The 67820-nt window shown below is 38.1% G+C and overlaps 2 protein-coding genes across 5 annotated transcripts; both read left to right on the plus strand.

Moving 5' to 3' along the window:
- Window positions 1–26675: 26675 nt before the first annotated feature.
- Window positions 26676–39349, plus strand: LOC114313512 (TOM1-like protein 9). Of its 4 annotated transcripts, none has more exons than XM_028259893.2 (10): window positions 26676–27008; window positions 29806–29884; window positions 31917–32015; window positions 32120–32233; window positions 32429–32589; window positions 33555–33636; window positions 33953–34038; window positions 35679–35867; window positions 36418–36869; window positions 38542–39349. In XM_028259893.2, the coding sequence occupies exons 1-10, from the start codon at window positions 26908–26910 to the stop codon at window positions 39102–39104; spliced, it is 1926 nt and encodes a 641-aa protein (XP_028115694.2). In that variant the 5' UTR covers window positions 26676–26907; the 3' UTR covers window positions 39105–39349. The 4 variants fall into 4 exon arrangements, with proteins under 4 accessions (XP_028115694.2, XP_028115695.2, XP_082750907.1 ...); XM_082894781.1 differs by having other exon boundaries at window positions 26878–27008; window positions 29597–29884; XM_028259894.2 differs by lacking the exon at window positions 35679–35867 and having other exon boundaries at window positions 26701–27008.
- A 2262-nt stretch (window positions 39350–41611) lies between these two features.
- On the plus strand, window positions 41612–45074 carry LOC114313532 (uncharacterized). The gene has a single exon (XM_028259910.2). The coding sequence runs from the start codon at window positions 41729–41731 to the stop codon at window positions 44477–44479; it is 2751 nt and encodes a 916-aa protein (XP_028115711.2). The 5' UTR covers window positions 41612–41728; the 3' UTR covers window positions 44480–45074.
- The last annotated feature ends 22746 nt before the right edge of the window (window positions 45075–67820 follow it).

Below are 67820 nucleotides of genomic sequence, written 5' to 3' on the forward strand. Positions count from 1 at the left end.
TAATAATGTAATATTGTGTGGTTCCCCTCAATCAAACAATTTATATAGATATACTAGTTTAAGAAGGCTCATGCAAGGCATGGCCTATTATTACATTATATTTAAGTATTGTATTTTGACAAAAAAAATTTAAATTTAAATTTAAATTGAATAGAATAAATCATTAGATATATAATAGAATTATGTTGTATGGTATATATCATTTTTTGATTTGTTTATACAACAAATAATGTAGACTCCAATTTTATTACCATATCATTTTGGGTGAATTTATGAGTCTTTAACATTTCTTCCGAATTTATAAAAAAAAAAATTATGGTGTGTAACTTTTCTCAATAGATAAATATAAAACAAACATTAAGATAATTCTCTCATCTAAAAAAAAGCTACTGATAAGATAATTCACTAACTAATAAAGAAGAAAAAGAAAATACATATATACACAAATAACTGCATAAATCATACTCGCATAACGAATTACCAATCTTATTAATAAGTAAATCATTAAGTAAATTAACAATTTGTAATGATATGAAAAATATTTTTCAATTAACCATTTTGTAAATAAAAAAAAATTATTAAGTCAATTAATAGTTTTTAATGATATGAGAAATAATTTTTAATAAACAATTTTGATAATTTATTATTGCATAGGAGAATTGGTTTTTTTCCCCCCTAAGTATTATGTTAAATGAAATCTTATAACAAACGGTAGTTGTAATTTCTAGTATTATAGGACCAATTCTTATTTTAAACAAATCTTATGGGTGTATTTGTAATTTGTTAAAAAATAAAAGATTTATGTTTCATAATTGACTAAGAATGTTTGCATAATTACAAAAAACCTATTTTATGATTGACCAAGAATGTTTGCATAATTATGAAAAACTGTTATATAATTGAATGTTTGCATAATTACGAAAAAATCTTCACTCAACATATAGGTTACCATTAATAAATTATTTCAAATGAAAAGACAAAATTAGAAAGAAAATAAGAATTTCAAGCAGCTAAGTGATTCTTATATATATATATATATATATATATGTATATTATTATATTATTATAGATAAGAGAAAGAAGAGAAAGAAAAAAAAATGTGGAGCAATAGAAAATAATTGAAAAGGAATAAAGAAAGAGTAATGTTAGGGATTTCAAAAGTTCTATTAAAATTTTTATCAAATGTGTCACATGGATGTGGATCCATATCATGTGGGTCCTATGTGAGTTCCACACCCATATGAGATATTTGACAAAAATTTTAGTAAAATTTTTAAAACCTCTAGCATTTTTGATAAAGAAATGAAAGGGAAGACAACGTGGTGCTGGGAAAAAACGTAGCTCACCACGTGTGCCAACCCCCAACCTAGAATCACCTATAAATAAGTGAGTTGGGAGAAATGAAAAAAAACACACAAATGAGAGGGTTAGATAGCGTTTGGTAACGTTTACGTTTTTTGTTTATGTTTACAAAAAATTTGTAAACTGATTTTTGTTTATTTTTAGAAAAACATAAACTACAAACGCATTTGGTTTGGAGAAAATGTTTGAAATTTTTTAAAAACATAAACTAAAAAACATATTTGTTAAAGCCTAAAATATATATATTTTTTATTATTATTTTTGACAATGGGATCATACACATTATAATAAGCATCCATAATAACCATATTGATATAATACCAACTATAGATAAATTTAATAACCATATTAGTAATGTTCATAATAGCTAACATACAAACCATAGTAATAATATCTCAATTCTTCCACAAACCATAAAAAACATCTTCCACAATCTATTAGGGGTGTAAATCTAGCCCGGCCCGGTCCACCCGAGCTCGGCCCATGTCGGGCCTCGTTTGCTCCCTCCAGCCCGGCCCACAGGCCAAAAAATTAATCCTAGGCCCAAGCCCAAGAGTATTCGAACCTTGGGCGGGCCAGTGGGCCAACCTAACCATTTTTTTATAATTTTTTTTAAATTTTTTTTCTATCAAAATTTTATTTTTTTTCATTAAAAAATACACTAGGCCTTAGCGCTGGCCGAGCCATAAGTGGGCCTTGAGCGGGCCGACGGGTCGGGCCACGGGCTGGGTTGGGCTTCAAAACAATGGCCCAGGCCCTAGCCTAAGGATTTGGGCTGGGCTCGGGCCTGGGCCCAAGCGGGCCTAAACGGGCCGAGCCCATCTCGAGCCGCGGGCCATTTTTATACCCCTAAATATATTATACGCATAAACAATATTTTAATTATTTTTGACAGATTCCCAAATTTGACCAGCAATTTGATTTCTTAAATAAGACATGTGATGTAGTCGAGGTTGACTAATGTCTACGTTAATTGGTTGCTGAGAACTACTTCTTTCATGTCTCGAGCTGCTATTACCACCTCCATTAGGCCCAGCATCTTCAATGATAAGATATGGATTGGCCCATTTAGTGAACAATGTGTCACCTTGAGAATGCATCCTAATCCAGTCGTGTATTATACAACATGCAACAGGGATGTACCTTTGCGTCTTAGTTGAATACAGAGGCATGCCTCTCAAAATTGAAAAACGAGCCTTCAAGACACCAAAGCATCTCTCAATCACATTGCGCAGTGAAAAGTGTTGGTAATTGAACATTTGCTTCTTGTCTCTTGGTTGTTGACGTTGAGTACGAAACTCATTTAGATGGTACCTCTCACTACGGTATGGCGATAAAAAGCCAGATATATTTGTATAACTCGAGTCGACAACATAGTATTTATCTATTCAACATGTATGTATATATTATTATAGGTTGGCAGAAGAATATTCATTATAAATTAACAAAATGACATATAATATGTACCTCTTGGTGGCATTGGAAATAAATTTGTTGGATCATGTACGATTTCAATGAACACTCTTGAATCATTTACAGTGCCTTCTCAACCGGCCAATACATATGTAAATCGCATGTCAAATGAGCAAACACACATTACATTTTGCGTTGTACCGGCAAACTTACCCCAATATGGTATTTACTCTGATGCTAGTACCCTTGCAGATATGTGGGTACCATCAATTGCTCCAACACAATTCTATTTGACAAATGACTTTAATAATGTAAGATATTTTACTAAAAATTATACTTCAAATATTCTATAAGTGATTACCTTAAAAAAAAAGGTAGAATCGTGGAATATGTCGAATTTCTGCAGGCACCTGGAGGCCTTATAACTTGTTTACCAAGCCTACACATTGCCATCAAGACTCGGTTGAAGTATTTGGAGATGGTATAGCCAGAATGTTGGAATCGCTCTTGGACAACACGATTCCGTTCATTCTGACTAATTGTTAGCAAAAATATACAAACTTGCTCTTGGACAGTTAGATAATGCGAGTGTTCCAGTTTACCATATACCATAAGTGCCTCGCGCGAACTAATAAATACATCTGGTTCCATTCTAAAATTTTCCTTGGACCTTGTTTCATTTCCATTCAATATTTCTAATACGTAGTCATGTCCTTGTAATATGGACGTTCGGCATGGTCTAGGTCGAAGGTAAGTTTTACAATACTCATGTAGTGCTACACACACCAGAAATTATACATTTTCATCATCATTGTCTGAGTCAAAACTCAAATCAAGAGCATGCATCGGCTCCATATATATCACTGTGATATTGTGTTGACCCCTTAAAAACAAAAGTATTAGCGATAATGGCAACACATAAAAATATGGTCACACAAGAATTTTTTTTTATTTTTTTATTTTTTTAAAATCTAAAAACAAATTTTGAAAACTAAACCAAATAAAATAATTTCCATAGGAATAATGTTATCAACATTATTACAATTACGGAAAATCTTGATCACCAAAATAATGCCATGCACATTATGCAAATAAAAGTGAGAGGTCAAAAATTAGTGATCCAAATTTTCCATGTGCATATTTTTGTCATAATGTTATACAGATTTCTCATCAATTTATTACTACTAGAGACAAATGTAGTGGAACCTAAATACCATGGATTTTACAAATTTTTGAATGCAGATATATATTTATTAATGTGAGCCTTTATGTTTGTCTAGTGTAGTAAGAAAATATGATTAAAAATTTATTTATAAATATATATAATGTAATGCAATAAGAATTTTTGTTGGACTCTTCAGAAAACAAATGTAAATATGGTCATACATACCTTTTCTAATTGTTGACAATGAAGAAGCTTTGTTGGACTCTTGATAAAAAAAAAACTTGGAATGACCACCAACAAACATTATATAAGAGAAGATCATTGAATATAGCAGTAGCATTCAAGTTGGGTTGTTTGTGTTCAATATTTCATCTACCCATCAACTCCTATTGTAATAGCATTCAAGATCATTGAATATAGCAGTAGCATTCAAGTGCATTGTCAACAATTTGTTATCTACCCATCAACTCACAATGTAATAGCATTCAAGTACAATATTAGAAACATACTACATACACCAACTTTGTTTCCATAATAAATAGTTCTAAAAAAAAAATTTAAAAATACAATACTCATTATCAGCAAATACCATGAAAACATCCATACGAACTAACATATTGAACTACCAAATATTATCTAACATTACTAGTAAACAAAACAACACAAAGACATACCACACTAAGCTTGAACTCTCTGAGAATAACTTTCAAAGATTAAGGACCCAATCCCTCATCCTATCAGCATGCATAGCAACAAATACCTCCCTTATTATGGGATCCGATGCAAGCTTGTTCACAGCTTTAGTGTAAGCAGGTGCAAAAATTTCCTCTATTGCATGCAATAGTGCCATGCACTCTTTTAGTAATGAATGTGAGGCAATAGAGCCACCTTCAATTGAACCACTGTCATCGCCAACATTAGTAACTGAAGCACTTATCAATCACATTTCCATTAGGTCCATCTTCATCTTACTATTTTCACTCATTTCTTTGAGTGCTTCAGAAATATTAGCTTGAAAAGACTTCATCTTCTTACTCTTTTTATCTGCCATTTTGCTCTTGCCCTTGCCCTTGCTCTGACCATTTCCATTGTCATTATCACTATCAATTTACAATGTATCTAAGTCCACATTCTTTACCTTAAATTCAGGATCAGAACTAACACTACTTTCAAAAGGTGATTTGGTGGAAGAGTGAGCCAAATGACTAGTTGCGAATGTGTCTCCTAAGATACAAGACAACTCATGGTAGTCAACCATCCATTTCATCTTGAACCTCTTTGCATGGCTATTGGCCTACAAACCTGTAACGCCTTCAAAATAATAACATTAAACCCATCAATATAGACATGCATTGATATATAAAAGCTCCACATTCTTCTATTCATCAGAGTTCCATTACCAAAAGTATTACATGTTAACGACAAAAGCAAATGCCCTAAAAGCTTACAGCTTTCCAAGTTAACACTTGGTTACATCAAAAGAGTGCTAACTCATTTACACATTAAGCCCTTGGCTTGAATATACATGTAATACATCAAAGAAACTAAACAACAAAAGTCTGCCCGCCTCTAGCCTCCCAAGCTACGTCCTTGGAGGTGGCATGCTACCTGAACCTGAAAATGATATTCCCATATAGGGTGAGCCACAGCCCAGTAGAAATACACTAAACCAAATATGAACAATGACTAAAAGATTAGCAGTTGATAGATGGCCAACACTGATACTTTCCCTTATCACACTTTACGGTTTCATAACATACAAGTCCATGTTACAATCCATTTTCCAATTCTTTTCAATTCTTAATTTATAACCATGGCTCAGAACCTGGCCAAACAACTTACATGAGACAGTAACTCGTATCAAACTTCTTCCCAATTCATATTAGATAAGCGTACTAACTATATCAACACATCAACAGATAAGCATACAAGCTATATCATCACTTCCATAGATATGCATAAGAGCACTATCACACTTCCAAAGACAAGCATATGAACTATGTCAACACATTACTAGATAAGCATATGAGCTCTATCTATGGAGTCCATCCCTTGTCTTCTCCCAACAACATCCAGTTTAGAGGTCCATCCCCTATCATCTCCTAAACCGTGGAGTACATCCCCTATCTCCTCCAACACGACACAATGCATATAAACAATAATTATACACATCATCATACAACACATAAATTTAATGTATTCTTTCAACCGTCATACTCAATGACACATTCCAGTGATTAGTCTCAGTTTGCCTAATCATCATGCATTGTCTACAACGATCAAGACTATCCTCCACCGATAGCCTAAAGCAGTTATTTCTATACAGAAAATAAATGCAACAATAGATATATAATCAACATTTCAACCAGGTGAGTGATAAATAATCCAACTACACCCTTTAATTCCATACATTTCCAAATCAATTTCTCATTCCTCATAATTAATTATGCGAATTAATTAACCAATGTAATTAGGGCATTTTCCATAATTAACATTACAATCCTTAGGTTCCATTTTCATTAATGTTTTAACATTAATTTCACTTTTCCATGCCAAACATGCATCTAGGTTTTATATAGCTAAAACCCCAACTTTTGTAAATTTATACAAAAGTCCCAAACTTTCACAACATTACCAACCCAGCCCCAACATCTCAAAATGCTAAAATTTAAAGACAAAACCCATAGTGAGGAGTAGGTTATCCCTACCTCAAAAGTTAGAGCTCGGATGGAGAAGAGACCAAAACCAAAGTGCTCCCAAAACCAAGATTTTCGGATCAAAACGACGCCCTCGACGATCAACACAACTTTTACAAAGGCCAAAGAGAAGGAGGACACTCTAACTAGATCAAACCCTAGAGAGAAGGGAGTTTCTAGAGAGAGAGGCTCTCAAAAATGGGTTTTAGAAAAAGTAAGAGAGAGAAAGAAAAGTAAAAAGTGATTTAAAATCACCCAGCGGATAACTCATATACGACATTCCCGCTCGAGCGAAGAACACAACGCTCGAGTGTCAAGAACAAAAATCTGGACACGCTCGAGCGCAATAAGGCCCACTCAAGCGCCAAGACACAAGAATAAAGCACATCCGCTCGAGCGCGAAAACCAATCCGCTCGAGCGTAGATTTCCCCCTCCCAGAACTTATACCCAGAAAGTGCTACCCGTTCGAGCGTCAACAAACCCGCTCGAGCGCTACCGCTCGAGCATAAAGAAACCCGCTCGAGCGTAAAAATCACACCTATAGAAGTTTTGCAGGGATACGAAATACTGGAGGTGTGCAAACCCCGTTCGAGCGCAAGAAGACCCGCTCGAGCGGAACGCCTAAAAATTGGGCAACAAGGAATTAAAACCAAGGCCTAACCAACCTGTAACAACCCTGCCCAAAACATCCTAAAACTCAATCAAGTGGAATTAAAGGATGACAACAAGATAGGTACCACTACCAACTTCACGGAACCGAGTCCGGAATACAACAGAACAGTAAAGGGACAATCGGGATCGCTATAAAACCAATGAATTTCAGGTTACCATGAAGAATTCTCCAATTAAATGTAGCAAACAAAATGCAAAAAGTTAATAAAACCTTATAAAGGGCCTCCCAAACATCATTCGGTGCAGTGATTGTAAGTCTTTGGCTATCCTAACCAACGCCGGTATGCTTCAGTAATGCTGTAAATTTGTTGAACATAATGCGCAGCTAATTGTATTTGTTTCAAAGCTGGTGTGCATTATACTGGTATTGGGTTTTTGCATTCATTTGAACCCTCAACCTGTTCCAAGCTTGTTTAGTGAATGTCCCAGTTAGTTTACTACTCATGCTTTTGACCTCCTCATCCATGAGGGTAATGAAAAGAGTTTCATTTGCCTGAGGCCATAGACCACCGTTTCCTCTACCAACTTCAATAACATCATCATCATCAATAGGGTGATCATTGTGTATTGTTGTTTCCATTGCCTAAATACCATGATGTGAAAATAATCCATAAATTTTAATAAGTCTTCAAGAATAAATTCTAAGACTAAACATGCATAACAGTTCTTAATAAAGGAACTAATGGCATAAATACGATTGTGTATTCTCTGTGTGTGTGGGTGCTGTGTGTTTATGATTCATGTTTGATTTTACAAAAATTCAAATTAGCTTGAGTATTTTTATTCATTCACTAAAACATGAGCAAGTAATATATATTATATGCAGCAGAAGATTGTTCCCATTTAAAATCCTAAATCCTCGATCCATAGCAAAATCAGGTGTAAGGGAAAAACAAATTAACAAAAATGATAAAAATCCCATTAGAAAACATAGATGAGACACAAGTCAGCTCTGCTATCAAACTCCAGGAGGACCAACATTAAGGCAACAATATCATTAAAATCCACTAAATCTAGTGTTTGATAATTACATTTAGGAACCAAAACAACTAAAACATCTAATGCATGGAAGTAGGGGCAAAGTGGTGCTAGAATTACAACAATAATTCATTGGGCAATCCACTCAAGATAAAAGGGACATTTAGCAATCAATCCCTAATCGTGATGAAATTCTAGTAGACTCATGTTATTTTGAAATAGATTTACCCCATTGAAGATCTAGAAAAATGGAAGGAAACAAAATAATCGTAATTGCTAATATGCAATTTGTCCTACTCAAGATCCAAAAATTCAAAGCAAAATGAAAAATCACAATAACAAAAAGCACATGTCAAAACTTACCACCTAAAACTAAATGAATTATACACAATACAACAATGACTATCTTCATACAACCCAAGCAGCAAACAACCCAAAGGGCTATCTTCAAACAAATTGCCAACAACAAACAAAAAAAGAAAAAATGACTAGCAGCTACCACCAACAGTATATGTTCTTTAAAAATAAAAAATAAAAAACAAACAAATAAACAAATTTACAATGGATCTAGAACAGATCTACAAAGAACCGCCAATAATATATATATATATATATATATATATAAAGTAGCTATGTTGTTAAAAAAAAAATGAAAGCTCTCTGTGAAGCAGAGAGCGAGAGAGAAGAGAGAGTGTAACACCCAGAACGTTTAATTAAATACCACATAAATAATTATAGTTAAATATAATTATGGTTGTATGTGATGATATATTATTAAATAAATAAATAATAATAAATATGTAAATCTAATTCGGCATTACGTTATCAAATATGAGATTAATTAGGGATTATTATTTGGGGCCAAATTAACACAAATATGAAACTATAATACTAGTTGTGCCAAATTAGAGTTAAAGATAGTAAATAAATAAATACAAAAGTAAGAGTAAATAAATAAATAAATAATAATAATAATAATAATAATAATAATAATAATAATAATAATAATAATGGATGTGGTAGTAAAATAAATAATTAATTTTCTGTGATATACAATAAAGTATAATTTAATTAAGGATTAATTTGTTTGTATAGTTATATTAGGAAGTTGGGCCAAAGTATAATTATCTTAAATATAAGATAAATATAAATCTATGTTCATAATAAGCAAATTAGGTGAAGTTATGAAGCAGATCTGCGGGTTGATTCGGCTGGCCACGTGTTGGCCAGATATTGGGTTTTCCTCTCTATAAATAGGGAGAGTTGATCAAACCTGTGAAGGAAAGCAAAGAAAGGAAGAAAAAAAATCGAAAGAGTGGTACGTAAGTACTAAACTTATAGTAGAAAGGTTGTGATTGTAGAGTAAGGCTAAGGGTCAATATTAAGGTGAGTTGTATTATACCTTGAGTTACCATTATATGTTTTACGTATGTTTTGACTTACCATAATTTATTTTATACAAGTTATATTTTATAAGTTATATTAATTTAAGTTATGTTTTAGAAATATTTCAGTTACGTGGATTAATTTCTAAACTCTATTTGTTTAAATGAAATCCATGGATATGTTTGTTTAAATTTTAAAGAATATTTAACTATAACCTTATAAACAATTATGTTTTGTAAGTACCACCACGGGAGTCCCACGCCTTGGGGGAGTTAAATAACCATTGGCCTCTGTTTGGCTACTTTGTGGTCCTCTGTTTGTCATGAATCCATTGACCTCTGTTCTGATTGTCACTTCTGTGACCTCTGTTTTGTTCTGTTCTGTACCGTGGTTATAGTTAGTTATTTACATATTTTTTGTATTTCAGTTTCTGACACTTAAATGATTTATTTACCAAATTGAGTTATGTAAATGTTTTGGTTTAACTAACTATCCATGGCTATTTTGTATTCCCTATACTCTTGGCATAATATTTCTCACTCTCCTGTGTGCTTATAGCTGTTACCCTTTCAGGTGACGAGATGTAGGGGAAACCCATAACCTCACGAAATGGAACCCGCACGTGGATTGATGTTGAACCACTTTTTTTATCTTTTTTTTTTAATAAATTTTTTTGCTCCCTTTTGTTCTACTCGGGCCGGTCACTGAATAATAAAATAATAAAAGCCCTATAAATATATTTTCTCTTATTAAAATTGTAAAATGGAGTAATTTCCTGTTTAATTATTTTTGTTTCCACTTGCACAGTTTAATTCGCTATGAATAGAATAAGTTAGTAAGTTGTGATTTCAACCTTAAGCCTCTAGGGTTGGGTCATGACAAATGTAGTATCAGAGCAACGGTTCAAAAAAAAATGTTATTTTAATTTGATCAGGAAGTTCGAAAAGTTATAAATAAATCTATAAATAAAACTATATAATTAGATAAACATAATAAAATAAAATAATAATAAATATTTACTTGCAACATTAGTCCTTTTGTGTAAAATCTCACATTTATTCTGGTGTTGTAGGAATGTCAGAAATTAATCTTAAAGATGCGTTTTGGGATGAGCTCCAGGCTGTTAATTTAGACGAGATTTTAGCCGAACACCCCGCCTCCACCTCACCTGAGGGTTGGGGAGATTCAGAGGACATAATCAGAGGACTGCACCCAGGCCTTGGCCGGTTGATGGGTCGGCCAGTTTATATCCAGGCTGATCCTGCCGATGTCTCACATTTATTATGGAGACAAAGCCTTATCGATATACGCAAACATTTTCTTGGGCCATCTCATGTCCTTGGAGTTGCCCCGGGACATGACCGTCCGCACTATATTATAGGCCCTCTACCCCCAGAGTTTGTGTCCAGAAGGGGGAATGTGTACCCTGAGGATTATATTTTCACCACAGTTCCTAACCCGCTAGAGATAATTAATATTCAAAATGTTGACTTTAATAATGACCTGTCATATGTTGAGACACCCTGCTGGATTGTCGACTGAGCATTTTGGGATACATACAGTCCCTTCCTATTTTCACAGTCCAAGTAGCATGGATGTGTTTTGGTGTAGTCCAGTTGGGGTGGGAATTTGAGCTTTTTATGCAGCACTATTTCCCATGGTTTTTCAGCCCATTTGACCCACCACTCTAGATTTGGGTTGAGGAAAATCTTTTTGTATGCTGATCATGATGTGTTCTAATCCCTTTTTTGTTGTCTTTTGTTTTTGTTTACCACATGGATGGGACACTAACATATTCTGACTGATGTAATATGAATTGTAAAAAAATATAAAGTTGGCATTTCATATAAATATAGATTGCACTACACATGTTTATATATATGCTGCGTTGTGAATGTAATGCCTCGTTTATTACTTTGTAAAATGGCCAATAATGGTAACGGAAGTGAGTCATCAGTCAGTGGCACTGAATCGATGGAAAGAATAATGGAAAGAGCGGTTACTAGCTTTTTGCAAGCCTTGCAGACCAACATCAACAATGGGATGCTGGAATGGCGAGAAGAGCCGATTACCATAAAACAGTTCTAGGATCTAAAACCCACTACATTTACCGGTGGCTCAGACCCAATGGTAGCAGATGCTTGGGTTAAAGACATGGAAAAGATTTTTCGTGCCCTACCCTACACCGAAAGACAAAAGGTAACTTTCGCCACTTTCATTTTCAAAGACAATGCACAGGAATGGTGGCTTCTCACTCTGGCCAAAGAAGAAATTACGACTTGGGCAAGATTCTTGGAAGTATTCTACGAAAAATACTTCCCAGATTCATTGTGGGAACAGAAGGCATCCGAATTCATACATCTAAAGCAAGGAACCACGACGGTGGCCGAATACGAGAGCAAGTTCACTCAACTCGCTAGGTTTGCAACATACGTCATCCCACCGAAACTCGAAAAGCAAGAAAATTTGAAGTAGGATTGGATGCTGAAATTAAAGACAGGCTTGAGGTCTTAAAACTGCCAACCTATGCAAAAGTGGTAGACCAGGCATACATTGCAGAAAAGGGGATTAAAGCCTTGCGTTCCAAGGAACCAGGCCACAAGAAGCAATTATGGAAAAGAGACAACAGAAGACCCGGTGTTGCGCCTCCTAAAAAGGTGAATATGGCCACAACCAGCTCAGGCCATCAAGGTCCTACCAACCCTCGAGGTGGCACTGTTCCAATCTATCCCACTTGTGGGAAGGCTCATTGGGGATAATGCCATCGAGACACGGGAGCATGTTTTAAATGCGGTCAAGTTGGCCACTTCCTGAGGGATTGTCCAAAACTGACTAATCCTACAGCCAGCCCCTCTGATCCAGTCAGAAAACCCGCAGGACTTGGAGGAGAGAGGAAGGACCAAAAACGTTAAGGACGGGCTTTCGCCTTAGTACCTAGAAAACCAGAAGTTACTGAAAACGTTGTGTCAGGTATACTTTTTATCTATGGTCATTTAGCTCATGTCCTCATTGACTCTGGGTCAACTCATTCTTTTGTTGCACCATACTTTGCTACCAAGTTGGCATCAACACCCGAACCATTAGGATATATATTGTCAATGTCTTTTCTTTCCGGTAGGTCTGCCTATAGTACTGATGTGTATAGATCTTGTGCTATATTCCTAAAAGGCAAAACCTTATACGTAGACTTGATTCCCCTCCGCATTGAGAACTTTGATGTGATCTTAGGTATGGATTGGCTGGCTGCCAACCACGCCTTTATTGATTGTAAAGCCAAAAAGGTCTCCCTCAGGTTACCAAACCAACCCGAACTTGTCTTTGATGGGGCTGGAGTTTCTAACCCTCCCTGTGTTATATCCTCCATGACAGCCCAACGACTTCTAAGAAACGGATGTGATAGTTATATTTGTTATGTGATTGATACACAAAAAGAGGCCCCCATCATTGATGCAATTCTCGTAGTTCGAGAATTTCCGAATGTTTTCTTGAAGATCTACCCGGTATTTCGGTTGATCAGGAGATCGAATTCACCATTGAAACCTAACCTGTCACACAACCAATATCAAAAGCTCCTTATTACATGTCGATGACAGAATTGAGAGAGCTGAAGACTCAACTCTAGGAACTACTGGACAAAGGTTTCATTTGACCTAGCACCTCACCCTGAGGAGCTCCAATATTGTTCGTAAAGAAAAAGAATGGCACGATGAGATTATGCATTGATTACCGGGAGCTGAACAAGGTCACCATTAAGAATCGGTATCTTCTGCCGCGAATCGATGACTTGTTCAATCAACTTCAAGGTGCCCAAGTATTCTCTAAAATTGACTTGTGTTCTGGCTACCATCAGCTAAAAGTCAAAACAGAAAGCATCAAAAAAACTGCCTTCAGAACTCATTATGGGCACTACAAGTTTCTTGTCATGCTTTTTGGCGTCACAAATGCCCCAGCAGCCTTCATGGACCTCATGAACCGAGTGTTCAAACCCTATCTTGATGAGTTCGTCATTGTCTTCATTGATGATATCCGCATATACTTCAAGTCACCAGAGGCCCATGAGCAGCACTTGCGAACAGTTCTACAAGCACTACGTGATCACAAACTTTATGCTAAGTTGAAGAAATGCGAATTCTGGATCACTAGTGTACACTTTCTCGGTCACGTCATTAACAAAGATGGCATCTCAGTTGACCCCCAAAAGGTTGTAGCAATCGTGGACTGGCCACGACCTACTAATGTGTAAGAAATCTGAAGTTTCTTAGGTCTAGCTGGCTATTATCGACGCTTCGTGCAAGATTTCTTAAAAATAGCATCACTCTTGACCCAACTAGCTCAGAAGAACACACCCTTTGAATGGACTGATAAACAAGAGTGTTGCTTCCAAGAATTAAAAAGTCGACTTGTGTCAGCTCCTATACTAGCACTCCCTACAGGAGCAGATGGGTTCGTAATCTATAGTGATGCCTCATACAATGGTTTGGGTTGCGTTCTCATGCAAAATGAAAAAGTCATTGCTTATGCATCGCGACAATTAAAGACTCACGAGAAAAACTACCCGACTCATGATTTGGAATTGGTTGTGGTAATCTTTGTTCTCAAATCTGGCATCATTATCTCTACGGTGCAACCTGTGAGATTTACACTGATCACAAGAGTTTTAAATATCTGTTCACACAAAAGGAACTAAATATGAGGCAACGACGGTGGCTAGAATTTATGAAAGACTATGATATAGAGATCCATCACCATCCAGGCAAAGCTAACGTGGTGGTAGACGCACTGAGCCGAAAGACGACGATAAGTTTGGCATGTACTCTCATTTTTCGCAAGATCAATGGACTACTCGTCAACATAACCGTGGTACCTATATTGATTGAAGAAATTAAAGCGCGCCAATGGGTAGATAAACTTTTGAAGAAAAAGTACGAAGAGCAAAAGAGTATGCTTGATCCTGATTTCACTATATGCAATGGGATACTAAAATTTCGGAATCGAATTTACATACCCGACATCCCGGAACTCAAGAAGAAAGATTTGCAGTCCACCCTGACAACACAAAGATGTACCACGATCTGAAGGAACACTACTGGTGGACAGGAATGAAAAGATACATAGCAAGCCATGTCTCCAAATGTCTGCATTGTCGGCGTGTTAAAGCAGAACATCAGACTGTAGGACTGCTGCAACCACTCCCTATTCCTGAATGGAAATGGGAACACATTACTATGGACTTCGTGGTCGGGCTACCATAGTCATTTTTGAAGAATGATGCAATATGGGTTGTAGTAAACCGATTGACGAAGTCAGCGCATTTTCTACCAATCAAAATTATGTACTCCCTTAATAAGTTTTTCACTTTATATATCAAGGAAATTATTTGTTTGCATGGTATCCCAGTTTCAATCGTGTCGGACCGAGACTCCCGTTTCGTGTCTCACTTCTGGAACAAATTGCAAGAAGCTTTGGGAACCACACTGAAGTTTAACACTGTGTATCACCCACAAACTGATAGACAATCCGAAAGAACAATCCAGACGTTGAAAGACATGTTATATGTATGCGTATTGGACCTCAAAGGTGACTGGGATGAGCACCTACCCTTGGTGGAATTCGCCTATAACAACAGCTATCTGGCAAGCATTGGAATGACACTGTACGAAGCTCTGTATGGAAGGAGATGTCGATCATCTCTGTGCTAGACGGAAGTCAAGGACAGGAAATTGTTAGGCCCCGAGATCGTACAAGTCACAAGTGAGAAAATCCAACTCATCCAACAACGAATTCACACTACTCAGAACTGCCAGAAAAGTTATGCAGATACTCGGAGACGGGACTTGGAATTTCAAGTAGAGGATCATGTGTTCCTCAAGATCTCACCAACAAGAGGAGTAATCCGATTTGGAAAGCGAGGAAAACTAAACCCACGTTATATCGGGCTATTCGAAATACTGGAAAGGATTGGTCCTATAGCCTATCGTCTTGCGCTACCTCCTGAACTATCCAATGTCCACAATGTGTTTCACGTTTTAATACTCCGACGGTATCTTTGAGATCCAGAACATGTCGTTGACTATGAGGACCTGAAAGTTCAAGAAGTTCTCTCTTATGAAAAACAACCAGTGCAGATTCTCGACTGTCGTGAGCAAATTCTCCGAAACAAGACCATACCGCTGGTAAAGGTCTTATGGCAAAATCATCGTATCGAAAAAGTTACGTGGGAAACGAAAAGTCAAATGTGAGTCAAATACCCACACCTCTTCGAAAATTAAGGTACGTCAAGTTTGGGGACAAACTTCTATTTAGAATGAGAGAAATATGACACCCTGAACGTTTAATTAAATACCACATAAATAATTATAGTTAAATATAATTGTGGTTGTATGTGATGATATATTATTAAATAAATAAATAATAATAAATATATAAATCTAATTCGGCATTAGCTTATCAAATATGAGATTAATTAGGGATTATTATTTGGGGCCAAATTAACACAAATATGGAACTATAATACTAGTTGTGCCAAATTAGAGTTAAAGATAGTGAATAAATAAATACAAAAGTAAGAGTAAATAATAATAATAATAATAATAATAATAATAGTGGGCGTGGTAATAAAATAAATAATTAATTTTCTGTGGTATACGATAAAGTGTAATTTAATTAAGGATTAATTTGTTTATATAGTTATATTAGGAAGTTAGGCCAAAGTATAATTATCTTAAATATAAGATAAATATAAATCTATGTTCATAATAAGCAAATCAGGTGAAGTTATGAAGCAGATATGCGGGTTGATTCAGCTGGCCACGTGTTGGCCAGATATTGGGTTTTCCTCTCTATAAATAGGGAGAGTTGATCAAACCTGTGAAGGAAAGCAAAGAAAGGAAAAAAAAAAACCGAAAGAGAGATACGTAAGTACTAAACTTATAGTAGGAAGGTTGTGATAGTAGAGTAAAGCTAAGGGTCAATATTAAGGTGAGTTGTATTATACCTTGAGTTACCATTATATGTTTTACGTATGTTTTGACTTACCATAATTTATTTTATACAAGTTATATTTTATAAGTTATATTAATTCAAGTTATGTTTTAGAAATATTTCAGTTACGTGGATTAATTTCTAAACTCTATTTGTTTAAATGAAATCCATGGATATGTTTGTTTAAATTTTAAAGAATATTTAACTATAACCTTATAAACAATTATGTTTTGTAAGTACCACCACAGGAGTCCCACGCCTTGGGAGAGTTAAATAACCATTGGCCTCTGTTTGGCCACTTTGCGGTCCTCTGTTTGTCATGGATCCATTGACCTCTATTCTAATTATCACTTCTGTGGCCTCTGTTATGTTATGTTCTGTACCGTGGTTATGGTTAGTTATTTACATAATTTCTGTATTTCAGTTTCTGGCATTTAAATAATTTATTTACCAAATTGAGTTATGTAAATGTTTTGGCTTAACTAACTATCCATGGTTATTTTGTATTCCTTATACTCTTGGCATAATATTTCTCACTCTGCTGGGTGCTTATAGCTGTTATCCTTTCAGGTGACGAGATGTAGGGGAAACCCATAACCTCACAAAATGGAATCCGCACGTGGATTGATGTTGAACCACTTTTTTATCTTTTTTTATCTTTTTTTTTTTTAGATTTTTGCTCCCTTTTGTTCTACTCGAGCCGGTCACTGAATAACAAAATAATAAAAGTCCTATAAATGTATTTTCTCTTATTAAAATAGTAAAATGGAGTAATTTCCTGTTTAATTATTTCTGTTTTTGCTTGCGCAGTTTAATTCGCTACAAATAGAATAAGTTAGTAAGTTGCGATTCCAACCTTAAGGCCCTGGGGTTGGGTCGTGATAGAGAGAAGAGAGGAAAGAGAGAGAGAGTGACCTAAGATCGATTTGGTTGGGAAATTTGCAAAAGATTTGTAGATTTGCAACAAATTTGTTGTTTTAGAAGAAGAAAAAAAACCATGAAAGCTCTTGGTGAAACATAGAGAAGAGAGTGGAGAGAGAGAGAAAAGAGAGATTGACCTAATCTTTAAGATTTTTTCAACATGAAGCAGAGGAAGAAGATGATAAGGTTAGATACAACGTTTTATTACCGTTAGAGAAAAGAAATTGAAATGTGGTGCTCTGAAGATTCAAAATGTGGTCACTGTTATGCCCACAACTTATTTACTGTAGCTCTGCTATAGTGGCTTTTGTTAGTGGCTTCTGTTTTTCTATTTATAAACCAATAGAAACACATTTTTTGAGTTTACATTTTTTTTTGTCAAATTTACCAAACAAGATTTTATGATAATTTTTAAAAATTTTATAAATATAAACTGAAAACTGAAAACAAAATGGTTACCATGCAAGGCCTAACTAAATCCTATTTGTTTAAAAAGGAAAACTCATGTATATAACTATTTATTAAATGTGTTTTAGACAATTATTTTATATAAGTACCATGCCTTGCAGAACTTAAATAACCATTGGCCCTTTGACAATTCCATGCCTTGCGGGACTTTAATATCCATTGGCCCTCTGAATTGTCACTTTATGTGACCATTTGTTCTGTTCTGTTGTTATTTTAAGTGATCATTTGTTGTCATGGATCCACTGACTCTCTAATTTTGGTGTGGAATAAAGTGCTTGCGGAGCTACATGCTACACTATTGTCGGAGCCACCCCCAGAATTTGTACGAGCCACCTCTTGAGTCCTTGTACCTGCTATGTTATGCTCTAATACCACTTTTGTCATGACCTAAACCCAGTACTCAGAGGCTAGGCGTCGCGATTATTTGTTAGCTGAATCTTCTTTACTTAAAAAGTAAAATCCATGGATATAACTATTTATGAAATGTATTTTTGACAATTATTTTATAAGTACCACCACGAAAGTCCCATGCATTGGGAGACTTAAATAACCATTGACCCTCTGACGGACCCATGCCTCGGGGGACTTTAATATCTATTGACTCTCTAAATTGTCACTTTATGTGACTCTTTGTTCTATTTTGTTCTATTGTCACTTTAAGTGAACTTTTGTTGTCGTGAATTCATTGACCCTTTGATTTCTGGTGTAAAGCAAAGTGCTATGCAGAACTAAATGCTACACTATTGTGGGAGCCACTCCTAAAATTCGTGCCAGGCACCTCTTGAGTCCGTACACTCGTTTTGTTCTGTACCGTAGTTATAAATATTTACTTATATGATTTTCGCATTAAGTTATTTAAAATGATTTATGTATTTCTGTTACCAAACTAATCTCTGTTTAGCCTAAATAATTATCCATTGTAACTTTCATATCCCTATGCTCTCAGTATAATATTTATCACTCTGCTATGTGCTTACAGTTGTTAACCACTTTTAGGTGATGAAACTTAGAGGGATCCTAATCCCCCTTGTTTATAAGTTGGTTGTAGCAGGACTGGGAGTTGGAGCAGACCAGGGCATATTGTAACATAGTCTAGCTCTGATATTGTATACAAATACAAAACTCTAATATATGTTTTAATGAAATAATTATTTTGGGTACCCTTTTATTTTATTCTACTGTGTTTTTAATCTGATACATTTTGGTAATGACTTATATTTTTGTCTTGTCACAACACGTAGCCTCTGGGTATCAGGTTTGGGTCATGACAATCTGTTTGGGATGAAGTGTGATTTGTTTGTAATTGAATAGATAGTTATAAATAAATAAAAAAATTGATTAATATGACATTTATTTTATATTATTTTATCTTTATTAATTATTTTAGCCAAAATAAAACATTCCAAACACCACCTCAATATGGTCGATTTCAATTGCCCAACAACAAAACAAAAATTTAAAAATATATTTTGTATTTAAAATGATGATAATAATAATATTTTTTCCCCATATTAAAAGACTACACAAACACAATCAAATATCTTTTGTACTTGTACCATTTCTGAAATTTTCATAATTGATACATGAAAATTGATACAGCGTCAACAAAATGGAGTTTAGGAGTTGCTTGAGATAATTTAAATAAGTGTACTTTTTGATTTTTTATGAAATATGAATTAAGTTTGATATGATGTGATAGAGAGGTGATGTAAATTAAATAAGATAATATAAATAGAATAATGATTTTTTAACTTTTTAAGTTATGCCAAACTTAACCTTAATGATTGATTGTAAGTTAACTAATGAGCATCAATAAATACAAATGACTCGGCCTAAGGCCAAGTCTCTAAGAGAAAATAAGCGACTCACTGACATGTTAATGAGAGACTCAGTTCAATCAAGGTAGACATAAGTCTACAACCGATCAACTAACCTAATCAATTTAAAATGACCACAACCCAAGGCAGTCTGGAGTCGACCTATAAGACAGAACATATGGTTAATCAAATGTCACATATTTATATACATATTACTTATTTATCTAACTATCTATTCAAATGTCCACTTATCTATATATATGTCATCTATTTATTTATTTATTTGTCAATTTTACCGCTCCAGCAGTAGACAAATTTTTCGACCAATTTCATCGTGCCTCTTTATCACAAAAAAACAAATCAAATCTTGGACACATGAATTGATTTTTCACCTATTAACCTTTATAAATATTTATTTTAATTTTATATTATTTAGTTCTAAAATAAACTACAAAAATTTAAAAATATATATACCATAAAAATCCCCACCATCTTCATTAATAAGAATGGTAAAATTATCCGATCTAATTATATATGATTTAATAAAAAAAATATTTTAGAGAGTATCGATAAGATGCAAGGCAAAAAGGATGAAGTAAAAAATTATATCATTAAAATAATTGAGTTTAAAATTAAAAATGCATGCACAAATTTAAAAATTTTGACTAATTCCCATGTTAATGGAAAAATTAACCGATCCGATCCGATTGTATTTGTTCCAACTTGGTATTAATATAAATGGTTTGAGAAAGCATTAATTTGGTAGGGTAAAATATAAAGTGGCATGTAAATTAAAACTGTCAAATTAATAAAAAATATAAAATTTAATCACTAAAATAATTAAATTTTTTAAAAAAAATTCGCATGCAAAAACCGATCTGTTGCCATCCCGACCACCGCATGTGACCCTATGGTGTTGATAAGGAATCACCAGCTTTGCTCATGAGAAGCAACAGCTTGTAAATGAGGTTGTTATCATTATTATCCTATAGCATCTCTAATTCTTCATATATTTTTTTCATTAAATTTAAGTTTAATGAATCAGTATTTAAAAATGATCTCTAATCATTTCATCAAATATTTATTAAATATTAAATTAAGAGATAATCATATTTTTTAATCAAGTTGAGAATTCATCAAATCTTTCATCAAATTTGAATTTAATGAAAATCTAAAAAATAAAATATTGACGATGATTTTTTTTTTCCTATCAAATTTGATAAAAAATGAAACTTGGGATAAGAAAAGAAATTTTAAAAATATTTTAGTAAAAATTTGATGAAAAAATTGAAACTGTTCATATCAAATCAAATTTTTTACTCGAATTTAATATTAAATTTGATGAAAAAATTAGTGAAGGATTGAAATAGTTATAGGAATTAAATTATAACATTTGCTACAAAATTATATATTTTTTGTAATTGACTTTTTTTAATGTTTTAAATTTAAATAATTATTAAAAGGTGTAAATAATTTAAGACAAAAATTTTAAAAAATACATTGGGTTAAGCATTTTATAATTAGGATCATAATCATTTTTGAATCCAACTAGTTTGATCTGAATCATTTAGCAAACTGAGATCGTAAATTTATAAGATCATCCAATTCAGATCAAGATTATGATAATCATGATTATAACCACGTTAATCTGATCATGCCCTAGGATAACTAAGTGGGTGTTTGAGGTTTTATTTTTAAAATTTTTTTACTGACTTATTTTTTGTTTTTTAGTAAAAAAGATTTTTAGATTTTATTGGACAAGATGAATTGAAAAGTAAATTTCAAAAAATAGTTCAAGAAAAATTTAAAATGCTTTTTATTTTTTAAATTCATTTACATAAGATGGACAGTATAAAAGTTTAACATATGCCTATTTTGAGAATAAGGTTAAAAATAGCTTATTAAATTTTTAGTTTTTTTAGTCACATCAACTCATTATTTTTTTTCTTATGATTTTCAAAAAAAATCAAAAAGTTAACTTTTAAACTACTTTCTAAAATAATCCATAATTTAAAATATATATATATATATATATATTGGATGATCTAAATAAGTGTACTTTTTAACTTTTTATGAAAAAATGTGCAGAAAAATATAAAGGTGATTTGACTCAAAAAAGATTAAAAGATAAAAAAAATGTGCTTATATAACACACCCTAAACAATAAAAAATTCAAAAAAATAAGTGAACCCCACCAACGTTGATCAAATCAAAACGGTCGTTCAAGTCATCTATACATCGCTATAATTAGGATTTAATCATGTTTATATCTCAATATGAGAGAAGTTGATGTAACAAATGGTTTGAAAAAAAATAGATTTTTCTTAAATTTTGGTCTAATTTTTAGGTGGGACCCATGCGCCAAGGTTGGCGGGTCCATGTGGTAACGCGTTCTTTGCCACGTAATGATTCACGATGTATATTTGGTTTCTCAAAACTATTATCGGGTGAATGAAAAATTAAAACTAAAGTGAGCTCCATGAAAATGTTTGTGTTTGGTGAAATTTCCATAAAGATTGGAGTTAAGGATTGTCCCACATTGTTTTGGTAGGCAAACTTAATATGGGTTTGTAAGCCTTAGGTTTACAACTTAGGGAGAGCCCCAAGGAGTACCCAAGTTTTGTGGAAATGTGAGGTTATGGGTAAAATGGGGTAGACCTACAACACACGCGCGCCACATCGTCGGGCTGGGCTTGGGTGTGGGTGCGTGGTATGAGGTTGGGTTAGATTTGTCCGGCCCAATGCTTATTTTTTTTGGCCAAATACATTTGAATTTTATTTTTCTAAAATTAAATTCTTACCATTTGGAATTTGAATTTCAATTTGAAATTCAAAACTAATTTGTTTGGTCCAATGCACCTATTCCTCTTCACTGAACAGATTTTATCTATTCAAATTGAAACCCGAACAGGTACTATATATGTTCATATCTGTCCGAACAGGTTTCTATCTGTTCAACACTATTTTGAACAAGTTTTTACCTGTTAAAACCTGTTCTGAAAAGTCACAAGTTTTCCTATAAATAGTCAGTCCCTCATTTGAATTTTGCACTCAATTTTTTCGTTCTTGCTTCTATTATTACTCTCTGTATTTTACTGCATTAATTTTTCTGTGAGCAAATGTATAAACATAAAGTGTGTTCGTTGTGCAAATAGTTTGTAGTGTTGCTACTGTTCGTTGTAGATCATTTCATCCTGAGAGATAGATGCCCATAATCTGTAAGCACCCTAGAGAGGACGAATCTGTCTTTAGGAGACAGTGTTAAACACTGGACTTGATCATTCTAAGAAAATATTTTCTGTAAGTATTTTCTTGTTTTTATTTTGTTTTCTTCCTTCTACTCTATTTTCATTTTCTATTTGGTTTTTGTAATTAAACAAATTTTGGAAAAACTTTCTTTTAATTTATTTCTTGCGTGTTCTGTTTGTTGTCAAATACACAAACAAAATTTAATTTTAATACAGTGAAGATTGTTCAATAGTTGAGAGACTCATACTATAAGTCCCGTTTTGATAATCTGAATCGTTCACTTTTAAGACTTGTTGAGTAAAATATTCTTGTAAAAAATTAAGATGATCGAATATCGATAACTATTTATTTTAATTAGATTTTTATTATAAAATTTAAATATTTATTTTTAAAATGAGATTAGTTCATTTTTACCCCTATAGTTTGTCACGATTTTCAATGACCTCCAGACTACTTTTATTTTCACGCGTACCCTTATACTATTTAAGTTCCTATCAATTTTGCTCCTGCCGTCATATTTGAAAACAAAAAAGTCAAAAAAATTACTTTTTGACTCCAAATTTCAAAAGAAAGATGCAGACCCATCCTTTTCCTACCAGCAAACCACCACCAGCAACCACCACATCAAGCCCTTTTATCTAGTTCGTCATAACTCCGTTTTGTCTCATTTTTATGTTGTTGGATTCAACTCACGGTCTAGTTTTTGTATCACATCTCACACGTCTCATTTTTTTCTCTTTTTGCATACTATCGGAGCTTCGAAAGTCAATAATAATAAAAAAAAAGACTTTTCTTCTCGTTTTTGACTTTTATTCGAGCCATCTTTCGGACTTCATATCTTTCTCGATTTTTCACGGTTCTATTTCATTCTTTTGCCATTCTTTTCACCTCATTTCCTACTTCGCCCTACACTACCTTGCTTTTTCACTTCTTCGTGTAATGAGCGGTTTTGGTATGCTGAAGTTGGCCGAAAACTAATTTCAAAATTTTCAAAAGAGAAAACAAACACAACCCATAAGCTGGAGGATAAGAAAAAAGAAATCAAGAGGGACAAATAGAGATTCATATGTATGCACATGGAAGAAACCATTGGTAGCAGTGTCTAGAACTTCAAAGGGCCGAGTCTCTGTGATGAATTGGTAATGGTGATAGATGGCTTTGGAATGAGGAACTCTTAGTACATATCCACAAAAAAGTTGTCAACAATGTCAAGGTAAACTGGACACATAAGGCGCGAGTAATTGTGGAGCACCTCTTCTATGTCCAACACATGGTCCATATCATTCATATCGATCATCTCTAACTCTCTTATCTTCTCCGCCAACATATAACCCCCTCCTCCTCCATTGCCAATCTGTGAACATGCCTCTTCTCTTCTACTTTAACCGATGCTTCCTATTTTCTTCTCTTCATTTTCCCCCACTTTGCATTTTCTCTTCAGAGCATTCCTGTCTTTAAATTTCGTGAAGCTTCCACTAGTAGTATCTGCCTTATTCATCAGTTTTTTGCTCTTCATCACCTTATCATTATCAGATTGCCACTACTTAGAGAAGTCCTTATTGAACTGATCTAATTGCTACAAGTTTGGATTGCCATTGCCGCCATATAAAGGATTAAGAGGACGGGTTTTGGGTAGTTTTTTGTATCTCTCAAAGAAAAATGACTTAAGGTTTTGAAGGGTTTTGTGAAGGAACATCTTGGTCTTGTGAAAAGTGTTTCTTAATAGCATTTTGTGGATTCCAGTGGTGTTTGTTTACAAGAAATATTGTGTGTGTCTCTATTTGTCTTTTAAGTTTGCAGTAGGAATAGATAACTGCTTCAGCTTGTTTGGCTTCTTATTCTCCAGAGATGTTGCTTCCAATATACAGCTAAGAGAGACAAAGACTGTTAAAGTTTCTCTCACTTTCCTTCAGATTAAAGGCAATGGATTTTAGAGGGACAATTTGTGTATAAGTGAAGAAGAAAAAAAAGAACGAGGAAGATGGAGAAGAAAGAAACAAAAAATGAATCTTGTGAAATTTTAGAAATTAGTTTTCGGACAATTTTCGGCATACCAAAACCGCCCATTACACGAAGAAGTGAGAAAGCAAGGTAGTGTAAGGTGAAGTAGGAAGTGAGGTGAAGAGAATGACAATAGAATGAAGTAGAACCGTGAAGAATTGAGAAAGATATGAAGTTCGAATGATGGCTCGAAGAAAAGTCCAAAACGAGAAGAAAAGTCTTTTTCTTTTTTTTTTATTGACTTTCGGAGCTTTGATAGCATGGCAAAAGAGAAAGAACGAGATGTGTGAGATGTGATACAAAAACTAAACCGTAAGTTAAATCCAACAACATAAAAATGAGGCGAAACGGATTTATGACGAAAGAGATAGAAGGGCTTGAAGTGTTGGTTACTGGTGGTGGTTTGCTGGTAGGAAAATGGTAGGTCTGCACATTTTTTTTTGAAATTTGGAGTTAAAATGTAATTTTTTTTAATTTTTCCATTTCAAATCTGGCGACAGAGGCAAAATTGATAGGAACTTAAATAGTATAGGGGTACGCGTGAAAATAAGAGTAATTTGGGGAGTTATTGAAAATCGTGACAAAATATAGGGGCAAAAATAAAATAATCTCTTTTAAAATCATATTTATGATTATTTTTTAAAAATTAATATAATTTAAAACAATTTAAATCATCTAATCAATTGTAAAATAAAGCTATTAGAGCATCTCCAATGGTAATAGCCATTTTACCTATCTAAATAGTACTATAAAGTATACATTTTATTTTGCCTATCAATTATTTTATATTTCTACTCCAACTATACTTTTTATTTTACCTATTCATTCAAATACTATTAATTTTATAAAATGTCACATCAACAGGAAAAATAGAAGAAAATGATTCTAATGATTAAATACGTTTTGCCTAATTTTGAAGACTAGCTACATATAGCTAATGAAAGTACGCTAAACTAAAATGTTTGATCATATATTTAGGTCTTGTTTAGGAAGTGATAGTTTTAGCTTAAAAGTCAAAAAATTGCTAAAAAAAATCAAAAAGTCTATACCTTATATAAAAAAGTCAAAGATTCTTTTTTTCTCTTTATTTTTTACACATATTTTTGTAAAAAATCAAAAATTCATTCTAAACATATAAAATTTTTTTACCTCATATTTTAGTCAAAAATTTAAAAAATTAAAAAGTTGCTAAAATAATTTATTCTCAAACAAGGCCTTAAGACATTAAAATTAAAAAAAATAAATTACATTAAACATTTTAATTAACAAATATTATATATTTAATGGGTTGGAGATGGTGTTAATTCGAAAGGACAACCAAAATCATATAAACAGTAATATTTCTTCCTTAATTTTAGAATTCTAATAATGTGACAGAGTATAAAAAAGTAAAATAAAATAAAATCACTATCAAAACATCCTATCGCAGTGGGTCCATTCCCATTTGAGCTCTCTCCCAATCATTTTTCAAACCATATCGCTATCATCGAATACGTACACCCAAGTACGACACACTCGTCGTGACATTAACAATGTATATCTTCACACGTGTCCTGATTTAAATTGCCAAATTTGAATCATAACAGAAAAGAAAGAAACTAGCGAGAGAGTAGCAAGAGTTTTAGATAGAGAAACTACAGTAGAGAGGAGAGAGAGAGAGAGAGAGAGAGAGAGATTCTCTCAATCAGTTCAGGAGAGAGAGAGACATATGGTTCCAGAACTGTTCCATCCATTGTTTCATTTTGATTTGGTTGAAATTCATTTCACTAGTTTGATTTCGATCATCTCGAAGCGAATATGGTGAATTCTATGGTGGAACGAGCCACGACCGATTTGCTCATCGGTCCAGATTGGGCATTGAACATCGAGATCTGCGACATTTTGAATCATGATCCTTCGTACGTTTCTCGCTTCTTTTTTCAGTTTTTTGTTTCATATCAATTTCAATTAATAGCATCTTAACTGCAAATTTGGAACGTTGTATGATTTATTGGTGTTTTCATGGATTATTTTTGGAGAATTTGTTTGAATAATGTAGGATTTTTGGAGAATGTGTTTGTGTTTGTGTGTGTGTGTGTTTTTAAATTGTTAAAGAATGAACGTTTACAGTTCGTTTGGATTGAGTGATTTGGAGAGTGATTTGGAGAAAAATGAAGAGAAATGAATTTCTCTTGATGTTAATCACTTATTTGGATTGCTAAGAGGAGGGAAACGAGGAGAAATAAAATGAAATGGAGAGAAATTGATTTCTCTAAATCACTTCAAGATTGGAGAGATTGGGAGCAAGAAGAAATGTGATAATTACTAATTTTATGAAATATCAAAATTGTCGTAAAAGGTTATTTTGGTAATATAAGATTTATTTTCTTTTCTTTTTATGTAGTCTATCTAAACAAGATTGGAGAGAAATTACAATTTTTTCTTTTCTTTTCTCTCCAGTCTAACCAAACAAGAAGTGGAGAAATCCTAATCTCTTCTCTTATTTTATTTTCTCTCCTAACTTAACAAATCATTTCTTTTTTCTTTTTTTTTTCCTTCTAGATATTCAAACGTATTCAGTTGGATTATCTTATCATATAATTTATCTAGCAATGTAACCAAATGAAGGATGGAAGTAAGGAGAAAATGATAGAGAAAGAAGGGATAAAATTGGAAAGGGTACATTCACCTTCCTAATGTTTGAGAAAAATATAGCTAGCCCCACAAGTTTTGCATAATTACATTGACCTCCCTTTTAGTAAGGTAATGCAGATTGTGGATAAACAATAAAATAAACAATGGTAAATATACATTCCAGTAATTTATACGACTCACAAATTACTGATGAAAAAGGACCTAAGTATTATGTGAATTAAAAGTTTGAGGGAAGCCAGTGTAATTATATCAAAAGTGTGTGGCTAATTGTATTTCCTTCAAATCTCATGGGAGGTGAATGTAATTTACCCAATTAGAAAAGAGATGGATACTAATAGAAGGGAAGGCATGAAGTGGTTTTCCAAGCCTTTTGATTATAAGAGAACAACTAAAATAAAATATAGAGAAATAAAGGAAGAGAAGAAGAACTACCTGTTACTAGCTTGAGTTGTATCATTCACTACTCCACTGAAAGCACCAAAAGAGTTCCTTCAAATTCCTTGCTAAAAGCCATTAACAATAACATTTAAAATTAAATTATTATGTCAAGATTGATATGATTTTTCCAATAATTGCTTAAACCACTATTATGAGTACTAATTTTCTTATATGACACAAACTACAGTTATTAGAAATTGTTGTTATTTTAGTGATCATATGATTTTAATAGGAAAATAACCAATGTTATGCATGATTTGTTATTATTTGGGTGATCATATGATTTTTAATAAGATTTAATTAGATTCCATCAGACCCAACATGTCTCTCACCTTTTTTCCTCTAATTTTTTTTCTTCTAAAGATGCTTAAGGTTAAAATAACTTACATGCCATGAATTTTTAGTGAAATAAATATGGATTAATATTATGTGGATCATGTTAGTCAAACCTAATAGTTACATAATTTATTTATTTATTAATTTGTTTTTTATGCATCCACACATTTTAAATTGTTTTATTTTAAAATGAAGGATTCCACTTTAATACTAAAAGTGGTATATTTTGTAAAAAAACTTTTATAAATGTGGTCAAATATTGTTTAATAAGTAATTGTGCATTTGGGGATGTTGGGTTTTCTTTAATTTTACTAAGTACTCTTGGCCTTTATGAGTTTAAAAATTTTGTACATTCTATATGAAAGTGTGTGCATTAAAGAATGCATAATCTTTTTAAGCTTTCTCAACATACTTTAAGAAGACCCAATATATAATATTTACAGTAATAAATTTAAAATAGTCTACCAAAATACACCGATAGTATGCTGACTGGTACAGGACTGATAACTATGCATCAAGCATGAATGAACATGGATATGCTACCCTAAGAAGCATGACCATGCTGCCTAACATTGGGATGAAAATTATTATTTTAGATGAAAATGACCATGGAATCAAGAGTCATATTGTTCTCTTTCTATGATGAACTAGGGATCAAATTCGGCAATGGCATGATGGGCCAATCATGAACTGACATGGGGCTGTCTCAAAATTTCATTGGATATCTCTATGACACTACACAAAGATATACTGGCAGAGGCTTAATATTATAGCAAAAAGAAAAACATTTTTTTGTCTAGACTAACCAGAACAACCTCAGTGTCTAAAGTGCTTTATAAGTAGATAGAATCAAGGTTGAATACAGCATTTTATTTGGTAGCAGAATGACAGATTTTGACTAGCAAATCCTCACAAGAAGACAGAATTGATGACTATGCTGTGTTGGATTTGCATTTATTACTTTTAGTCTCTCATTTAGTAATTGTTCTTTCGTCTCCATGGATGCATTTTGAACTTTCAAAAGTTGGAGAGCAGTCAAGCAATGCTACATTGATGGAAAATTACTTGTCATTTGCAGATGCACATGTTCATGCATGTTTCATCCTCTGAGATGAGCGCACTTACTATCTACCACTTTTATGCATATTGAGAGTGTTGTTATTTGCTCTTTTGTGCTCCATTTCTCTAGTTGGGAAAGTTTTTATTTGTGATGTTGATATTAGTGCTGAATTTTTTGGGGTTGATTCCTCTGTAATGGGTACCAGTAATTTGGTTTTGGTTCACCAGGCAATCAAAGGATGTTGTAAAAGGCATAAAAAAGCGCCTTGGAACCAAGAATCCGAAAGTTCAACTTCTTGCCTTGACAGTAAGTTCAGAAAAGACTACTACATTTTCTTTTCAATTATGTGAATTATTTTTTCCATGTTTGGGATGGGCATTTTTATTTCTGCTTCTCCCTTATGTGATGTTCATATTTCTGTAATCATCAAGTTTGACTTTTAACAATCAAATATTGGTTACTTTTAAATTCTTGGCATCAGAAAACGTTTATAATCTGCTTAGTGTGCATGCTAACAGTTTATTGCAAAACAATTACTGCCATTGATTTGGTCAAATGTTATGACTGTCTAGTGATTGTAGCATCTTGTTGAAGGCCAATCTAATAAATCTTGTAGGAAGTGCATAAGCTTCTATTAATCTTGCTCCGTTGAGGAGCATCTAGGTGGGGCTTGCAATCATAATTTGTTTACCCTATTAACTAAGTCTTACTTTTTCTTACAACGAACCCTTAAAGCCCAACCTTTTGAACCCTAATTTATGGCTCACAGCCCTGAACAGCTTTAATTTTAGCCACCAGAGTCTTCTCTTCACAAGCTCAAACCTTTATCAATTTAAACCGTACACAACTCTTGGCCAATCTTTCACTAAACCTAATCCTAGCAGCCAAATAACCTTGCATTGCATCTGTGGGTGCTGCATCACCAGAAGTTAGAGCTTTTATGGTGTTGCATTAAGAAGCTTACCCATATTGTTAGTTTGGCTGATATTAGTTGAAGGATCATATTCAATTACAATTTTTGTTTTTGTAGATGTACTTTCCATTAGGCTTGCCAAGAAGACTGTAAATAATGGTTTACTACCATCTAATTGATTATATAGGGCTCTGCAAGAAATCTAGTCAATCCAGGAAACCCCGGTCTGATTCTCTTTTTTCTCTCTCTTGACCAATGCCTGGGGTTCCTTCACTCAAAAGATCAGCCGTTGTGACATAGGTGTATCAAGGTAGGCCGTGGATTGAATAGAGAAAGAAGGGCCTGTACTTGACAAATTTCAAGCAACCCCCAACCTTCTACAGTCTCCTTGCTTCTACTGTTGCTCCATCTCTCTCACTCGCAGTGCGCCTACTTTCATCCCACAACCACCTTTGCTTTCCTTTGCCACCAAACTTCCACAACCACCAGGGACTCTAATGCACCTCACTTGGTTTGATTTGTTTGTATTGGTTTGTAGCCACTCTTCCATCTCTCTTAGTAGACGATCTTGCCATCACTGACCGTCCACCACCACCAGCAACTCTCTTTCACATGGTCGCACCCCCCCCGTTCCTATACTCTGATCAGTAAAGCAATTTTTTTGCATTCTTCAACTTTTGAGTCAGGGTTTTTTAGTTTCCCTTTCTGATTTAGTTAGGGTCTTTTTCAATTTGATTTTTTTTGCAAATAAAAAGATTAGAAGTGACATTCAATTTGATTTGAGATAGGGATATTGAGCCATCCAGCACCACCCGTCTTATACCTGAAGTATTGCTTATTTATCTGTCAACCTTGATATTATTGTTTTCTTTCTATCAAACTTGAATTGAATTAAAAAATAAATAAATAAAGGTTAATTGTTTCAAATTATTTGTTTCTGATAACGGTTTATGTGTTTTTTATTAAGAGGTTTTTAAGTTGGGCCTTTCTGATTTAGGTATTTTTTTTAAAGCAAGAATTACAATAATTTTTTCGAAAGCTGTGGAACTGAGAACCAAATTTGGTTCTGGTCTGGTTTTATTGGTGTCAACGGTTTGGTCTGGTTTTCAACATCCTAGAACTGTTAGGTAAAGTTTTGTTCCTCGATTTCCTCAAAACCAAACCATCCAAACCGTGTGCACCTCTAATTGATTATTCTAAGAACCTTTGAATTAGCTTCACTTTTCAATTGACTGAAAATCCATTGATTCATATCCCTTGTATGAATAAGTTGGCCTTTTCTGCTGGAAACTTGATTGCAACCAGAGATGAATTCTCTGATGTTTGATTTTTTTTTGAATGAAGTGCAACCTACTCCTGTCATTCTCACAACATTTTCTCACAGAAGACTCAATTGGTTTGCTTGATCTGTTTACCATATTCTAGTTATTGGAGACAATAATAAAGAATTGTGGGGACCTTATCCACATGCATGTCGCAGAGAAAGATGTGCTTTATGACATGGTGAAAATAGCGAAGAAGAAGGTTAGACTATCACTTCTACCATTGTTGCTACTCTATGTATGTATGAATATTTTGATTTGTTGGTTAAAACTGTTTCTAATATAATATTTTGTTTGTTTTTATAGCCTGATTTTCATGTGAAAGAGAAGATATTGATTCTAATTGATTCTTGGCAAGAAGCCTTTGGTGGGTCTAGGGCTAGATATCCACAATACTATTCCGCATACCAGGAGTTGTTGGTAAGTTGTCTAATTAAGTATTTGTCAGATTTGAGAAGTAAGGAACTCAATGTTTTTAGGTATTAATATTTTATGTACACCATTTGGTAGGTGTGACACTGTCACTTGGTTATTTTGTGGCTTTTGTTGTATATTCTGTTTGACAACCAGTTTCGTTTTTTAAACTCTTTGATTCAAATTGCTTGTTGCTTTCAGCGGGCTGGGGCAGTATTCCCTCCGAGAACTGAAAGGTCTGCACCTGTATTTACACCCCCACAATCACAGCCTCTAACATCATATCCACATAATATTCGGGCTCGAGAATATCAGCAAGAAGCGGCTGAGTCTTCTGCAGAGGCTGAGTTTCCAACGTTGAGGTAAATGCTGCGTCCTTTTCTTTTTCTGTTTGAAAGAAAGATAATTCAGTAATTAACACCCAATCTATCAGTGTAGCAAACTCCCCCCAATTTGCCAGTTGGTGCTTCTTTTCCAGTAGCTTTAAACTAAATGATCTCAAACAATTTCGGATGGGAAACCAATTCTAATTCCTCATATGCATTTTCTAAAGAGTACCCTCTGAACTTTTTGCTTATACGCATGTTAGGTGATCAGGTGTTGTAGTGAAGCTGTATGCATCTTTAACTTCTGATCTTTTGTCTTCATTCAATTCTTTCTTCACTCGTGGAGTAAAGCATAAATAGATGATGAGCAATTGTGGCACAGTTCTCGTATTTTCGTTGATAATCTGTCCTATTACATAAAGCCAACAAATGAGTGTTTGACAGGAAATTTCAATAAAAAAAGTAGGAAATAACTGTATGAGATATTTAATCCAATGAGGGGATGAACATGTGCATAGCATGTGTTCCCCTCTAGTGGAGTATAGTTGCATCTTATGAGGTTTGCAGATTTTTTTGTATGTCACAACCTTAATAATACATGTCAATGAAAAAATGATCAAGTCAATCCTGATGAGATGAGCTTGGGCCTGTTCTGGGTTAGCTGTGTAACCAAACTAGTCTTGGAACTGCACACATGGTCTCTACTTTTATAGATAAACAAGCTTGAACTCCATTGTTGGTTCAAACTTGAGCTGTTTGTGAACAACTTGGTTTGTTTGCATTGCAGCCCTAATTTATACTAGTCACTTTGTTGTTTCTATTTTATGGTTGCAATTTTTCCCTGACAAACTAATTTCTCTGCTCTTCATTGATTAGAGGAAACAGGATTTGAATCAGCACAAACTAAATGTGCTAGTTTGCAGTAAAACTCTTTTGCATCTTCTACTGAGTTGATTATTATTACTTGTGGTTATGTCATTAATGGATAATTTTTCTGCCAGCTTGACAGAAATTCAGAATGCACGAGGTATTATGGATGTTCTTTCAGAAATGTTGAATGCAATAGATCCGGGGAACAAAGAGGTATTTTCCCAATCTATAAGCTGCAAGGCCTAATTTTTTATCACCTCTTTTTCTCTGGTTGAAGATTCTGGTGTAGTGTTACATTAATGATGCACTTCTATGTAAAACATCCAACATACTGAACTAATAATGGGCTATTTAGACTTGGTCAAACCTCCGTCTGATACTTGGTTTGTTAAGGGACTGAAATAATGCTAAAATTAACAAGTCTATATGTCTTGGACCTATTATTTTTTCCTCGCAAATTTCTTACACATTACATTCTTAAATCTGGTAGTCAATCCTTGCGTTGAATTATCATATTTTCACTTTGCAGGGGATTAGGCAGGAGGTTGTTGTTGACTTGGTGGATCAATGCCGCACATACAAGCAAAGAGTGGTACACCTTGTTAACTCGACTTCGTAAGGCCTTGTATTACTTACCCTACTGCTTATGGCCATTTGTATAATGAATTTTAGTGCTCCTTTAAAATCAATCTTGTATGTCGTTTTTCCCTTTCTCCTTTTACTTTATTAGGAAAATAAATCAGACAGCCATTTCCTAACAAAAGGAGTTACAACCCAAAGGGAATATTGCAGATAACAACATCCACATCCTAGACAGGCTTGAATCAGACCTTCCCCCAACAACCTTGAACACTTCAGAGGCCACGTTACCCCCCTTGATTGGATTGGTTTAGTTGTTCACATGTTTCACTTAATTATGAGGATGCTTTCCCCAAAGGATGCCTCACCCTGCTTCATCTAGCTGCTCTTCTATAGGGAGCTTCTATTTCCACACACTACATTATCTCAGTTCACACACTTAATTTCCGAATTCTTGGTTCAGAATTTGATTTTTGAACAAAACTATTTGGTTTGGAAGTTGGTTTCCAACCAAATAGTTTGTTTAAAACTTGATTTTTGAACCAAATAGTTTTATTTGAAAGTTGATTTCCAAACCAAAAAGATGTGTGCATTAAGAGGAAGGGCCAGACTTCTCTCCAGTCCAAGATCGGACTGAAGCGTGCTGTTGGGCCTATGGGGGCCAACCACGGGTCATGTTTCGATGATCCAAACCATTTAATGTGCAGAGCTCGTTGAGTACTTTATCTTTGTAAAAATTCACATTAATCGGATATCGATAGCTACTTGATCGGATCATATTTCTATTAACGGTAAATATAATGTTCAAAATAAATTATTGACAAAAATCTGATCTGATCGAGTAGCTATCGATATCCAATCAACATGATTTTTTTAGAGATAAAGTATTTGACGAGCTCTACACATTGACGATACGGATTATAGAAACAAGACCTATGGTGGGTCCCACGGGCCCAACAGCACCGTCCAGTCCACAAAGGACGCGACTAGGACATGTATCGCCAGTGCCCTTACACGCCGGAAACACTTTTGGGGTGTGGAAAATTGATTATGGAGTGTGGAAGCCCTGGGAAGAGTGAACTCTATTGGAATGTGGAAAAAGTGCTTGGATTGGAGATCGTTGGGGGTGTAAGATGGAGCTTTGATTTTCAAACCCTGAGAGTTAAATAGCCTCCTTTCCAACTTTGTTTTTGAACCTGGGGCAAGTCCCCTTGTATTATTGGTTATTTTCTTAACAGTTGACCTCACATACTCGTTGAAACAAGGATGAAGGTTTCCATAGGTTGATCTTCACTTGCCTTTTATAAGAAGAGGTTCGAGAGCGGAAAGATGAACAAAATTCAGGTATAAATGTTTGGCTAAGGGCGACTAGTGAGACCCTGTACTCAATCCTTTTCAGGTAGGTAGTTACTTGTATTTTGCCTGTCGAGATAATATTGTGTTGCCTTGTAGGTCTCTAATTGATACCCTTTTAGCATATCTTTTTCTATGTGTGTGGGGGGTTGGGTGTGCATGTATGTATTTATGTGTGTGGTTTTTGATTTATAAATGAACAAGCGTTATGTACAATAAGAAAATGCCTTGGGACTGGATGTAGTAGATGCTACAGCTTACTCTTTATATGCAACCAATGCTGTTGTCACTATGTATATTCATTATTCATATACCTCTTGCAGGGACGAATCACTGCTATGTCAAGGACTTGCACTGAATGACGATTTGCAGCGACTACTAGCCAAACATGAATCCATTGTCTCAGGAATTTCTGCCAAAACACAGAAACCGAAGCCTGAACCTGTTCAAGCACTGGTGAATCTGGATGCTCCTCTAATTTACACAGGAGACAGTAAACATTCTGATGGGGGGTAAAATAAGTTTATTTGAATTTTTATTCTTTGCAGTATTTGTGTTGGCTAATATCCCTGATACATCAGTTATTGTTGGAATTGGTCTTTTGAAAATTTATATTGGGTATAGTTCATAGATGTCAAAACATTAGTGTTTATGTTTTGCACAATTTTTTTAGAAAGCCAATGGCTAGACAATTGGGAAATTAGATGCCACATTCCTTCTAAATGATTGACTGAATCGTTAACTTTGGAAGACTTATGCAATGGATATCTAGGACTTGAGTGAGTTTATTCTCATTATAGAACTGATGTTTTGACTTTCTATTTTGACGCCATACTAATGATATTGAAACAATTTTTAAAAAAAATTTAAAGTTCTTTGTTTTCTTCCCGAGCAGCTGAGTTTTGTTTTTTCTTCCTTATCTCTCCTCATCATCGTATGAAGAGGTTGGAATTTTGATATGGCTTAAGCATCAAACCTAGCGCGAAATTTTAAGAAAATTCATATCCTTTATAATGAAGCCACTGGTTATCCTAACCAGTAAACACCTGGATTTTTCTGCAGATCCACCTCCAATGCTGGTGCAGGGAAACAGCAGCAGCTTCCTGCCACTAATGGTCTGCCAACAATTTCAACAAAGGTTAATCCCAAAATGGACCTTCTGAGTGGAGATGACTTCAACTCGCCTTCGGCAGAGAATTCGCTAGCTATTGTTCCTTTGGGAGAACCCCAGACCAGTCCTGTAGCTGGTCAGCACAATGCCCTCGCTCTTGTAGACATGTTTTCTCAAATTAACAATAATCAACCTGCTTCTCCAGTTGGACAAGCATACCCCTCATCGCCACAATATCAGCAGCATCAGAATTTTCAGTATCCACAAACCTCAGTTTACCCCAACGGAATTGTCCCAAACATGATGGTACCTCAGTATGAGCAGTCACCATACTCACAAGGTGCTAATCCTGCCTGGAATGGACAGATGTCCCCACGTCAGCAGCCACCTTCGCCGGTCTATGGTGCACTTCTAAACCACTCTATAAGCATTTTTTATTTTCAAAGATCTTCTTCACATGCATTCTTACAGATTCAAGCTTCGCAATCACCTTATGCTCTGTCAGATAGTTAGGAATTGTCATCCGCGATGTCAACCTGCCCGGTATTACTAATTTTAAGGGATTGGTTTGACGTTTTGGACTGATATAAATATTGGAATTGGTTTAGATTTATTATTATTATTATTATTAAATAATATATAGATAGACACACACAAACAACATGGTTGAATGATAGCGGCTGAATAGAATAATATAGGTCTTATAACTTCAATAAATCAATAACATGTTTTTCATCTTCCCTCTTCACTCTCTCTATTTCCTCTATCTTCCCTCTATCTCTCTTCCCCCATTTTTAACTTTTTTTTTTTTTGTATTTTTTCGAAAGAAGCAATTCGGAACCGTTACTTAATGGTGCGTAACAGGCCGTTACAGCACCATTACGACCGCTATAGCAGCTGCTATGGCCAATACACCTGTGAATCTCAATCACACTGCAAAAGCGGCCGTAATGGGTAGCGGTAACTACCAGAACCATTACGTAACGGCATTACGTAACGGTTGCGGCCGCTTTTTAAAACCTTGGTTTAGAGCCTCCTGCAAACCTTTTTTTTTTGGGTCTTTTCCCTTCTCCTGCTAACTAGCCTACTGGTTATCTTTCTATAGTTTTCTATAGATATTAATAACATATATAGCTTTTATTATTTAATAATTTTATGTGTTACCTTAAATTTTATGGTTTCTTGTAATTACATATTGTATCAGTACAAATATTTGCTATTAGTTTTAGGGTAAATTACACTAACCTTCCCTTGAGGTTTGGAAAAAATACACTGAGCCCCACAAGTTAGGCATTATTACACTGTTCACTCTTAAGGTTTTAATTTACTAACACTTTGCCCCCTTTCCATGAGTCATTCATTAGTCATATCATATTGATGAAAATGGGATACAGCCTAGAATCCTACATTCCTCGGTTGGGGTTAGGAGCTAAGTGCCCTAGCTTGCGTAGGTAAAAGGCCACATTGCGCTGTTATTCGCGAATATGTGAATTGGGAGTGAAATCGCCCCAAATTCGCAGATCTGTCTTGGGAAATTCATGAATTTTGTTTTGACTGATGTTTACTTGCCATGTAGCTGGAATTTTCTGTTTCTGACAATGGTTTGTTGGCGTGTTACTTTTGTACCTAAGTTATACAAATGTAAAGCTATACAAAATTATTAGAAAACATCTTACACACAAGATGTACATACATATATGAACATATAGACGCTCTGGAGGCTCCCTCAGTCTTATACATTTCACAAATTGATGCTCTCGCTCTCGCTCCTACTCCTACTTCTGCTTTAAGAGTTTGGCACTTGGGTTTGGAGGCCTCATGACTCATTTGTTAAATACTCCAGGTTTTGGTTGAACATAAGCATGTACTTGTAGGCGGGCTGTTAGGATCTGAACCATTTTGACCCCTAAGCTTGTTAGTCATTCTTGTGAAAATTCACGGATTATACATCTTCACAAGATTTTCGTGAATCTGACCGACAGTAATTTAGCAGGGCTTTAGGCAAGCTCCTTGTAGAGAATGTAAATGTACAGGAATTACTCTTTTATCATTTGACATCGTGCAACGTTCCTCAGGTGCTCAGAGCGGTAGTTCACTGCCACCACCCCCGTGGGAAGTTCAGCCATCAGACAATAGTCCTCCACCAATGCAGGTTACTCAGGTGGTTGTCACACACTCCCAACCAGTTCCAAGTGGCATGCATCAAGGTAACGATCAGTTGGTGGGCATGTATATTCAGCCAATCACAACCGGTCATCTGTCAGCAATCAATAACCAGGTTATTCAGAGCAATCAGCTGGTTGGAGGACACCAGCCAATGGGTGTGTATCCGCAGCAAATGCAATCTGGGCTGCCTGCTTTAATGTATCCTCAACAGATGTATAACAACCAAATGGCGGGGTATGGGTATGGATACGGTCAGCAACAAAACGCTCAGTTCCTTGACCAGAGAATGTCAGGGCTGTCTGTTACGGACGATGGTGTCTTGAGAGATTCTTCTTACCAGACATCCACTCCATCCTACGTTCTGCCTGGAAGGCCCACAAAGCCAGAGGATAAGCTATTTGGAGACCTTGTTGACATTGCAAAAATTAAGCCGACGACAAAAACTACTCCTGGCAGAGCTGGTAGCATGTGAAAATAATGACCCGTGGATTTGCATTTTGCGACCCCTATCTTTCTGTTTGCTTAACTTGTTTTATTTTATTCATTTATTTATTTTAACATTTCACTATTATGCACATTCTTTATCTTTGCCCCTATAATTGAGTTGCTTGTTTTAATTGGATTGTGTACATTCATTGTAGATAAATTTTTTTGATTTATTATTGTTATTATTATTATTATTATTTTATTGAATACAAATTTTTTAAGATTAGGAACTTGTTTTTTTAGCAGATGCTAGTTTTGTGGAGACGTTAGTTGGAAACACATAATTTTCATACATAATGATGTGACTCAATGTAGGCTATTCACATTAAATCAAAACACCCACAAAGATTATTTATTTACCAACTGGTACTGACTTTTCCACCGTCTACTGAAACTGCCACTGTCTGTTAAGCACTTCAACTATCCAGACTTAATCTCTCACTCTGCTCTGTTTCTCTACCCGCTCTCACATCTCTTGTACAAAAACTACATGCTCTCTTCTAGTACATTATTGATAAATATATGCTCTCTTCTAGTACATTGTTGATAAATTAAGTGAAATTTAACTTCTAGTCAATGCATTTCAATCTCAAACCAAGCAAGCATATTTTACAAAATAATTTTTAAGTTGCAACATGTTTATAAGAAAATTTTAAAATTGTATGTGAAAACAACGTGACGTACTTTGAAAATTTACTCAGAAATTAATTCAATGAATGATGTTTAATGATTCGTATGTGAATTGAACTTTCAATTTTTTTTTTTAAATATAAAAAAGACATGCAAAAAGTAACGATAATAAAGTTAATTTTGTGTATTGACCTTTTTATTATTTTAGTCAATTACCAAATATTTCTTAAATTTACACCATATACTATTTTTTAAAATAAAGTTAATTTTGTGTATTGACCTTTTTATTATTTTAGTCAATTACCAAATATTTCTTAAATTTACACCATATACTATTTTTTAAAATAAGTACATCGTGCACCCCTAAAAAGGAAAATTGGGGTCCCTGCTAAGTGCGTGTTAAGGCGCACTCTGGGTATTATTTTAATAATTTGAATAGTTTATTTTTTGAAATGCATCTCGTAGAATATCCCTACAAAAAATTAAATTGATCGGACGTTGGTAGTTCCTTCATCAAAACACATTTGCATAGAAAAAAATGAATAGTAAGTGTTATTTTAAATATAAAACTAATATAAATATGTTTTAATGAAAGGGCTAATGATATCAGGTCAATTTGATTTTTTTACAAGTATATTGTACATAATGTACTCTAAAAAAATGAATGTTTCAGATCATCGAAATAAAACTCCAAATATACCTCACGAGTGCACAACAATGCTGACTGTGCTTCACTCACAACAACACTCAATTCCCTAAAAAGATACACATCGTAAGAAAACTAAGGCACTATTTAGTTTAGTTTTTGAAATGTGTTTTGAATTGCATTTTGAAAGATAAGTTATTGAAAGTAGTTTTGAAAGTTGAAAATTTATTTGGTTATGAGTTTTGAAAATAATTTTGAGATGATTTGTATTTTTTTTAAATTTACTTTTAATTGAATAGATAGATGTGAGAAAAAATTTGATTGGTTGATTTATTAATAAAAAAAAAGAAGGAGAAAAGAGAAAGAAAATTGAGTTTTGAGTTGTATTTTAAGAATTCATTAACCAAATAATATTTTTTTATTTTTTTGATTCAAATTATATTTTAAAAATTAAACCAAACATCATCTAAGATTATTTATAATGAAAATCATGGTTGATTGTTTATGATGTATGCCATGATATTTTATGATAAAATTATGTACATTTTAAAATTTCGTTTCGGAACATATTATTTTAATAATTTTTAATTTTTTTACAAAAAAATGTATAAAAAATAAAAAAATAATATGATAATTTATGATCAATTTTTAGCGTTTCAACTAAAATATATAATCGAAAATGACTGGTAGCTCGAAAAAAGTGGCTCGATTTTGGCTCGAATTCGAATTCGAAGACAGAGACAGAGGAGAAAGAGGGAGAGAAGAGAGGAGAAGAGAAAGAGGAGGAGAGAGGGAAAAAGAGAGAGGAGGAGAGGAGATCGTCGTAGCACCACCGCCGTCGCCTCGCCGCCGCCGATCGTCGCAACACCAGAGATCGTCGCAGCACCACCGCCGTTGCCTCCGGCCCCGCCTTCGCCTCCTCCTCCTCCTCCTCCCCCTGTGATTATGCCCCTTTCAATCCTCCTCCTTCCTTCTCTTCTCTTCTCTTTCTCTTCTTCTCCACACTTCTTCTTCTTCTTCCTTTTGCAACAAAAACATAGGGAAAAAAAAAAAAAAAAACACCAAAACAACATCGTTTTAGTATCGAACCAAATTCAAACTAAACTCTTTCGAGATACGTAACGAGATCGATATATAATTCACCAATCATCCTAAAGCAACTTTTAACTTTTCAATTAAAATATATAATTCACCAACCATCCTAAAGTCTTAATTCACCAACCATCCTAAAGTCGGAAATGATATGTTACCGTAATTTATGACTCACTCTCTCTCTCGGAGTATAGCCCAAGAACAAATCCTCAGCAACATCACCAGCACCGCAACAGAGGAGTATGAATTTATCAGAGGAATGGAAGTCAATGTGGCCCATCTCCTCCGTCTTCTCCTCCCCCCTCCTCCTCCTCTCCGCCGCCGTCCACGGCGGCGCCACCTCCTCCTCCTCGAAATCAAAACTAGGCCCTCTCTTCTTCAACCCCTCTCCCCAAACCCTAACCCTACTCTTCTCTTCTCCCTCTCTCTCTCCTCTCCTCCCTCCCCCTTTCCCCTCCCTCTCTCTCCCTCGCTTCCTCTCCACCACACCCTCCTCCTCCCATCCCTTCTCTCTCCTCCCCTCCACCGCCTCCTCTCTCTCCTCCTCCTCCCTCCTTCCCCTCCCCCACCCTCCTCCCCTTTTCCTCCACAACCGCCTCATCCCCCTCCGCCTCCCCTCCTCCTCGTCCCTCCTCCTCTTCTTCCCCACCGGCCACAACTTCGATCAAGTCGGGTTTCTCATGCTTTCCGTAAAAAATTCTAACTTGATTCTCAAAACCCATGATTCTGGTGGCATTTTCACTGCCAAAAACAAGTTGAACCATCAGATTCTTCGATTGTTGGTTAGCCCTGCAGCTAATTCTTCATGTTCTGGTTCAGGTAATAATAATTCTTCTGTTTCTGTTACCACTACTATTAGTATCGGGTATTTGCTAGCTTGTACTATGTATGGTGTTCATTGGTTTAGTGTTAGAATTAGGGGTAGTCTCGGTTCGGAGGATTTTGAGAGGCCTTGTTTAGATTTTATGGGTAGTAAGTTGTTTAAGAGTTGTTGTGTTGTTCATGCTTGTTGGAGTCATCATTTGCCGGAAGAGTGTGTGGTGCTTTTAGAGAGTGGTGAATTATTCTTGTTTGATTTAGATTCTTGTTCTAAAAATGCAAGATTTAGTGGGAACAAGCTGAGGGTGTCGTGGAAAAATTTTACTGGTTTGGGAAAAGGCGGATGGTTGAGCTGTGAATTTAGTTGGCATCCGAGAATTTTGATTGTCGCTCATTCCAGTGCTGTTTTTCTTGTTGATTTGAGGGCTGAGGGATGCAATGTGAGTGTTTTGCTGAAAATTGATACGTTGGCTATGTGTAATTCTGTACAAAATGATCGATTTGTTGTGCTTTCTAAAGCGGGTTCCAATGGTTTCTGCTTTGTATTGGCCTCTGACCATTGGCTGCTTCTTTGTGATGTGCGGAAGCCATTTATGCCATTGTTGCAATGGGCACATGATCTTGCTAACCCATCTTACATTAATGTGTTTCCGTTGTCTGAGTTGAGGTCACATTCTAAGGATGATAATTTAAAGTGGGCTTCTGAGTCGGGTTTTTGCATTATAATGGGATCATTTTGGAACTGTGACTTCAGTCTTTTTTGCTATGGACCACCCCCTAAAGGAACTATTGTATCTGAAATGTCAAGATTCTATAAATCATTTTATGCATGGGATCTCCCTTCAGAGCTCTCACTGTCAGGCCGTGAGTGTCACTGTGGAAGTTGTCTTGTGAGAGAAGAGTTCTCAAAGGATGTTCTTCCTGAATGGATTGACTGGCGGCAGAAGAAAGATGTAGTTTTGGGTTTTGGCATCCTTGACAGAGATCTCCATGCTGAATTGTCTGAACAGGATGGTTTTGGTGGTTTCACACTGATTAGGCTGATGTCTTCCGGGAAGCTTGAATCACAAAGATACTGTGCCTCATGGGAATTCATGAAAGTGTTGACTAAAGTGCACAAAGAGCCATCTCTTCATTTTGAAGATACTCTTTTATATGCCATGGGTGAAGGGGATTATAAATTTCCCAAGAGATTTAAGTACCTGAATCTTGACTACCTCAATGGGTATATGAAAGACAATCTTGCTGAACTTCTGCGTAAAAGAATGAAAAATCCTTGTAAGGATCCTTGTGAAAAGATTTCCTTTAGTGTTGCAGATTTCCATCAATGTATATGTGAGAAGTTAAAGGCATGTGGATTTAATAGATTAAGATCATCTCCTACTGTTTCTGATGTGTTTGAAGACATCCAACTGCTAACCAGCATACATGAGGTTGCTTTACGGAGAATTTGGACAAGCTTGCCTGCAGATCTTTTGCAGTTGGCCTTTTCTTGCTACTCAGAGTTCCTTGAAGTTCTTGTAGACCACAAGAAGGTGTCCTTGGAATTCCTAGATGTCCCCAGCCGACCCCAGTTGCCTCCTTTTGTCTTCCGAAGACCTTCGTTCCATAGTGGTAAGTGGTCGCAGAAGGTGCCGCCTAGTACTGGTTTTGTGGGTCCAGTTCTTCCCACTCCTGTTTTGCTTACTCTTCGCAAGTTACATGCTGACGCAGAAACAGATTTATTGTCAGCGAACAATGAACTTAGTGACCAGTGCAATGAAGTCATACAGGTGGCTAGTGAAATGGCTCTATCAGGGTCCGGCCTTGACGCCCATAATGACCATGCTGTTTCACTTGCTGACAGTAAAGATGAAATATTTTCTGATACCCAAAAAGTGAATCTTTTTACTTTACATAAACCAGCTGCAATCTCTTCTAAGTTTTCTGCCATGGATCCTATACCAGAGAATTCTGTTTGTAACAATGAGAGATTTACAACCTTTATTTCCAAAACACCTGAAAAGGGGGTTGTTCCCAACAGCCAAATGGAGATGGTTGGACCAGAACTTTTTAATTCTTTGTCACCATTAGAGTTTAAGTTTGATGATCATACGATAAACTTTGGGCCGAAGGAATTGAAAACGTTCAAATTGTTGATGAGACAGTACTCAAATTTTTTGACAAAGCTTTAATACATATCAGGAAGTTCTTGAGAGTTCCAACTTTCAGAAACAGGAAGACCTTCGATATTCTTTTTCATTTTTTTTATTTCCTAACATAGAATTGTAAGGAACAACAAGTGTATAGAGCTAGAACAGAAATTCTGTTGTGTATCACATCCACAAACAGAGGCACAAGATATGATAATTTAATGAAGAGGGGTTTCTTACTTGCTATCCGATGCTGTTTGTGTCTGGGAGTGGAGACAATGGTTGATCAATTGGGTAAGTTGGATTCAGTCCTTAATTTGTTGTGATGCTAGGTGAAGTGGAAGAAGAAAGCTTGGATGGTTGTGCCTTGATGTCTTAGATGCACATTTTCTTTTTTGGTACACTTGGTTGCTCATTTGAGGATACAGTGCTGGGTGTACTAAGGCTCACGATGGCTTTACTGGATAGTTTTCAGTTTTGGTGTAAGGAATTTTTGCCCCTCTTTTGATTTTGTAGATTTCGTAGATGAACTCGACTTTTGTGTTGAGCATAATTTGATTGAATTCTGGAATGCCTCTTTCAGTTTATGTACATTGTCTGATTATAATTAATGCAAATAGGTCAGCGTATTTATTTATTTTATTTATTTGTTCAATTCTGGTGTAAGTCAAAACATGTTGATGTAAAACAGAAATTTTGATACAAATGATATGGCAACTCCTTTTGAAAAATATTACAAAAGAAGAGGGAAACCAAATTCAAAAGCCAACATTATTATTTGGCAATATTCTATCTTAGAATTAGCCTAATAATGATGTCTACTACATTTAGCCAATTTTCAGCATGATAATGTTGAAAGTTTAGCCACCAGCCACCAATAAAGTCTAATTTTCAGCAGGATAATGTTGAAAGTTTAGCTACCAGCCGCCAAGATTTTCCAAGTATTATCATTATTTTGAAAGTCTCATTAAAGTGTATCTTTTACTTTGAATTTTGTATTTCAACTATTTGTCTTCTATTGTATTGAGATGCCTATATGTAAGCTCACAATGCATTGAGCACAACTTGAAGAAAAAAGAAAGCTTGTTATATATCTAGATGTGCGATACATCTCTTATTGGGTGTGATTGTCCTTGAACGTAGGTGTGATTGCCTAGTTTTCTTTGATTTAATTACCATTTCACCTCATTATTTCTACATTTTCCTACCTAAAATCCAGCGTGTTTTTCCTGTCTTAAAACTCAAATTTCAGCCCTTTAAACTCTACCTTAGAACACCAAAACCTGATCACAATTTGTCCTAAACCTCCCATAAACTTTCAACCTACCTTCTCACTTTATTTAACCTATTTTAGTGTTGAAAGTTTAAAGATCTTGCATCAGTTTGGTATCAGAGCAGGTTCAGCACCATGTCTACTCGTACGGGAAGAACTTTCTGCGGGAGACTCATTGACAATCGAAGAGATGACCTACTTCTTCAGATTTGGGAGCAGATGCAAAACCTTCAGTCTCGTGTGGGTGACCTTGAAACAAGGTTTGCTTATAACGTTGCTAACCAGGCTGCCAACAATGGAGGAGAACCATCCGGAGGCATTGTTAATGAGGAAGAAGGCGGAGAGCAAGAGGGGCAGTAAGTGGAACAACCACGCAGTCCAATGCCAAGAGGGGAAGTGAGGGTTGAAAGACCACAACCAATGCCACAATTTCCTTTTGTTGACTGGAATAGGAACTGGCTCGAAAGGTATTGTCTTGAATCTCAAGACAACGCTCGCGATATTATCAAGAAGGTAAAGGTGGACGTACCAGATTTTGATGGGAGACTAAATCCAACAGTCTTCGTTGATTGGTTGTCTTCAATTGAAGAGTATTTTGATTGGCATGACATGTATGACGAGAGGCGAGTTCGCTTCGCAAGAATGAAGTTTGTTAGTCTTGCGAAAGTATGGTGGAATGGCATTGAAGGAAACATAAGGAGATTGAGTCAAGCATCAATTTCTTCTTGGCAATAGATGAAAGCAAAGCTTCGTGAGAAGTATATGCCTCCTATTTACCAAGAGAAGCTTTGTGAACAACTTGTCAATCTTAAGCAAGGCAATTTGTCAGTGACAGAATACATGCAGAAGTTTGATGAGCTAAAGTTGTGAAGCCAAATTAGTGAAGATCCTTGTAATACTTTGGCTAGATTCAAATCTCGTCTTAGATTTGATATAAGACGAGAGTTGCTTCGACGACCCCTTTACAGTGTGAAGCATGCGTTCCAAGTGGCTCTTAACATGGAGTACTTACGTTTGCCGCCAGCGAAGAAATCTCCTTCCCAAGTCAGGGAGGCAGCAGCAAGAAGATTTAACGATGGTAACAAGGGTACTAGAGTAGCTTCCTTCCAGCCTAATCAAAGGTTGAATGATATTAAAGGGAAGAATGTGATAGGTGACGCTCCAAGAAGGCCCGAAGGCAAAGACTTTTGTTTCGGATGTGGTGGCTAAGGACATAGGGCCTACCAATGTCCAACCAAGTCCAATCTCCACCTTGAGATGGAACATGAGGAGGAACTGACTCATCAAGAAGGCCACGAGAATGATGCGACCAATGAAGAACCACAATATCATGCTGATGATTTGGAAGATTCGGATGTAGATGAGTCTTTTGCCATGGTGGTTCTGGAGAAAGACTACCACTTTCCAGACATTAGTTACTTGTGGAAAGGAACTACGCAAGCTGGTCATCGATGGAGGAAGTTGCATGAATGTAGTATCGGGTTCAACAGTTGAAAGACTAAATTACGTACAAAGCCACATCCCTAGCCATATCGTGTTGCATGGATCAACAACACCACTATACCAGTAAATCAACGATGTTTAATCTTTCTTACTTTCGGTAAATATACAGATTCTATTTGGTGCGATGTTGTTCCTATGAATGTTACACACATATTATTGGGTCGACCTTGGCTCTTTGATCGTGATGTGTATCATTGTGGAAAGGAAAATACTTACCACTTTCTGTGCAACAAAGATGAAATCACTCTTTACCTAAAGAGTACCGAAGAATTGAACAAATTAAAGGAAAAGAAGCCAAAACATGTTGAAAAGAAGAGACAACAAGCTGCCACCGAGAAGAAACCTCTTCAATTACTTACCAGGAAGAAGTTTGAGCAAGAAAGCAATGAAGTTGGGGTTATCTATGCTGTGGTGACCACAGAAGTGAGCAAAACAGTAGCTGTCCAGCCTAAGGAAACGCCTCAAGAAGTGATCCAACTCCTCGAAGATTTCTCTGATATTGCCCAGAAGACTTACCAACTGATTTACCACCCATGTGCCACATCCAGGATGCAATTGATTTGGTTCCTGGTGCACCACTACCCAACTTGCCAGCTTATCGATTGAATCCTAGTGATCATGCCAATTTGAAGAAACAAGTGGAAGAGCTTTTGTCAAAGGGATATATTAGAGAAAGCTAAAGTCCATGTGCGGTACCAGCATTGTTGACACCAAAGAAGGATGGAAGTTGGCGAATGTGCGTAGATAGTCGTGCCATCAACAAAATCATCGTTAAATATTGGTTCCCAATTCTGCAGCTTGACGACATGCTAGATATGATTGCCGGAGCAACTATCTTTTCAAAGATAGATCTCAAGAGCGGTTACCACCAAGTTCGTATACAACCTGGAGATGAATGGAAAACAACTTTTAAGACCAAAGATGGACTGTACGAGTGGCTAGTCATGCCTTTTGGGTTATGTAATGCACCCAACACTTTCATGCGAATCATGACGCAGGTACTCCAACCTTTTGTTGGTCAATTCCTGGTTGTATACTTTGATGATATATTGATTTATAGCAAGGCCAAGGAGGAACATCTTTTTCATCTCTGACAAGTAATGAGGGTTCTCCGACAAGAAAAACTCTACATTAATATGAAAAAATGTTCCTTCATGACTTTTAGAGTAGTGTTTTTGGGCTTTGTTGTGTTCGGTAGGGGAGTGAAAGCAGACCCAGAAAAGGTTAAAGCCATCCTCGACTGGCCTGCACCCACTATCGTGCATGAAGTAATGAGTTTTCATGGGTTGGCTACCTTTTATCGATGATTCATCCAAAACTTCAGCACCATTATGGCACCAAGCACTTATTGCATGAAGAAAGGCCAATTCACATGGACAAAGGCATCTTCCAAAGCCTTTGAAGAAATCAAGGATCGTATGGTTCAAGCTCTAGTATTGCACCTACTAGACTTTGCCAAAGTGTTTGAAGTAGCTTGCGATGCCTCTCGTGTTGGCGTAAGAGGTTTCCTTAGCCAAGAGGGCCATCCGGTGGCATTCTTTAGTGAAAAACTAAACGATGCCAAGCAAAAATACTCCACCTATGACAAGGAGTTTTATTCGGTGGTACAAGACCTACGGTATTGGCAGCATTATCTTATTCCCAAGGAATTTGTTCTCTATTCTGATCATGAGGCTCTCAAGCATATCAACAGCAGAAAACGATGAACCCGAGGCACGAAAAATGGTCGAGTTTCTTCAAGCTACACTTTCGTCATCAAACACAAAGCAGGCATTGAAAACAAGGTTGCTGATGCTCTCAGTCGGTTAGTGTATGTGCTTACTACAATGTTCGTGAAAGTTGTGGGATTTGAAAATTTGGAAAAAGAGTACCCCACGTGTAAAGATTTCAGCACTATACATGCTGAATTACTTGCTGGAAAACAATGTGATCATCCGGATTTCTCCCTACAAGATGGTTACTTGTTCAAAGGGCATCGTCTATGCTTGCCTTCTACATCTGTTCGTGATTAGGTTACTTGGGAATTACATGGAAGGGGTCACTTTGGGCGAGACAAAACAATTGCTATAATATAGGAAAGATTCTTTTGGTCCAGTCTCAAGCATGATGTTGCTGTGATGGTTTCCTAATGTCGTGTTTGTTAATTGGAAAGGGGGAGAAAGAACACAGGTCTCTACATGCCTCTTCCAATCCCTCATGAGCCTTGGCAAGACCTGAGTATGGACTTTGTCCTTGGGTTACCAAAGACCATTAGAGGACATGATTCCATATATGTTATCGCTTCTCAAAAATGGCGAACTTCATCCCTTGTTCTAAAACAAAAAATGCCGTGTGTGGCCAAGTTGTTCTTTCAAGAAGTGGTGTGACTCCATGGGCTTCCCAAAACAATTGTGTCAAATCGAGATGTTAAATTTACCAGTTGCTTTTGGCAGACATTATGGCGTCTTATGAATACACATCTAAAGTTCTCATCTGTTTGCCATCCACAAACTGAAGGCTAAATAGTTGTCAATAGAAGCCTTGGAAATCTACTTCGCTGCTTAGTAGAAGATAAGTTGTCAACTTGGGATTTGATCTTGCCTATGGCTGAATTCGAGTACAATAGCTCTATCAACAGAAGCATCGATCGTAGCCCTTTTGAAATCGTGTTAGGCATGCAACCAAGAAAGCCAATTGACTTGGTCCCTTTGTCTCATTCTGGTCGACATTAGTGTGGAAGCAAATAAATTTGCTGAGCATGTTGGAGCAATTCATGCTGATGTATGTTGTAAAATTCCTACTAGTTATGATAGCTACAAAAGTCAAGCAGATTTACGTTGTCGCCATGTTGAATTTGAAGTTGGAGATAGAGTTATGGTGCGTGTCCGACCTGAGCGTTTTCCAACCAATAAGTATAAAAAGCTCCAATACCAAAGTGTTGGTCCATATAAAATTCTTCACAAGATTAATTCAAATGCCTATGTTTTGGAATTACCAGATGACATGGGAATTAGCAACATTTTTAACATTGAAGACCTAACCCTCTATCGTGGTCATGTTGATATCTCGTTTGCTGATGTTGCTACTACTCGCCTTCCTCTAGCTACTAACATTCTGTAGACACCCCATTTCTGACCGACCTTAAGACTCAGACGTCACCAGTTGAGCACTCGGTGATTTTGCATATCGTGCTCGTTCAGAAGTTGCAGAGTCCTGGCTGCGAGCCCTGCCTCCGGACTTCCGAACCCTCTTCTGTGCCTTGCCTCGGTTTGCGAACCAGACTCGGTTTTCTCTGTTTCTTTTCCTGAGGGGAGGAAGAGGTCCTGTAGACCATCTCTTAGTGGCCGTGGGCTACATTTTGTGGCCGCAGGCCATTTTGCCCATTTCGGAGTCCGGTTCCCGATTTTCGGAGCCGTCAGGCCGTGTGCCTCGGTTCGAGACCGCTTAACCATCTCCTATTGCTCCGGTTTTTGGCATACTTCTTATTTGCTCCCTTTTGAGGGACACTGAGGTCTGAGAGACCCACTTCGTGGTCGAACACCACTCCCGGTGCCTAACAGCCAGTTTTCGGGGCCTTGGGCTGCGCGTTTTGGCCCCCGAACCTTCATTTTGCATCGGTTTGGGCTCATTTTTGGTGGAGACCTTATTTTCACTGTTAGAAAGCTTGTAGGAGGGTGGGAGGCCAGCAATTTTGCTGAAAAGCCAACTTCTTTTTGGTCAAAAGTGGTTCAGCATGAATCCGGGAAGGAGAAAAATCTACGCGGCTTCACCGAAACGGGCGTAACTCTTTGCACAAGAGGAATTAAGATATGAGGCTACCACCATTGGAAAGCTTACTTCCAGGGCTTCATTTTGCACTCAAGAATATCCCAAGTCCAAGTCCGGGGGGGAGAGATGTGGTTGGTTGAAGTCCGCTTGGACCGAATCTGCGCGGCTTCACGAAAAAGGGCATAACTTTTTCTACAGGAGGAATTTTAATGCAAGGTTTGCGCCATTGGAAAGCTAACTTCTGGGGCTTCATCCTAGGGGGTGGCCGGCCACTTTTTCTGGCCGGCCGGCCACTTTTTTCCTTTGACCTAGCCGGCCGGCTAGGGGAAGTGGCCGGCCGGCCACCTGCAGCCAAAATGTCAGGCCGGCCTGCTTCTTCAGGTTGAGTACATTCCAGCTGTGCCTTGGTTTTCCCCTAAAAATATCTACATCCGGGGGACCCTTTTGGAGGGAAAAAAAGGCCTCATTTTCCCTCCACTTTGGCTAGACTCTTCTCTCCATCTCTGATCCATATAGAGAGCCTCCCAACTCTAGAGAAAGGGTTACAAGAGTTGCTTGGAGGAGATAGATACATATCACCCCATTTCCTTCAAGTTTTGGGCTCCATTTCTTCATCATCTTCAAGCTCTACCATCACCACTCCATTCCAGCAGCAAAGGAGGGGATTCCAGCAGCTTAGAGTCACCAAATCTGGTCCAAGAAGCAACAAAAGTGTTGGTCTTCAAAGGTAAGTCCAATTGCCCTCTTTTCTAGCTCATTTTGGCACCATCTTTAAGCCATACATGCTTGCTGAGTTGAGCTCCGACCAAAACTGGAAGTGGCCTTCTTTTAAGCTCATTTTCTTGTTTCATTAAGGGCTCAACCCTGTTTGAGGCCCCCATATTGCACTTGCTTCAATATCCCCTTGTATGTCAATTTTCTTGCATGCTTTGGCAACCCATTATGCTTCCATTTTTGGGCATTTTACAGTTCTGTAAATAGGCTTATTTTGAGCCCCTCTTCAACATTGAAGAAGGGCTCATCACTGTTTGGGACCTCCATATGTCACTTCATGTTATATCTCTCTTTTGGTCCCCATTCTTGCATGCTTTGGCAGCCTATCATGCTTCTGTTTTTGGTCTTTTTACAAGCCTAGAAATAGTCTTATTTTGACCTTCTTAACATGTTTCATTAAGGGTCTTTGGCTGTTTGGTGAATGCTTTGCATACTTTGTGTTATAGCCTCTTTTGAGCCTCATTTTGCATTGCATTTCTAGCATGTTTGTATACTGTTTTGGAGTTTTTACAGTTCTGTAAATATGCTTATTTTTTGTCCCTCTTCAATGTTGTAGAAGGGAATTTTTCAGTTTGGGCTGTGCATATACCACTTGCCTCTTTGGCCACCTTTTGGCCCTTTTTCTTGCATAAAAGCTTAGCCATGTCTATGTTTGTTTTTGGGTTTTTTACAGTTCTGTAAATATGCTTATTTTTGGTCCCTCTTCAATGTTGTAGAAGGCAATCTTTCAGTTTGGGTTTTACATATACCACTTGCTTCATAACCTCATGTTTCGGGCCATTTTTGCATGCCATTGTTGCCCTATCTTTGCTTGCTGTTTGGCCATGCTTTGTACTAGTAAAATGCTAATTTTGGGGCTGCCTTGCTTCTGTCTATTCATTGCATATCCATATTGTGCATGTTTGGTATAGCTATAGGCCATTTCGGGTCCCAAAATTCATGCTTCGGGACTATTCCATGCATCGGGTGTGTTTTCGCCTCATTTCGGGGCTGTTTTCCCCCACTTTTCAGTGCTGCAATCCCATTAACATGTTTGCATAGCCATATTGCATTGCATATACCATTGCCTCGGTTTGCGTGCTCGTGTGCACGCATTTCGAGGCACTTCACTTTCATCCATCGGCTTCTTATGTAAGTGTGGCTGAGGCTCTCTCATGTTAGTATAAGTCCATGTTGCATTCTATATGCCATTTCCATGCCATTGCATTGCATATGCCATTGCCTCGGCTTGCGTGCCTGTGTGCACGCATTTCGAGGCACTTCACTTTCATCCACCGGCTTCTTATGTGAGTGTGGCTGAGGCTCTCTCATGTTAGTATAAGTCCATGTTGCATTCTATATGCCATTTCCATGCCATTGCATTGCATATACCATTGCCTCGGTTTGCGTGCCCGTGTGCACGCATTTCGAGGCACTTCACTTTCATCCATCGGCCTCTTATGAGAGTGTGGCTGAGGCTCTCTCATGTTATTATAAGTCCATGTTGCATTCTATATGCCATTTTTGCCATATTGCATTGCATATGCCATTGCCTCGGTTTGCGTGCCCGTGTGCACGCATTTCGAGGCACTTCATTTTCATCCACCGGCTTCTTATGTGAGTGTGGCTGAGGCTCTCTCATGTTAGTATAAGTCCATGTTGCATTCTATATGCCATTTCCATGCCATTGCATTGCATATGCCATTGCCTCAGTTTGCGTGCCCGTGTGCACGCATTTCGAGGCACTTCATTTTCATCCACCGACTTCTTATGTGAGTGTGGCTGAGGCTCTCTCATGTTAGTATAAGTCCATGTTGCATTCTATATGCCATTTCCATGCTATTGCATTGCATATACCATTACCTCGGTTTGCGTGCCCGTGTGCATGCATTTTGAGGCACTTCACTTTCATCCATCGGCCTCTTATGAGAGTGTGGCTGAGGCTCTCTCATGTTAGTATAAGTCCATGTTGCATTCTATATGCCATTTTTGCCATATTACATTGTATATACCATTGCCTCAGTTTGCGTGCCCGTGTGCACGCATTTCGAGGCACTTCATTTTCATCCATCGGCATCCTATGAGAGTGTGGCTGAGGCTCTCTCATGTTGGTATAAGCCCATATCATATTTTCATGTCATTTACATTGCGTATGTCATTGCCTCGGTTTGCGTGCCCGTGTGCACGCATTTCGAGGCATCTCATTTTACAGCATAGTACATACTAGGTTGTATCTTAGATCGCATTCTGTCATTGCCTCGGTTTGCGTGCCCGTGTGCACGCATTTCGAGGCATCTCATTTTTACAGCATAGTACATACTAGGTTGTATCTTAGATCGCATTCTGTCATTTTCTCGGTTTGCGTGCCCGTGTGCACGTATTTTGAGGCATCTCATTTTTACAGCATAGTACATACTAGGTTGTATCTTAGATCGCATTCTGTCATTTTCTCGATTTGCGTGCTTGTATGCACGCATTTCGAGGCATCTCATTTCATAGCATTGTGCATGCTAGGCTGTATCTTAGTTGCATTCATGCATGTCATGCATATTGCATCGTGTTCGAAATAGGAGTTACCCCGGGCACGGGAAACGAGGTGCATTTCGTACTCCGAGTGACGGAATGTGTCTCAATTCCCCAGTCACCGACACTCCGGATCATCCATGATAGAGTTAGGTCTCGTTGTGTTTTCATGTGCATTCATTCTATATTGAGTTGCACATTTCGACTCCTCTGCCATCATGCATCGATATGCGTGATTGGTGGCACGAGGATCGAGGCATGCATATATCTGTGAAAATACATTGCTATGCCCCTTTCCTGCTCTCTGTTGCAGCAAAATGAAGAATCAGCAACTTTTCGGAGCTCGGCACGCTTTCCAAGAATAACTGCTAAACAGAGGCTAATTGGGGATCCCGGTGGATTTCCGCGCAAGGCAACCCGGACATGCATCATCCGTCAGAAGTAAGGTAGTCCCTGGCTTGCACGCCAGTTCCATTTACTTTCTTAGTTAATTCATTAATTAATTAGGAGTTTGTATATTATTTGAACTGTAATATTTGGACTGTAATATTCTTTCATTCGGGATTGTATATTTATTCGGACCCTCTGCGCGAGGGCATAACTGTAATAAGTGTGCGTGTGTGTGTTGTATGTCTTCCAACCCCACGTCTTTCTCCCTTTTATTTATCCGCTTATGATGGTTAGATTAGGGCATATTTCAATTAACATACAGTATGATAGCATGTTTGCATTCATTCATCTGTATTGCATGCACCGGGCTCGGCGCATCATACTAACTACATTGTACTTTCAATTCCAAATTGAATACATGATAGTTGTAGCATTTCATATGCCATCTTAGAATAGCCGAGCCTGCTATAGTTTGCATTTTTGCATGTGTTGCATTAGGCATTTCTGTATACTTAGGGTCATGCATGATTTCTAATGTAGTCTTTTTTTTGGCTTGGAGTACCCGGTGAGCTTTATGCTTTAGCATCCTTGCATGCGTGTGAGTGAATGCCATGATAGCATGCTTACCATGAGGCTATTTGCTTGTGTGATATAACTGCCTGAATGCCTGTGGGTGAAGGTTGGGTTGTTTAAATTGGAACAAATCATTGACTGTGAGTTTTAAGCCCACTAGATAGTGGCAAAACCATCTTTTCTAAGCCCACCCGAGGGTGGCAAAATCTGTATTTTAAGCCTACTTGCGAGTAGCAAACCATCTTTCAAAAACAAACATGAAATGTTTTGTTTCAATTCGGGCGACCCAGTCTATACTTATATGCTGTGTGCATCACATAGTAACCTAGGCTAATAACCGGAATAAGGACACACAAAGTTTTCAAAAATAGATATCATGGTTAGTAGAGGCCGATCTTTGATTGGGCGAGCGGGGGTGCTCATGAAGTGACCTTCCCCAATCGTACCCAAGTTCCCGAGCCGAGGCAACTTTGGTGATGACGGACACGTGGCCTTTGGCACCGAGTCAGGGTTTCCTAAATTTCCCATTAAAAAAACATTTAGGTGGCGACTCTGTATCTGGCAAAGCAGTCCATGTTTGGCACTTCTTTCAAAAATCTGTTTTCTCAAAACGATTTGCCGGATTTGGACTCTTTGGTTCAGACTTAGAACCGTGACAAATTTGAGAGTCCTGAGCTGTAGTAACCCCAAAATGAACAGAACGGGAGCTCGTTCCTCCCGGGGCGTTCGGGGACGTCTACAGTTTCTGGCGACTCTGCTGGGGATTTAGAGAACTTGACTCGAACTCATGATATTTGTTTTTGGCTACACTTGTGTGTTTCTTTGCATTGCATTTGCATTAGTGCGCCTAGGACACCGTGTTTGCCATCTGCTATTCCTGAACGGTTTGCCGGAGGCTTGTCTTGTCAAGGCATGACCATAAGGCTGACCGGTTGTGGGCTCTGCCAGTATGGGAACACAAACCCCGGTTTTACCGGGGCACCCTTTTGACCATTCGACCTAGTGCATATTCGGAATCCATAGTGACCATTCCAAACTAGGACAGGTTGCTTACCCGTTTATAGGTTGTTTGAAGCCGCTGTGTGCGTAGTGAAACCCTAGCTCCTGAAAAAATAGGACAGGGAAACCCTACCCCAACATAGGGGTGTTTTGGCTCTCACTTATCTGTTATGTGCTTTAGAGTGCGTCTCTACAAGAATGCATGTATCAGTGTATGAGTTTGGGCATCAGGCCTGCGGGCACCAGTTTGCGAATTTGGGCATCAGGCCTGCGGGCATTACTATCAGTATTTGGGAGTCAGCTTTACCTGTGGGTATCAGACTCAGATTTTGAGACCGAATTTTGGGGCAGAATTCAGTAAAGGGCACACTCATTCAACTATGCTCGTATCTATTCAGATGGAATCAGGCTGAGATGCTGTCTGTTTTCTCTTTTGCTAGGTAGTCTTGGAACCATAGCTTCAGAAGGCTTCGATATCCCTCGGGTACATTGGACTAGTGCCAGACTTTGTTAGGTCAGAAATTCAATTCAAGGGCAACCAGTGTTCTTTCGCTGAGGCAAGGTAAAGAAAAGCCGGTCAGGGCTCATCTGTTCATCTAATCCGTCAGTCGCCAGTCACATCACCTTTGTTCAGACTCAGCAGACCGTGATGGCACAAGGTTCGGAAGAATTTGCGGCCGTGATAGCAGCGCTAAATCAGGGAACTGCCATGCAGGCTGAGACCAGTATTGAAACGCAGCGCCCATCTGGGGCATCTGCCTCACATCCAGCTTTGGGACCCCAGCCGAACTTTGACCCAATTCTGCCAGTTGAAGATTTGCAGTGTCTGAATCCTCGAGAAGGGTTGGCTCAAGCTCAGGTGCTTAAACCCCTAGTGCAGCCTAATGAGAGAACTCAACCCTTTCATGTTGATGAGTTCAATCTGACTACAGTGAAAATTGCAAACCTTGAGAAGCAATTCAAAAAGGCACAGGGCCTTAACTCTATTCCTGACATTGAGGATGGGCGCACCGAGGCTGCCATCCGGCTCCCAGACAGATTCAAAATGCCATATATCGACCGTTTCGACGGGTCTGGAGATCCAATGGTACATATCCGACTTTTCTTGGATGTCCTAAAGCCGATGGGTCTGACTAAGCCACAGAAACTCTCTCTGTATGGAAGAACCCTGTCGGGTGTAGCAGCCACTTGGTATGCCAAATTGGAGGATACAGTGAAGCAAGATTGGGAAGAATTGGCTGAGGCCTTTGTCGATCAGTATTCCTACAATACCCAAGTTGAAATGACTATGCAAGAGCTTGAAACAACCTGCCAGAACCCAACAGAGTCTTTTGTGGAATTTGTTGCAAGGTGGAGGGCAAAGGCAGCACAAATGACAGATCGTCGCCCTTCTGAGAGGGATCAAGTGCAGATGATGGTCCGAAACCTCGAGAATGATATGTTGCAAAAGTTGATAGTCGCTCCACTATTCACTTTTAAAAGTTTGCATGAACTGGGGGTTCAAGTCGAGAATGCGTTCAACAGCGGGATCATTCCCAGGACAAGGGAACTGACAAGGAAGGTGATTTCAGGGAGTACCAACGCTGGTAGTAGCGCTATTCCCAAACCCACCGAAGTCAATACAGTCGCCACAGCCGATCCTTTTGCCAAACCAAGCCTACAAACAGCTGGCCCAGCCCGAGCTCAGGGTAGAACTTTCACCCCCCTCTATATGAGCCTGACTAGCACACTGAAAGCCTTGATGGAAAAAGGGCATCTCAAACCCCTCGATCCTCAACCTCTTCCCAACCCACTCCCAGCCAGACATAACCCCGCCAAGTACTGTATGTACCATCAGCAGCGCGGTCATGGCACCGACCGTTGCTACCGCCTTCGTCATGAGGTCCAAAATCTCATTGACAACCGGACGATAGCTCCACCTTCAGCCCCCAATGACCAAACATCTCCTGCCTACCTCAACCACATCCACATACTGCCATCCACCTTTGACCCCAGCATATACATCACCCCGGCCCATCTACCCAAGCCTGAGGTGTTTATCCCAGAAAGCATGGACTTATGCATGATGGGTGCACCTGAACCTCAACCATCTCAAACCCGTGAACCCACTACTTCTGAGTTGATAGGAATGATTAAAGATCTTCAAAAAATCGTGACGGATCTGGCCTCCGGGACATTGGCTCCATCATCGACCACACCACATACCGGGAACTTCATGTCAAGAGACTCCCCGATGTTGAGACGAGCTGCATTTGAGGAAAGCCAATCCCTTGGCGGAATGAAGGTGAGTGGGAGGAACAAGATAGCGGCGGACATGGATCCCAATGAACATCTTTTGTTGGCTGTTGAGGCTTTGAAAGCCGAGGGACTGAACAAAGAGCAAGTGCTCGCAGTTGTTGCAAAAGCTGTGGACGACACTTTCGCTACTCAACTTAGGGGCAGTTTGAATCAAGGGGCAAGCCGGGAGAAAGGTCATCATACTAGAGACGATCCTACTAGCTCTAATCATCCACTCAGAAGAGATCAGCAAACCCAGTCAGCGCCTGCCAATCCCTTTGCTGGTGCGCCCAGTAAAAATCCACAAGCCCTGAAGTACCAACCCCGAGGTCGGAGGGTCTTCCATGCCCTCTATATGCCTTTGTCCAAAGCTCTCCAAATCCTTGTTGGACAAGGCCATCTCAAACCCCTTGAGCCTCGGCCTTTCCCGAACCCTCTTCCGGCTACACATGATACAACCTAGTACTGCGCGTACCATCAACAAATTGGCCATACTACCGACGCCTGCTTCCGTCTTCGCCATGAAGTACAGGATCTATTTGACAATGGGGTCATCCTCCCGCCAAGTCCTGCAAAGTCTATCGGCACTTGATCAGTGAACTTGGGGGGATAATGTGATGTGATTGGAGGGATGAACCACCTGCGGGCAGCGCTCAGTATACTCCAGATATGGTGGATGGCATGCACTGTTTTGAGCATTTGCGAATGCTGGTTTTTGTACTGTCTGACTTGGGTATTGGGTCAGTCTTGTTGTTTTGTACAGAGTCAGTCTTTTCTTACTGAGTCAGTAGGGTCTGTCTTGTTGTATCGAGTCAGTCCTGTTGTACAGAAGTCGGATGATTCCGAGGGTGTTACCTCGGATATCATTATTTTATTTTGCGTCTGTCTTTTCGCTTCCTTGTGAGTTTGTTTCTGCCTTGGAGCCAGTTGTACCAACAAATTTGAATGGAACAGCGGTAATTTTCATGCTTTTGTGCTTGCTTCGACCGTGTGCCAATTGTACCAGAAAGTTTGAATGAAACGACAGTACTCTTCGCCTACTCTTCTACACCCCAAAATCATTGCATTGACCTAAGTTTTTCAAAACTTTTTGAACACTGTGGTGAAAACGAAGAGGAAGGAATTTCTCGGCTTTTGCAACACTTTGATCATTCGAAAGAAAGAAAGGCGTGCTAAGCCCTTAATGAATGAAATCATGCTTGTTAGCGTAAGTACTGAGAAGGACCCTGGCTTGATCTAGACTGGTTTCACACTATCTTCAGCGCGAGCAATTTGTCGCTTTCTTAAAAATTTTTCAAAAACAAAATATTTTGCGCGGTCCCGCGAAGACCTGTGTGGAATCGCTCTTGAGATTGTGCAGCTTAGGATCGCTCTCAGCCTCGAGACTTGAGTCCTTGCTTTCAAACCTTGGGCCCATTCAGAACGTTCAACGGTCAACTACGATGTGAGGCCTGTGTGGCTAGATTTGAAGCAGCCCTCGAACAAGAAGCAAGAAAGTCAGATCAAGAAGATCAGATCTCATCAGAAGAAGCTTACAAAGCGAAACAGTAGCCATTCTCCTGGATTCAGATGACTTCAGGATCTCAAAACCATTTGACATGGACAAAGCTACACTTTTACCCTTGAGAGGCTCGCTGGGCCGAAAACCCGGAAGGGCGACCCAGACAAAAGTTAGAGCAAAAAAAACAAAAAAAAAACAAAAAAAAAAACAAAAAAAAACAAAAAAAACAAAAAAGAAAATCAAAAAATCAAAAGAAATGAAAAGAACACAAAAATTCAAAAGAAGAAGAACAAAGCTCGCAAGGTCGAAAACCCGCGACGGGCGCCTTAGCAAAAGTTAGAGCCTAAAAAGGAGAGGTTAATACCCGAGTGTACCTTACCCCGAACTACGTGAGGCTTGATTCCCATCTTTGGGATACGTAGGCAGCGTCATTCTGAAGTCCAGCCGTAAAACAATTCGATTGTGTCCATGCAATGGTTCTGGTTATCTTTGCCTTCTCTATATCCGAGAGTCGGGTTGTGTTCGTCGCTCTGAGGACTGCCTACAATGCGTTGCGGTGCCATCCAAACAAGGGGCAACTTTCCGTTGCCATTCGATGCGTTGCGGCGCTATCCAAACCAGGGGCAACTTTCCGTTGCCATTCAGAACGCCGCAGTATCATTTCAAACAAGGGGCAACTTTCCGTTGCCATACAGTGTCCTTCAGACAAGGGGCAATTTTCATTGCTATGGATCCGAGGTTGTGCATCTCGAGAGTAGGTTCCGTGCTCGTTGAGCAGTGGTCGTTTGCAAAAATAGTTTTTGAGAATTTTTACTAAGGTTGACTAATCTTCTCGAAAAGTACTCCATTTTTCAAAACTGGACCATTTCTCGGACCCAAAAAAAAAGGAAAACTCTCAGTGCTCACAGCCTAACTTGCATGATTTTAAATCAGAAAATTGAACAAGCATGTTTATCTAACTCTCATTTTGGTCAAAATTTTTTAGGAGAAAACTAAAACAAGAATGGTCAAAATGATGAACTAGGGGCACAGATGGGTCAGGTGTTCTGTCTTTTCCCCTTTGTCAACATACTTGCCAAGAAGGGCACTCTACTTGCCAGAATAGGGCACAACCGAAGTTAACAGCAAAATGGCTGAAAACTCTCTCACCTTCCAAGCAACGAGGTATCAAGCCAAGTGCGAAGCACAAACTAGAATGGGGCAAGATATTCCACTCCATCATCTGGACATATCTTATCACGTCCAAACTCCCCAGCAAAGCATCATCAACTGATTTTAACTACAGATTTGCTACACACCCAGTTGTAGCGTAACCCTTCCGTGGGAGGATTTCACTAGCTGTGAGTGGAAGAAAGAGAATCTAGCAGAATGCTAGGGGCACAAGCCCACAATTTGCTGTTCATCCATCAACCACCCTGGGGAGGGATGAAAATGAGAGATTAAAGAATAGAGAGATGTGCGTTGAGAGAAAAAAGTGAGAAAAGGGCTTTTTCAGAAAAACAGAGCTTGAGGGCCGAGTGATGTGAGGACCACAAATGAGAAAAGGTGGGAAACAATACCCGGGGAAACAGGCTCCATGTGCACATTTGAGTCTTGTGTTTTATTTTGTTTGTCTCGATTCTTCTTGTGAGTCGCTTCGAGTGTTACTCGATGTGTTTAGGTTGTTTACCTTTTGTTTTCCGTTGCTGAGTCTTTTTTTGCTGTGTTCAGGCATAGGCTCAATACCCGGTTAAGAACTCATTTCTCAATTTCAACAAAATTATCTTGTGCTCAGAGTGTTGTGCCATTCTCCACAGTTGTGCAAAACAGGATTTGTTCTTTCATAAAATTGCAGGGTCCACCCCCGATAAGTGCGAACGGTAAAACAAGGACCTATCTGAAGCTATATAAGTTCCGGACTACAAAGCAAAAGAAAATAGGGAAAATTTTGAGCATCTGAGTGTGTTTCACCTTTAGAAAATTCTGAGATTGCATTCCATATGTACCTCTTCAGGCCTTGCCAATGCCCCGAAGAATGAGTGTGCCTCTACTCCAAGCTTAAGCATGCTTCAAGCCAGAACGGCAATTAAAGCAGTAGCAGCAGATGTTATCTCTCGCCAATATGAACAGGGTGTGCCCTTTTTGAGCTGAGTGTGTTGCAAAGTCCTCTAAGAGGTAAATCAGAGGCACCAGAGTACATATTTGATGCTCCTCTACTACATAGAATGTGCACTTTCATATACACTTCTGTGGCATGCGTGCCGCACATCGTTATGATTCATGCATAGAATATGCTTGCTTTCGATTCTGCATAGAATATGCTTTGCTTGTTTCATGCATAGAATATGCTTGCTTTCAATATTGCATAGAATGTGCTTCCATACTTGCATAGAAAATGCCTGTATCTTCTGCATGGAAAATGCCCCCCATACTTGCATAGAAGATGCATTTTATCGCACTGTCTTGTGCATTTCAAATCAATCGCGCTGTTTAGCGTATCGCACTGTCTTGTGCATTTCATATCAATCGCGCTGTTTAGCGTATCGCACTGTCTAGTGCATATCAATCGCGCTGTTTAGCGTATCGCACTGTCTTGTGCATTTCAAATCAATCGCGCTGTTTAGCGTATCGCACTGTCTAGTGCATATCAATCGCGCTGTTTAGCGTATCGCACTGTTTAGTGCATTTCAGATCAATCGCGCTGTTTAGCGTATCGCACTGTTTAGTGCATTTCAAAATCACTCGCGCCATTTTAGGCGTCGCACTGTTTTGTGCAGTTTCTCATTCGCGCTATGTTGCGCACCTCAATCGCGCTGTTTTGTGCAGTTTATCACTCGCGTTATTTTGCGCACTTCCATCGCACTGTCTTGTGCATTTCAAATCAATCGCGCTGCTTAGCGTATCGCACTATTTTGTGCATTGTACCATTCGCGCTATCTTGCGCATCTCACCTGTACTTGTTGGTGCATTGTATCGCGCTGTCTTGCGCACCTTATCTGTATCGCACTGTTTTGTGCATTTACCTTGCTCGTACTGTTTTGTACACCTTTAGCATCGCACTATTTTGTGCATCTGTTTAGCACTGTTTTGTGCATTCACTCTGCATCGCATTGTCTTGTGCACTCCCTGGTCTAGGAGACCTTAAATCCTCCGGTCTACGGAGACCTTAAATCCTGCATCTTTATTCGCACTGTCTTGTGCACTCCCCGGTCTAGGAGACCTTAAATCCTCTAAAGGTGCAATTCCTTTGGTGTTTGTCGTGCCCGAACGACTTCTGGTGGTCTAGTATAGCCGCCTGCCTATGTTTGCGGTGAGTTCCTAGGAGACCAACTGAGACGGTGGAAACTAGAGTTCGAATGGCTTATGCCTAGAACGCAAAGGTTCGGGATTTCCGAGACTAAAGTCTGGTTTAAATACCCAGGGGTATATCCTCGGCTTGAAATCTGTATGGCAGCCCCATAGATTGAGATAGCATCTGTATGCACCTCAATTCTGGATACTGATCCAACCTAGTCTGTCACCCTATTGGAGAATAGGGAAAGCTACAACCATAGTCAGGGAGAAAAGTAGTACCTGCAGTTCAACCAAGAAGAAGCGAAAGATTCCCAGCAGCATGAGGTAAGTCATCGCCATTACCTCTTAGCCATTACATTGCATTTTAGCCACTACATTACAGTGCATTGCATGAATCCTCAATTTTCGAACCAGCCTCGCGTAGCGTATAAGCCCAATCTTCAAAATCTTCTGGCATATCATTTGCATTTTGCCCCTGCCTGCGGGCATGCCTACGGGCACATCTTTGTCTATCTTATCTGCTTTGTCTAAGTCTTTGGCCTTGTCAAAAATGGGTCGTCTCTGGGCTTTGACATTCACTCCCGTCATTTGTGACTTCCGAGTTCTGTCAAAGAGGGGCAACTGTAGACACCCCATTTCTGACCGACCTTAAGACTCAGACGTCACCAGTTGAGCACTCGGTGATTTTGCATATCGTGCTCGTTCAGAAGTTGCAGAGTCCTGGCTGCGAGCCCTGCCTCCGGACTTCCGAACCCTCTTCTGTGCCTTGCCTCGGTTTGCGAACCAGACTCGGTTTTCTCTGTTTCTTTTCCTGAGGGGAGGAAGAGGTCCTGTAGACCATCTCTTAGTGGCCGTGGGCTACATTTTGTGGCCGCAGGCCATTTTGCCCATTTCGGAGTCCGGTTCCCGGTTTTCGGAGCCGTCAGGCCGTGTGCCTCGGTTCGGGACCGCTTAACCATCTCCTATTGCTCTGGTTTTTGGCATACTTCTTATTTGCTCCCTTTTGAGGGACACTGAGGTCTGAGAGACCCACTTCGTGGTCGAACACCACTCCCGGTGCCTAACAGCCAGTTTTCAGGGCCTCGGGCTGCGCGTTTTGGCCCCCGAACCTTCATTTTGCATCGGTTTGGGCTCATTTTTGGTGGAGACCTTATTTTCACTGTTAGAAAGCTTGTAGGAGGGTGGGAGGCCAGCAATTTTGCTGAAAAGCCAACTTCTTTTTGGTCAAAAGTGGTTCAGCATGAATCCGGGAAGGAGAAAAATCTGCGCGGCTTCACCGAAACGGGCGTAACTCTTTGTACAAGAGGAATTAAGATATGAGGCCACCACCATTGGAAAGCTTACTTCCAGGGCTTCATTTTGCACTCAAGAATATCCCAAGTCCAAGTCCGGGGGGGAGAGATGTGGTTGGTTGAAGTCCGCTTGGACCGAATCTGCGCGGCTTCACGAAAAAGGGCATAACTTTTTCTACAGGAGGAATTTTAATGCAAGGTTTGTGCCATTGGAAAGCTAACTTCTGGGGCTTCATCCTAGGGGGTGGCCGGCCACTTTTTCTGGCCGGCCGGCCACTTTTTTCCTTTGACCTATCCGGCCGGCTAGGGGAAGTGGCCGGCCGGCCACCTGCAGCCAAAATGTCAGGCCGGCCTGCTTCTTCAGGTTGAGTACATTCCAGCTGTGCCTTGGTTTTCCCCCAAAAATGTCTACATCCGGGGGACCCTTTTGGAGGGAAAAAAAGGCCTCATTTTCCCTCCACTTTGGCTAGACTCTTCTCTCCATCTCTGATCCATATAGAGAGCCTCCCAACTCTAGAGAAAGGGTTACAAGAGTTGCTTGGAGGAGATAGATACATATCACCCCATTTCCTTCAAGTTTTGGGCTCCATTTCTTCATCATCTTCAAGCTCTACCATCACCACTCCATTCCAGCAGCAAAGGAGGGGATTCCAGCAGCTTAGAGTCACCAAATCTGGTCCAAGAAGCAACAAAAGTGTTGGTCTTCAAAGGTAAGTCCAATTGCCCTCTTTTCTAGCTCATTTTGGCACCATCTTTAAGCCATACATGCTTGCTGAGTTGAGCTCCGACTAAAACTGGAAGTGGCCTTCTTTTAAGCTCATTTTCTTGTTTCATTAAGGGCTCAACCCTGTTTGAGGCCCCCATATTGCACTTGCTTCAATATCCCCTTGTATGTCAATTTTCTTGCATGCTTTGGCAACCCATTATGCTTCCATTCTTGGGCATTTTACAGTTCCGTAAATAGGCTTATTTTGAGCCCCTCTTCAACATTGAAGAAGGGCTCATCACTGTTTGGGACCTCCATATGTCACTGCATGTTATATCTCTCTTTTGGTCCCCATTCTTGCATGCTTTGGCAGCCTATCATGCTTCTGTTTTTGGTCTTTTTACAAGCCTAGAAATAGTCTTATTTTGACCTTCTTAACATGTTTCATTAAGGGTCTTTGGCTGTTTGGTGAATGCTTTGCATACTTTGTGTTATAGCCTCTTTTGAGCCTCATTTTGCATTGCATTTCTAGCATGTTTGTATACTGTTTTGGAGTTTTTACAGTTCTGTAAATATGCTTATTTTTTGTCCCTCTTCAATGTTGTAGAAGGGAATTTTTCAGTTTGGGCTGTGCATATACCACTTGCCTCTTTGGCCACCTTTTGGCCCTTTTTCTTGCATAAAAGCTTAGCCATGTCTATGTTTGTTTTTGGGTTTTTTACAGTTCTGTAAATATGCTTATTTTTGGTTCCTCTTCAATGTTGTAGAAGGTAATCTTTCAGTTTGGGTTTTACATGTACCACTTGCTTCATAACCTCATGTTTCGGGCCATTTTTGCATGCCATTGTTGCCCTATCTTTGCTTGCTGTTTGGCCATGCTTTGTACTAGTAAAATGCTAATTTTGGGGCTGCCTTGCTTCTGTCTATTCATTGCATATCCATATTGTGCATGTTTGGTATAGCTATAAGCCATTTCGGGTCCCAAAATTCATGCTTCGGGACTATTCCATGCATCGGGTGTGTTTTCGCCTCATTTCGGGGCTGTTTTCCCCCACTTTTCAGTGCTGCAATCCCATTAACATGTTTGCATAGCCATATTGCATTGCATATACCATTGCCTCAGTTTGCGTGCCTGTGTGCACGCATTTCGAGGCACTTCACTTTCATCCATCGGCTTCTTATGTGAGTGTGGCTGAGGCTCTCTCATGTTAGTATAAGTCCATGTTGCATTCTATAAGCCATTTCCATGCCATTGCATTGCATATGCCATTGCCTCGGTTTGCGTGCCCGTGTGCACGCATTTCGAGGCACTTCACTTTCATCCACTGGCTTCTTATGTGAGTGTGGCTGAGGCTCTCTCATGTTAGTATAAGTCCATGTTGCATTCTATATGCCATTTCCATGCCATTGCATTGCACATACTATTGCCTCGATTTGCGTGCCCGTGTGCACGCATTTCGAGGCACTTCACTTTCATCCATCAGCCTCTTATGAGAGTGTGGCTGAGGCTCTCTCATGTTAGTATTAGTCCATGTTGCATTCTATATACCATTTCCATGCCATTGCATTGCATATGCCATTGCCTCGGTTTGCGTGCCCGTGTGCACGCATTTCGAGACACTTCATTTTCATCCATCGGCTTCTTATGTGAGTGTGGCTGAGGCTCTCTCATGTTAGTATAAGTCTATGTTGCATTCTATATGCCATTTCCATGCCATTGCATTGCATATGCCATTGCCTCGGTTTGCGTGCCCGTGTGCACGCATTTCGAGGCACTTCATTTTCATCCACCGGCTTCTTATGTGAGTGTGGCTGAGGCTCTCTCATGTTAGTATAAGTCCATGTTGCATTCTATGTGCCATTTCCATGCCATTGCATTGCATATACCATTGCCTCGATTTGCGTGCCCGTGTGCACGTATTTCGAGGCACTTCACTTTCATCCATCGGCCTCTTATGAGAGTGTGGCTGAGGCTCTCTCATGTTAGTATAAGTCCATGTTGCATTCTATATGCCATTTTTGCCATATTGCATTGTATATACCATTGCCTCGGTTTGCGTGCCCGTGTGCACGCATTTCGAGGCACTTCATTTTCATCCATCGGCATCCTATGAGAGTGTGGCTGAGGCTCTCTCATGTTGGTATAAGCCCATATCATATTTTCATGTCATTTGCATTGCGTATGTCATTGCCTCGGTTTGCGTGCCCGTGTGCACGCATTTCGAGGCATCTCATTTTTACAGCATAGTACATACTAGGTTGTATCTTAGATCACATTCTGTCATTGCCTCGGTTTACGTGCCCGTGTGCACGCATTTCGAGGCATCTCATTTTTACAGCATAGTACATACTAGGTTGTATCTTAGATCGCATTCTGTCATTTTCTCAATTTGCGTGCCCGTGTGTACGCATTTCGAGACATCTCATTTTTACAGCATAGTACATACTAGGTTGTATCTTAGATCGCATTATGTCATTTTCTCGGTTTGCGTGCCCGTATGCATGCATTTCGAGGCATCTCATTTCATAGCATTGTGCATGCTAGGCTGTATCTTAGTTGCATTCATGCATGT

This window comes from Camellia sinensis, chromosome 11, assembly GCF_055761805.1.
Source record: "Camellia sinensis isolate YWXY chromosome 11, ASM5576180v1, whole genome shotgun sequence".
Taxonomy (NCBI): domain Eukaryota; kingdom Viridiplantae; phylum Streptophyta; class Magnoliopsida; order Ericales; family Theaceae; genus Camellia; species Camellia sinensis.

Coding starts and splice junctions, on each gene's coding strand:
- LOC114313512 (XM_028259893.2), top strand. CDS start 26,908: ATGGTGAATTCTATGGTGGAACGAGCCACGACCGATTTGCTCATCGGT. Junction 32,234..32,428: donor CCGCATACCAGGAGTTGTTG/GTAAGTTGTCTA, acceptor TGTTGCTTTCAG/CGGGCTGGGGCAGTATTCCC. Junction 32,590..33,554: donor GCTGAGTTTCCAACGTTGAG/GTAAATGCTGCG, acceptor TTTTTCTGCCAG/CTTGACAGAAATTCAGAATG.
- LOC114313532 (XM_028259910.2), top strand. CDS start 41,729: ATGAATTTATCAGAGGAATGGAAGTCAATGTGGCCCATCTCCTCCGTC.